General features: G+C 36.3%; 10 protein-coding genes and 2 non-coding genes across 16 annotated transcripts in view; 7 read left to right on the forward strand and 5 right to left on the reverse strand.

Moving 5' to 3' along the window:
- LOC111463054 (DNA-binding protein S1FA-like) overlaps positions 1-37 on the reverse strand; it is a 1,549-nt gene extending 1,512 nt beyond the window's left edge. The window contains exon 1 of the mRNA XM_023106868.1: positions 1-37. This exon is cut by the window's left edge and continues 149 nt beyond it. The gene's annotated coding sequence lies outside the window, so the exon portion shown is untranslated.
- Positions 38-1,467: 1,430 nt separating this feature from the next.
- TRNAP-AGG lies at positions 1,468-1,539 on the forward strand. Its single transcript has one exon. It is a non-coding gene; the product is annotated as a tRNA-Pro (tRNA).
- Positions 1,540-5,245: 3,706 nt separating this feature from the next.
- Positions 5,246-8,194, forward strand: LOC111463149 (protein indeterminate-domain 9-like). Its single transcript, XM_023106984.1, has 3 exons — positions 5,246-5,511; positions 6,004-6,400; positions 7,449-8,194. Exons 1-3 carry the CDS (start codon positions 5,412-5,414, stop codon positions 8,089-8,091), a joined length of 1,140 nt encoding a protein of 379 aa, XP_022962752.1. The 5' UTR covers positions 5,246-5,411; the 3' UTR covers positions 8,092-8,194.
- A 1,521-nt stretch (positions 8,195-9,715) lies between these two features.
- Positions 9,716-16,584, forward strand: LOC111463528 (dnaJ protein P58IPK homolog). The gene is made up of 9 exons (XM_023107496.1): positions 9,716-9,897; positions 10,795-10,960; positions 13,308-13,509; positions 13,598-13,758; positions 13,839-13,932; positions 14,736-14,948; positions 15,314-15,394; positions 15,786-16,004; positions 16,159-16,584. The coding sequence occupies exons 1-9, from the start codon at positions 9,765-9,767 to the stop codon at positions 16,345-16,347; spliced, it is 1,458 nt and encodes a 485-aa protein (XP_022963264.1). The 5' UTR covers positions 9,716-9,764; the 3' UTR covers positions 16,348-16,584.
- Positions 16,585-21,003: 4,419 nt separating this feature from the next.
- LOC111463529 (putative serine/threonine-protein kinase) lies at positions 21,004-23,029 on the forward strand. 2 transcript variants are annotated; one of them, XM_023107497.1, is made up of 6 exons: positions 21,004-21,352; positions 21,443-21,558; positions 21,654-21,870; positions 21,987-22,224; positions 22,307-22,457; positions 22,547-23,029. In XM_023107497.1, the coding sequence occupies exons 1-6, from the start codon at positions 21,280-21,282 to the stop codon at positions 22,844-22,846; spliced, it is 1,095 nt and encodes a 364-aa protein (XP_022963265.1). In that variant the 5' UTR covers positions 21,004-21,279; the 3' UTR covers positions 22,847-23,029. The 2 variants fall into 2 exon arrangements, with proteins under 2 accessions (XP_022963265.1, XP_022963266.1); XM_023107498.1 differs by having other exon boundaries at positions 21,674-21,870.
- An 8,040-nt stretch (positions 23,030-31,069) lies between these two features.
- Positions 31,070-33,967, reverse strand: LOC111463135 (serine/threonine-protein kinase-like protein CCR1). Its single transcript, XM_023106963.1, has one exon. It carries the CDS (start codon positions 33,582-33,584, stop codon positions 31,278-31,280), a length of 2,307 nt encoding a protein of 768 aa, XP_022962731.1. The 5' UTR covers positions 33,585-33,967; the 3' UTR covers positions 31,070-31,277.
- Positions 33,968-40,632: 6,665 nt separating this feature from the next.
- Positions 40,633-46,555, forward strand: LOC111463196 (EVI5-like protein). The gene is made up of 9 exons (XM_023107046.1): positions 40,633-40,796; positions 42,690-42,904; positions 43,003-43,198; positions 44,072-44,242; positions 44,327-44,443; positions 45,414-45,611; positions 45,702-45,761; positions 45,849-45,947; positions 46,239-46,555. Exons 2-9 carry the CDS (start codon positions 42,762-42,764, stop codon positions 46,302-46,304), a joined length of 1,050 nt encoding a protein of 349 aa, XP_022962814.1. The 5' UTR covers positions 40,633-40,796; positions 42,690-42,761; the 3' UTR covers positions 46,305-46,555.
- A 39-nt stretch (positions 46,556-46,594) lies between these two features.
- On the reverse strand, positions 46,595-48,072 carry LOC111463197 (aquaporin PIP2-1-like). The gene is made up of 4 exons (XM_023107047.1): positions 47,692-48,072; positions 47,313-47,608; positions 47,094-47,234; positions 46,595-47,001 (listed from the first exon to the last, which is right to left on the reverse strand). The coding sequence occupies exons 1-4, from the start codon at positions 47,987-47,989 to the stop codon at positions 46,882-46,884; spliced, it is 855 nt and encodes a 284-aa protein (XP_022962815.1). The 5' UTR covers positions 47,990-48,072; the 3' UTR covers positions 46,595-46,881.
- Positions 48,073-52,079: 4,007 nt separating this feature from the next.
- On the forward strand, positions 52,080-54,865 carry LOC111463198 (aquaporin PIP2-2-like). Of its 4 annotated transcripts, none has more exons than XM_023107048.1 (6): positions 52,080-52,340; positions 52,932-53,046; positions 53,231-53,884; positions 53,964-54,259; positions 54,342-54,482; positions 54,575-54,865. In XM_023107048.1, exons 3-6 carry the CDS (start codon positions 53,620-53,622, stop codon positions 54,692-54,694), a joined length of 822 nt encoding a protein of 273 aa, XP_022962816.1. In that variant the 5' UTR covers positions 52,080-52,340; positions 52,932-53,046; positions 53,231-53,619; the 3' UTR covers positions 54,695-54,865. The 4 variants fall into 4 exon arrangements, with proteins under 4 accessions (XP_022962816.1, XP_022962817.1, XP_022962818.1 ...); XM_023107049.1 differs by having other exon boundaries at positions 53,234-53,884; XM_023107050.1 differs by having other exon boundaries at positions 53,618-53,884.
- A 9,171-nt stretch (positions 54,866-64,036) lies between these two features.
- On the reverse strand, positions 64,037-64,928 carry LOC111463393 (60S ribosomal protein L12-1). The gene has a single exon (XM_023107322.1). The coding sequence runs from the start codon at positions 64,810-64,812 to the stop codon at positions 64,312-64,314; it is 501 nt and encodes a 166-aa protein (XP_022963090.1). The 5' UTR covers positions 64,813-64,928; the 3' UTR covers positions 64,037-64,311.
- Positions 64,929-66,032: 1,104 nt separating this feature from the next.
- TRNAV-CAC lies at positions 66,033-66,123 on the forward strand. Its single transcript is given in 2 exon segments — positions 66,033-66,070; positions 66,088-66,123. It is a non-coding gene; the product is annotated as a tRNA-Val (tRNA).
- Positions 66,124-67,095: 972 nt separating this feature from the next.
- Positions 67,096-67,787, reverse strand: LOC111463394. Its single transcript, XM_023107323.1, has 3 exons — positions 67,653-67,787; positions 67,490-67,564; positions 67,096-67,339 (listed from the first exon to the last, which is right to left on the reverse strand). The coding sequence occupies exons 1-3, from the start codon at positions 67,719-67,721 to the stop codon at positions 67,178-67,180; spliced, it is 306 nt and encodes a 101-aa protein (XP_022963091.1). The 5' UTR covers positions 67,722-67,787; the 3' UTR covers positions 67,096-67,177.
- Between the last annotated feature and the right edge of the window lie 443 nt (positions 67,788-68,230).

Here is a 68,230-nt window from a genome sequence, read left to right on the forward strand (position 1 = left end):
ACAAAAAAAGGAGCGGATTACATGAAAATGACGAACGGTGGGTTTAGGCTATTCCGCCCACGGACTTCGAAACGACGCCGTACACAAATTTTGCATTTTCTTTACCCCAAATGTTTTTAACCTTCTCAAATCTGCAATAAATAAATAAATAAATAAATAAATAAATAAATATATATGTATGTATATGTATATGTATAATATATATGTATATGTATAGATATATATGTATATGTATATATATGTATAGGTATATATATGTGTGCACATATGTACACACACATATATACATATACATATACATATATATAATAATATACATACATATATACACCTATATACACACAGATATATATATATACACATATATATCTATATGTTTATTTATGTATATATATTAACCCAAAGGTTAAATTGTTTATGTTTATTTAGCGGTCTGTGACCTAAATGAGTTAACCTATCACAACGTGGGCAAGTATTTTGAGAGAAGTGTGTCGGACAACTTCTTTGAATGAGTTTTTTAAGAACAATATCAGACAGTACGAGTGTACCAGTATTGCGCTCTAGCCTACGTGTTGGATGTTGGATTATGCACCCATTATTTAGAACGTATATTGTAAATGATTTAGCATAGACACGTGAGAGTTCAATGCTTGAAAAAACCCGAATCGATGAATGTTCGGGATGTCTTGATGAGATGATCGACACATGGGTCAGTTCTTAACGAATGTATCCAAGCAAACCTAGATGGCGATGTTTCCTGAAATATGGGACGACAACACAATGCATGAGTCGTGTTATTGCGAACTGAGATGACAATAAGATGCGACGTTGTTGTGTCACAATGATTAAACATGCACGTACGAATAGCGTGTGTGCCCGAATAAGTTTGGATTCCGTACAACCGATGTTCAGTTGGTGAAAACAAACCTCGCCAACCGTGGGAGGAAGACATAAAACTAGATGGCTGGAGTTTTGTGAAAATTGCAAATAATTTATTTTTATAGTTTTATGGTCATTGAATTCTCACGTTCATTTTTTAAATAGCTTATTTTTAATTTAAAATATTTTTAAAACACGTAAAAAATAAGCTAACAAATCGAAATTGATTTTTATGTGTTGTTTTTAAATATCAATTTTGTTTTATTTTAAAAAGATAATAAAAATATATGATAAATTGTTTACGTGTATTTTTTTTTTTATTTAAAAAGTAAAACTCTTCTATATTTGGTCAAATCTTCGATTATTTTTTATTTTTCTTATCTTAAGAGTAAGTGGAGTGTTTCTTATTTTTTTATTTTATAATTTTTAAAAGTGTTGAATGCAAAATTATTTATAATGTCATTGTTTATTCTTTAAAATAGTCAAAATTAAAAAATAAAAAAAATTATTTAAAAAAAAAAAAAGTAAGTTCTGAAAATAAATTTATATTTTGTTTAGATATTTTAATAAGCTAAATTTAAGACAAAAGGGCATTTGGTCTAGTGGTATGATTCTCGCTTAGGGTGCGAGAGGTCCCGAGTTCAATTCTCGGAATGCCCCATGATAATTCTTTTATGCAATTTTATTTATATGTCTTCTTAGTTAAAAAAAGAACTTTATTAAAATTGGTCATTTGGTCTAGTGGTATGATTTGCTCTTAGGGTGCAAGAGGTCCCAAGTTCAATTCTCGAAATGCCCCGAAAAGTCTCTTTTTTTTTTCAATTTCTTTACAGTTTCATATTATGCCCCGAAAAGTCTCTTTTTTTTTTCAATTTCTTTACAGTTTCATATTTTAAATAATAATAGTAAAAAATGTCTTTCTTCTTTTTTCTTTTTTTAATTTTAGCTCAACAAATTTTTTTAGGAGTATTAGAACATTTCGTTTGCTTAAACTTGATCGAGAATACTATCGATCTATATTCACTTTATTTCTTATAGTGGGTAGGGCGAGAAGTATAATGACCGTCCACGACTTTATTTAGGTAATAAGAAAAAAATCTCTCTACTACCTCTCAATTTCTCGTTAATTTTTTTTTTTTTAAATAAAGAATGCCTCAATTTTTCAAATACTTTAATAACTTGAAAAAAAAAAAAAAAAAAGAAATCGACCCATTTTAAATTGTTTTATATTTTGCAGGTAGAAATGTCTATTTAACCTAGGGTCGGGACCTTATAATGATCCGTTAAGGAATGAGAGGACGGAGAGGGGAGAAATTTCTCCTTATTAACTAAACGGAGTCGAGAACAAAGATTATATTCCTGTCCCAATCCCCATAAGTGTTAAAAATTATGTTGTCATATTGAAATTTGATATTTTAGAAATTAGTTTGAACATTATATTACTTGGGCAATATATATTTAAAAAAAAAAAGGAAATTATACCTTAAATCTTAAAAATTATGCTTAATGAATATTTTTATTAAAAAATGAAAAAAAAAATCTTTGCACGAACCCAGTTCCCACAATTTACTCCACGGAAACATTGTCTCAATCTAAATGAAAATAAATAAAGAATTTCAGAGAGAATAAATAGAAAGTGAGAATGGAGAAGGTTTCTCGATCCCAGCTCGACACCGAGCTAGTAAAAAAAAAAAACTCTTCCCTATATAAAATTATTAAAAATAATAATAATAAAAGAGAATAAGATATGATATAATGGGACCAAATGCATGAATTTAAGGATGTCTTGTTTTTATATATTTGTAATGGCATATGTTAATGTTTGATGAAAATCCAATTGCATGTTGCCAAAAACTTATTATTCTTTTCATTATTATTTTACTTTATTTTTTTAATTAATTTATCTCTTTTATCCCTAATTATTTTCCCTTAATAATTAGTGACCTTAATTTCAAAATTAGTGGATTTAACCCTAATCCAAATCCACTTAACTTTCTTCTTTTAAGATTTAAGATTTGTATATATGTCTAATAGATCTCTCAACTTTAAAAATTTCTAAAAAATCTCGAAATTTAATCCTTAATTAAAAAAATCAACTCCAAAAAGTTTCCTAAACACAAAATTGAAAAAAAAAAATAATAAAAATTTGATCTAACACCTTGTTCGACAAAAAAAAAAAAAAAAATCAACCCAAATGACAATTTTGGAAAAGATTACTTTGAAGATCAAAATCAATCATAAAGAAAACTCGTTTCTAAACTTTGATAGCTTGACTAAGACTACTTAAACGACTCTAGCATGTTAATCTAAATACAATATCAAAATAAACAAGCTCGTGGTTTACTAAACGTAATTGTAACGACTCGGACCCACGCTAGCCGATATTGTGTTCTTTGACTTTCCCTCAAAGCTTTAAAATGCATTTGTTAGAAAAATGTTTTCACAGCCTTATAAAGAGTGTTTCGTTCTCCTCCTTAACCAACGTGGGACTGTGGGATGTCACAGTAATATAACTTTTAATAATCGTAATTCTATGTTAATCTGGTAGATTAAAAGTTTAGTAATTTATGGAATTTTAGGGTTAAGGGAAAATGAAATGATGGAAGCTTGCAGAGAAAGAACAGTAGAAATGAGGAAGCAGAGGCGTTGGGTGAGTGTCACAGTGACAGTCACAGAGGTATCACGGACTGTCCTATCAGTTTTGCATTGGGAAACCCTAACCCCAACGCCCTCTGTTTATGTGTATTGTTTACTCTAAAAGTTTGAAACTATTTGAATAGTTTTAGCATAGCTTTTGATTATGGGTTAATCATTCCATAAAGGCATCTAACTTTGCAAAGATTCTCTCTCTCTCTCTCTCTCTCTCTCTCTCTCTCTCTCTCTCTCACTCTATTAGTCAACACACTCTCTTCACCCAATCATCTTCCTTTCCTCGCCATTTCAACTCTTTTTGGATTTCTTTCTACAACTTGATCGGTGCACTCAATTTAAAACGTGTTTGCTAGTGAGAGGTTTCCATACTTTTATAAGTGTCACCTTCTTTGGGAGTCAATGTCCTCGGTGGCACACTGTTCGGTGTCTAACTCTTATATCACCTGTTACGATTGGCTATCAGCCCTAGTGTTTTTAAAATGTGTCTACTAAGGAAAGATTTCTAAGAGGTGTTTCGTTTCCCTGTTCAACTGATGTGAGATCTCACAATCCACCCCCTTTAGAGCCCAATGCGTTTGTTAGGGAGAGATCTCACACAGTGCTTTGTTTCCTTCTACAACCAATGTGGGATCTCACAATCCACCCCCTTGAGGGTCTAACGGGTCTATTAGCGAGAGATTTCACACCCTTATAAGGGGTGCTTTGTTTCACTCTCCAACTGATGTACGATCTCACAATTCACCCCCTTCAGGGCTCAACGCGTCTATTAGAGAGATATTTCACACCCTTATACGGAGTGGTTTGTTTCCCTATCCAACTAACATGGGATCTCATAATCCACCTCCTTGAGGGCCCAACGAGTCTATTAAGGAGAGATTTCACACCCTTATAAGGGGTGCTTTGTTTTACTCTCTAACCGATATAGGATCTCACAATTCACCCCCTTAAGGGCCCAACGCATCTATTAAGGAGATATTTCACACCCTTATAAGAAGTGTTTTGTTTCCCTCTCCAACCGACGTAAGATCTCACAATCCACCCCCTTGGGGGCCCAACGTTCTCACTGACACACTGCTCAGTGTCTAGCTCTAATACCACTCATTACTTATCGCCGTCAGCCTCACAGTTTTAAAAACGTGTATGCTATAGAGAGGTATCCACACCCTTATAAGTAGTGGTTTGTTCTCCTCTCCACCGATGTGAGATCTCACCGTTTCAATTATTGGGTTTGATGAGGTGGGATTCGAGTGAGGTTGATGAAAAAAATAATCACGATTCATGGCACTGTTTAGCTACTAGGGATAAACGTTTTTCCACTTCTATTTCACTCTCCGTTTAAACAGAGATTCTTCATCCTTGCCGAACTTAAACATAGACATCTCTACTCTCAAACTTTTGATTCGATATATGTCTTTTAACCAAAATTCTTGTTTTTACTCCTTTTGCCTTAAAATATTGACCCATCTCAAGAAAATCAGAGATGGGGCAGCTAAATCTATGGATAAAGCTGAGGCATCTTGAAGATTGAGTACAGTAAGATAAAAGGGACTGCACGTAAGACTATGGCTGCAACAGTAACAGAGAGGGAACCAACTTTTTCAGAATCAAAATAGTAATAATAATAATGAATTAATTAAACATGAAAAATATTCCCTTTACTCATCATGGTTCTTGGAGATTTCTTTTTAAGCCAAACAAACAGACCGCAGCTAAATCCATTGTTATTGTTATTGTTATTGTCCTTGTCCTTGTCCATACCCATAATTGTTCAAACTTTTCATCTTTTTCTCTTCATTTTCAGCTTCATCAAAACCAAACAAAACCAAACAAAACCAAACCCCCTTTGGTTTTCCTCTTTTTGTTTGTGAGCTTTGCTGATCATGTCTGAACAAAGCTCTCAACTTTATCATCTTCCTCATAACCCTAACCCTAACCCTAACCCTAACCCTAAAAAGAAGAGAAATTTTCCAGGAAAACCAGGTTTGTTCTTGATCTTAACATTTTCAGCTGATTTACTTCAAAATTCTCAATACCCATTTCAAAAAATTGGTTTCTTATTGAAAAAAATATGAGATTTTGACAAATGGGTGTGTTTGATTCTCAATACCCACTTCAAAAAATTGTTTTTTTTTGAAAAAAAGATGAGATTTTGACAAATGGGTGTGTTTGATTCTCAATACCCACTTCAAAAAATTGTTTTTTTGAAAAAAGATGAGATTTTAACAAATGGGTTTGTTTGATTCTCAATACCCATTTCAAAAAATTTGTTTTTTTTTTTTTAAAAAAAGATGAGATTTTAACAAATGGGTGTGTTTGATTCTCAATACCCACTTCAAAAAATTGTTTTTTTTTGAAAAAAATATGAGATTTTAACAAATGGGTGTGTTTGATTCTCAATACCCATTTCAAAAAGTTTGTTATTTTAAAAAAAAAGGATGGGATTTTGACCAATGGGTGTGTTTGATTATACAGATCCAGATGCCGAGGTGATTGCTTTATCGCCGAACGCTCTAATGGCGACGAACCGATTCATATGTGAGATATGCAACAAAGGGTTTCAAAGGGATCAGAACTTGCAGCTTCATAGAAGAGGGCACAATCTGCCATGGAAGCTTAGGCAGAGAAGCAACAAAGAGGTGAAGAAGAAGGTTTATATTTGCCCAGAGAAGTCTTGTGTTCATCATGATCCAGCTAGAGCACTTGGAGACCTGACTGGAATCAAGAAGCATTTTAGTAGAAAACATGGTGAGAAGAAATGGAAATGTGAGAAATGTTCTAAGAAATATGCTGTTCAATCTGATTGGAAGGCTCATTCTAAAACTTGTGGAACTCGAGAGTATAAATGTGACTGTGGAACACTCTTTTCCAGGTTTGGTGTTCGTTTTTATTAGTATGATCACGTTACTTACTTTTTGTTTTTAGAACTAATCGAGACGTACTTTATTAGTATAAGTAGTATGTTTCGTGTCACAGGTTGGATTCTTTGTTCAGAGAAATCTTTCTCGGCTCCGTAATTAGTTGGATGTTCAAATACTTATACCTATATCTACATTAATATTTCCATGTAACAGTCCAAATCCACTGTTAGCAGATATTGTCTACTTTAGCCTATTATCTATCACCGTCAGTCTCACGATTTTAAAACGCGTTTGTTTGGGAAAGGTTTCCACACCCTCAATAAGAATGCCTTGTTCGTCAGCCTCATGGTTTTAAAATGCGTCTGTTAGATAGAGGTTTTCACGCCCTTTTGAGAATGCTTTGTTCCTTTCTCCAATCTATGTAGAATCTCACAATCCACCCACTTGGAGGCCCAGCATCCTTACTGGCACACTACCCAGTATCTAACTCTGATACCATTTGTTATGGCCCAAGCCCACCTCTAGCAGGTATTGTCGGCTTTAGCCCATTGCCTATTGTTGTCAATCTCACGGGTTTAAAACGTGTTTGTTAGGGAGAAGTTTCCACACCCTTATAAGGAGTGTTTTATTCCACTATCCAACCGGTGTGAGATCTCACAATCCACTTCTTTGGAGCCCAGTGTCTTTGTTATCACACCGCTCGGTGTCTGTCTCTGATACCATTTGTAATAGCTCAAGCCCACCGCTAACAAATATTATCCGTCTTGCTCGTTACCTATCATCATCAGTCTCACGATTTTAAAATATACCTGTTAGGGAGAGATTTCCAAACACTTGTAAGAAATACTTTGTTCTCCTCTCGAGATGTGGGATCTCACATCGTCTTTGGTGAAACCCTTTGGCATGCATTTTCTTTTAACACATGCAACCTGAATTTGTGTTAATTTAATGCCATTTTTAAAGGCATTTATTGATCTTTTAGTTCAAAATTTATGATGTCCTACTAATTTACTAGAAATAAGCAATGAACATTGTCTTACTCTCTCTCTCTTTTGATAGGAAAGACAGCTTCATAACCCACAGAGCATTCTGCGACGCTCTAGCAGACGAAAGCAGGCTAATCTCATCGGTAGCAGCAAATTCAACCCCAAATTTCATTGCCAATTCACTCAACGAATCTCTCTTCAATTCCCAAGGCGGAATCTTTGTCCAATCAGACCATAATAACTTCCCCATCAACAACACCTTCCCTTTCCCCCAAATTCCACCCTCTAATCTCTTCCAAATCTCCAACCGAATTCTGGGTTTGAATAAAAACTCTTCAAAAACAGCTGTGAACCTCTCGTCGTTTTGCTCGAGCGGTAGCGTTGGTGGAGGAAAGTTGATTATGCCGATGTCGGCTACGGCATTGCTGCTGAAGGCAGCGCATTTCGGGTCTACGAAAAGTAATCCGTCGTACTCCGGGAATAGTGTGGGAGTTATGAGTTCGTCTTCGAGTTCGTTTGATCAGAGCAAAGGGGAGTTGCAGCGAATAGGCTCCCATGGCGGAAGTGGGAGCGGGTTGAGGGATTTTTTGGGTACGAGGGAGAGAGAAGGGAGTGGGAATATGGAGTTGGTTTCGTTAATGGAGATGTCGAAATTTGGGAGCTCTATGAGCTCGGAGATGGGGTTGAGCAAGTTCATTGGGAATGCTCGGGGATGAGGAAAAAGTGTGAGATGTTCATTTGTCATGATGTGGTCGATGATGTGGTCGAGAAGCAAGGTCAAATGTTAATATATAATAATATATAATAAAGTTTTGAGACGATCGTTAGTAGAAATTAAAAATGAGTATAGCTAAGTGAAGTAAAACGTGTAAGTTTACGTCAATTGTTCGTCTTCGACGTGATGTCACGATCCAAAATTGAACCATTCATTTTCTTTGCTCCCATGGTCTCCTCTAGTTCTCGAAAGCAAGTAGTTAATGTCTCGGAACGGTTTGCCTCCATTTAGAAATGAAAATGATGTACTTATAGAAAACAAGGTAGTACACGTCACAACTTCACTAAGAAGACAATAGGTTGTGACATTCACATGTTGACATACAAGGCAACGACCCTCAAATGACATCCATCTGGCCATGTGAGAGTCAAGACAGATAAGTGTCATGATGCGACTGAGGAGACAATGCATCATCCAACACACTAAGAAGAGTGTGCATTAAAGCTGAGTTGAGGCATAAGTAAGGTTGGAGAGAAAGAGGCAACACGAGTGTCGAAGACAAGCTTGGAGAGTGCTAGGTAGGCCCTGACCATAAACTCAGAGTCAAGGTTTTGATATGAGGTTTGACATGATGCTCTATAGTTAAGTCCGTCTATATGAAAGATGAAAGATCATCAAATTTGGTGTTAACCTCCACGGAGTCATATGACCGCTCGACAAAATGACATCTAGTCTAGAAAGATTTGAAATGTCTCAAAATGGACGATAGGATGAGCCATGGTGTCAACTCTCCACCATCCATGGATCCTGTAGTTGAAGTGAGCTACCTCATGATACATATGTATGTCATGGTATGGGTGAGCATTATGGAATGAGCGTCTCGAAAGATAGTATCGGACGACACGTGTGTGCCAATATTTCGCTTCAACTCATGTGTCAAAGTTTGGTATATGCATTTGCTATCCGGTACGAAGTCCATAAATGACATAGCATGGATACAAAAGGATTCCTGTCCCGATGAGAATCTAGATGGATGAATGTTTAGAATGTCCCAATGAAATGAGAGACACATGGGTCAGTTCCACTAGACATGTTCGAGCAAGCTAAGATGGCCGAGCTGTCTCGAGATATGAAATAACATCACAATGCATGAGTTGTATTCTTGGAAACCAAAATGATGATTGAGATGCGATGTTGCACATGAGAAATTTTGGGCTAGAGTAGAAGCAAGGTCAAGCCGAATGACTTGACCTAGTGTAGAGACAAATCGACTAAAGATGCACAATTAGTTGTGTTCGACCGTTCGACCGTTCGACCGTGACACTACCCAAGATTGGTTATTAACAGCCCAACCAAGATTGGTTCAAGCCCATGTATTGGGCCAATAGAAAAAAACGGGCCGCAATCACACGTGGATAGAAACTCATCATGACGTGGCGGATTCCAATAGGCTCGCTTTTCTGTTGGGCTTTCCACGAAGCATAAAATGATGGAATTTCCTACTCGACCGGTTGTTAAAATTATTATCTACGTGTAATCCATCTATTGGATATAATACGTGGAACGACTCGTTTAATAACAATTTTATTTAAAATTTAATTCATCTAAATCTAGTTGCGAACTTTTTATTTTACACATTTATTCTGTTCGTGAAACTTTGAACGTGAAGAAACAATGCTAAGATTTTCGATTCCGCTGTCCGCCATGGATGCTTCAGCTTGGAGAGGATTAGCGTTTGCAGCGTTTCTTCTCAACTTTGTTCTAGTCTGTCAGCTTCTTCTCCTTCAGCCTTTGGTTTCGGCTTCAGGTCCGTTAGTTTACTCTCTGATCTATTCGTCTTATCTTCGCTGGAAAAATTTAACTAGAATGAGTTTCTAATTTTGCAGTTCGGTTTGTTTATCTACGATTAGATACCTAGATCTAGTTTTGTAATGTGCGATATTTCATTTGATTTTCTATTTGTTCACGTGTTAAGAATTTACTATGTTGATGAGTCTGATGCCAAAATTTGGAGCTCTTATGATTATTGAAGCAAGTTTTATTCATTGAAAATGTGATTTGGCTTATAGTTTCCGTTGGCTTACGTATTTTATGTTCCCACATTTGTTGGTCCGACCAGGATCAGCATTGATTTTTGGTATTTATTGTTGTAGGTCTCTTTATGCCACTATTTAATTGTTCTACTTCTGTTTTCAATTTGGTTGTTTATTCCAGCACTTTCATAAATTTAAAAATATTTGGAACGAAATTTAAATACACACTGTCTTTTCATGGTGTAAATTATGGATTTGGAACCTGAGGAGTACCGATGGTTAAAGCCATCTGAAGGTAAACACCATGGATATTACATCCTTTTTGTAAATTTCAATCATCAATCATCAATGGAATTGTCTCTTGTCAAATAAAAAAAAAAAAAGAATTTCTCTCTTTGTTAATAAGTATACATGATCGCCAGAACTCATCTTTAACCTGTGCATGTGGAACTTTTCTAAGAAAGCAAAAGAGTGCTCCCTAAGGGTGCAGAATTTGGTACCTGCATAAGCCAGCAGATGCAAGGCTTTCCCCAAGCAATTTGAACCTGCCCTCTTCTCTGTTTTCTTATTCTTCTGTTTTCCCCTCTCCTCTTTTTTTCTTCCATCTGGGGTTTGCATTTCTTGTTTTTATTATCAGTTGCATCATGTAGTTGATTGGCTTATATCTCCAGATGGAAAGTTGGGTGACTCCGCTGAGTTGTTTGAGAAAGTTTCCCGAAATGTAAAGGTGAAGCGTTACAGTGAGGCACTTGATGATCTTAATGCTGCTATCGAGGCAGACCCCAAACTTTCAGAAGCATACTTCCATCGTGGTTCAATTCTTCGTCAGTTATGCAGGTTTTCCCCCTCTTGCTAATTTATTGAAATTCATTGCAAATTATAGCATCAAATTGAGAGAAACAGTAAAATTTTGGCATTGCAAATTATTCTCTGTCAGAATATTTAGGATTAGAAATTTGGAATTGCCTCTGATCTGGAAATAGGCTTTGATTTGACATCTTCATGTTGCCTGTTTATGCTGAGGTAGATGACTGCCTCCCTTATTTTCTTCCATCTCTTCTTCCTATTGGTTATAAACCTTGGTTGTGGTAAAAAATTCCTCGTATATATATATATATATCTATCAAGTAAGGAATACATCTCTATTCGTATGAGACCTTTTGGGGAAGCCCAAAGTAAAGTCACGAGAGCTTATGCTCAAAGTGGACAATATCATACCATTGTGGAGATCCGTGATTCCTAATATGGTATCAGAGTCATGCCCTTAATTTAGCCATGTCAATAAAATCCTCAAGTATCGAACAAAGAAATTGCTAGTGAAGGTGTAGTCAAAAGTGACTTATGTGTCGAATGAAGGGTATACTTTGTTTGAGGGCTCCAGAGAAAGGAGTCGAGCCTCGATTAAGGGGAGACTCTATGGTGTACTTTGTTCGAGGGGAGGATTGTTGAGAGGGAGTCCCACATTGGCTAATTTAGGGAATGATCATGGGTTTATAAGGAATACATGTCCATTGGTATGAGGCCTTTTTGGGAAGTCCAAAGCAAAGCCATGAGAGCTTATGCTCAAAGTGGACAATATCATGCCATTGTAGAGATCCGTGATTTCTAACAATATATATACATATAAACATATACTAGAATGGAAAATATTATGACTGAGAATTGGAAGGACTTGTAGTGTAAGTGTAATAGCTCGAGGCTACTGCTAGCAGATATTGTTCGCTTTAGCCTGTTATGTATCGTTGTCAGCCTCATTGTTTAAAAATGCGTCTGTTAGGGAGAGGTTTCTACACTCTTATAAAAAATGTTTTGTTCCCCTCTCCAACTGATATGAGATCTCACAGTCCACTCCCCTTGGGGCCCAGCATCCTCATTGACACATTGCTCGGTGCCTCGCTCTGATACCAACTATAATAGCCCAAGGACACCGTTAGCACATATTGTCTACTTTAGCCCATTATGTATTGTCGTCATCCTCACAGTTTAAAAATGCCTCTATTAGAGAGAGGTTTTCACACTCTTATAAGGAATGCTTTGTTTCCCCCTCGAACCGATGTGGGATCTCACAGAGAGTAATGAGACATAGTTTGTGTATGTGTTTTTAGTGTGTTACACGTTTTTTATACTTTTTAGAAAATAAATGGTTAAATTACAAGTTTGGTACCTAAACCCTGAAAATAAATGGTTAAATTACAAGTTTAGTACCTAAACTTTTAGGGTTGTGTGTATTTGATTCCTAAACTCTTAAAAATGTCGAATAGGGTCCTTAAACTTTCAAGGTCTCTAATAAGTTTTCAAATTTGTGTCCAATAAGTTTTCAATTTTTTTTCAATTTTGTGTTTAGTAGGTCATTGACTTATTTGATTTTTTTTATAAAACTAATGAGCTTATTAGACACAATTAAAAGTTTAGGGTTTTATTAGACAAAATTAATTTAAATCTAATAGCCTTATTAATTTTTTAAAAAGTTGAATATTTCAGGGATCTATTAGACATAAAATTGAAAGTAAAGAGACTCATTAGACATTTTAAAGTTTAGGGACCTTTTTGTTAGGCACAATTGAACCTTTTTGTTAGGCACAATTAAAAGTTTAAGGACTTATTCAACACTTTATCAAGTTCCATTTAAAAGTTTAGACTAAACTTTTAATTTAGCACACATAAATTGATATTTACATGTGCTAAGGTAAAAAATTGTTACAAATAATACAGAGGATAAGGAGGCGCATCTTCTTGAGGGAAAATGAAAATAAATTACACCAAAGGATGTTTTTAACACTTAAATACAATGGACCGAAAGGAAAGGAAATATCAAAATTTAGAGTTTACTTTTCAGACTACTCGCTAAAAAAACAAATCAATCCGAAGTATCTTCAGCAATCTCACTTTTGGTTCTGAAATTAGTTGACCTCTTTCCAACCAACATCCAGCTACAGAGTTGAAGCTTCACGACTCCAAAACATCATTTTCTTTTCTTAACCTTGGCTCATGATATCCTAAGAAAACATAGAGTACATCTTCCTAGAGAAGGTTAAACGTACTAAAAACAAAAATCACATTTGAGATGGAGAACATTGTGAAGGACATTTAAACTATTGTGGCATGTAGAAAACCTTGCTCTCACTCTCTACCTTCCATTCTGATTGGATAATTATATGATTCAGGAACTTTTTGGCTGATGTAGATATGATGAATCCAAGAAGAACTACAAAAAGTATTTGGAGTTAAAACCTGGAAATTCAGCTGGTGAAACGGAGCTTTCTCAATTGCTTCAGGCTCAGAGTGCTTTAGAAACGGCTCTTAAGCTTTTTGATACAGGAGATCACACAAAATCATTGGAATTCTTGGATAAAGTTGTACTTGTTTTCTCTCCAGCATGCTCTGAGGTGATATCATCTTTTATCCAATTAGACTTCTTACCTCTTTTAATATTCTCTTGAATTTCTACTTATCGTGCACTTTAATTTGATGTAGGCCAAAATCCTGAAAATAAAATTATTGTTGGCAACCAAGGACTATTCTGCTGCCATCTCTGAGACTGTATATATTCTTAAAGAAGATGAAAGCAATCTAGATGCATTATTACTTCGTGGCCGTGCCTACTACTATTTGGCAGATCATGACGTTGCCTTGAGGTTGATTTGACAGTGCATATTGTTGAAAACATTACTTCTTATAACATGAACAAACTTTTATACTTGAACAATTTTTCCAGGCATTTTCAGAAGGGTCTTCGCCTAGATCCAGAACATGGTGAACTGAAGAAAGCATATTTTGGATTGAAGAATCTGCTCAAGAAGTCCAAGAGTGTAAGCCCAAGCAAAATGATGAAATCTTTTAGTTCCTATTTTCTTGGGTGTTCTATTTGAAATTTCTTTAGACCCCTTTATTTGGTCTCCGTACAGTAGAAAGTCACATTATTCAGGATAGAAATAAAAAAAAATTATAATTGAAATAAATCTACTCTTCTTGGATGTGCAATTTTAAAATAAATAATTCCTTTTGTCGTGTATTTGTGATTAATGTAACCTTAGATGCTTTAGTTATCGATTCTAGTACTAAACATAAGGTGTAACCTATGGATTAAGTCAAGCCTATTTCACTAGAAAAAATAGGTAGCAAAAGAAGCACTACACCTAGGGATCAACAACGGAAAAACTTTGTTATAAATTATCCATTTTCTTTATCGGGATTCGAATTTAGAAAAATGGTTGGGACAACAAATATCCATCTCGTTTGTATTTGGATACTTGTATAACCATCAAAGACTATTGAAGTGACTAATTGCCGGAAACTTAGAGGCATTGAGAACAAAAAAAAATTGTTAGAGTTGCCCTTTCTTATCCAATAACAACATGATTGATGTTTAGAAAAGATCTTTTACAGAAAGGTTGGCTAGAGATTTTTTTGTAAAAGCACTAGTCTCATCCATTCATAACGAAAGTATTTCAATCTTTTTTTATTTCATGTACTATTCTCGTCTCATTATGTGCATCACATAAAGGAGCGGTATGAGATGAGAATCTCATGTACAGTTATGGAATGAAGATTCTTGAATTTGATAGTGCTATTTATCTTGTGCTTCATTTTAGTTTTTATACTTTGTTGACAGGCAGAAGATAATGTCAGCAAGGGTAAGCTGCGGTTAGCAGTGGAGGAATACAAAGCTGCCCTTGCATTAGACCCCAATCATCTCGCACACAATGCACATCTTCATCTTGGCTTATGCAAGGTACTGGTGAAGCTCAGTCGTGGAAAGGATGCTCTTACGAGTTGCAATGAAGCACTAAACATTGATGGAAACCTTATTGAAGCTTTGGTTCAGGTTTGCTGTAGTTTTTGGCCCTCATCTCTCTGGCTCTTCCATTTAGTATTGGATCCTTTCTGCTTATCACTGCTTTTCCATATCTGGAGCCATTTTATCTTAATGCGATAGCTCCTCTGATTCACCTTTGGCATGCTGAGCTGTTATGTTGGGCTATGATTACCATCTTCTTCCTTGCATCCAAGATCTATAATTTTTGTGCATTTTTAGAAATCCAAACTGCAACCTATGTCTCATCCTAACTTCCTTTCAATTCATTTTCTTGTGAATGTCCTGGCAATCGCCTTAATCAACCAAACATAATGAGCGTGTTGAAATTTTGTTAATGGTCTCAAGTCCTTAATGCTGGGAATTGTCTTTTCCAGAGAGGTGAAGCAAAGCTTTTAACAGAGGACTGGGAGGGTGCTGTTGAAGATCTTAAGACTGCGGCTCAAAGTTCACCACAGGTTAGTTGCAGTTTTTTTGTTATATACTTGGAACCCCTTTCCTTTGCTTCTTTGGTTTGGTTCTGCATGTTTTTAGGCTCTTTTTTTTATTTTGGCTCATGCCTGTTGTATATCCTCTAAGTGTTGTAATTTTGTTGAAGAAACATCCTCTAAGTATGGTTATTCGGGTGACCGTCTTAGTTATCGATTAGTGTAATTGCGATGTTAATTTATGTTACAAGTACAGATAATTAATTACTATATTTTTTAAAGGAAAGGTTTTAAGATTTAATTTATACCAATTTATTCATATAAAAAAATCATTGTAAGATGGAATAAAATTAGGACATTTATCGCGGGTTTTGCACTGTTATCGGTCATCATCAATTAATGGGATCAATGATGATTGCAGGATATGAATATTAGACAGTCACTGATGAGGGCTGAAAAGGCTTTGAAGATGAGCAAACGAAAGGACTGGTATAAAGTTTTGGGGGTCTCAAAAACTGCTTCTGTCGCTGAGATTAAACGTGCCTATAAGAAGCTGGCTTTGCAATGGCACCCTGACAAAAATGTTGAAAATAGAGAAGAAGCAGAAGCCATGTTCCGAGATGTCGCTGCTGCTTATGAGGTCTGACTTGAAAAATATCTACTTACTATTTTTTGGCAATGGTTTTACATCTTTCTGGTTTTAACTACTCGAACGTATAATGATTTCTTGTGCTGTGAAAAGTTGGACACGATGTGGTATGGATAACACATGGTTGAGTGGTTATGTCTTGCAGGTCCTCGGCAATGATGAAAAGCGTTCAAGATTTGATAGAGGGGAAGACATTGAAGACATGGGCATGGGTGGTGGAGGTGGTTTCAACCCTTTTGGTGGCGGCGGACAGCAGTTTACCTTTACTTTTGACGGTGGATTTGGTGGTGGAGCAGGAGGTGGCTATCCTGGTGGGTTTGAATTCCATTTCTGATTTCAGCAAAAACATCGATTCCTCTTTTCTCTGATATTTTTATGATGATTAGAAAACATTGGCTATAAAAGGGAGGGGGGATCGAAATATTTATTTTCTGAAAAGTAGAAATACCTTAGGGGTTAGAGTTACATAATAGAGCCTTTTTAGTTTACAGAATTGCTCATTGAGCAAGATTTTGCAATGCGGAACTTTATTAATTAAGGAAGAAAATGTTGAGATTATCTCAGAGAAACACTATTATGGCCTTTTCTGATATTCATGTTACTCTAGAAAGCTTTTGAGAAGTCAGTTAAGGATAAGATCTCTTTTCTGGTCTAGCTTTTTTTGGAACATTCAACGGAAACTGACCAGTGTTGCTGTTTCCGGCCTGAGTACGAAGTGGGTTGCTGACGGTTTGAAATTGGGACATGGAAATGAAAGTAGGGAGGGCATGGAACTGAAGCAACTGAACTTTTTGCTGATCGGAGAGGGAATTGAGAGTGGCGGGTTGAGATTTGAGAAGGCATTGTCAGGGGGAGCAAAAACAGAGAGGCCTTGGTTGAAGTTGTTGAGCTGATTGTTGATTTGATCACTCTGTTGGGTGCTTTTTAGGAGCTTAATCAATGTTGTGAATTGGCCAGCCTTTTCTAGGACGGCGGCTGAGAGGATTGAGCTGAAATGGACTTGCAGAAGAAGAGGAAGGTGAGGAAGAAGAAGGAGATGATGAGAAAGAGGTTGTTCATAGTGAATGTGGGGAGGGAAAAAACAGAGGTGTTTTTGTTTGGGATTGTTCTGTTTTTTGAGGCATTGGAGATGGGATTTATAAGACAGGGAAATTGGTTTGGTGAAACGGGGATTTCAAAATGGGAAGTAATGGGTTGTTTTGTGAGAGGAAAGAGATGGGGCTTTGCTTGAGGAAGCCGAAAAACAGAGTATAAGGATGGAGGATTGTCCCTTTTTTTTCTTTCTTTATTTTTCTTTTTTTGTAGTGAGTGAACAAGTCTATTTTTGAGTTCTCTTTCGAGCACAGAAGAGAGATTTGACAATGCTAGATGTTCCATAAACAGAAAAAAGTCAAAACATTAAGTTGTCGTTGTCGGCACCTCTTGTCTTGAATGATTTCTCTTATGTGTAAGATGGGTAGAGCATTTCATCTCTTTTCTCAAAGTGGTGGATTGAACTTCCGACCATGTCACAAGAGTGAATTTGGTTTTTTCTATCGTTCTGCGAACCTGATAGTCAACGAGAGTAGGATCAATTTCGGTCTCCCTTCTTAAAAGGGACAAGTTTTTAGAAAGCTTAAGGCTCATTTTGTGTCACTCACTTTAAAGATCAGAGTGTTATATTATGATTAAGGATTTTAGCTTAGTTTGAATTATTATAATGAATTTAGTAAAAATAAGGTGAATATTTCGATGATAAAACCCTTCAAATCAGATTATTTCACCTCAAAAAAGGTTTATAAAACCTTGTTATTTTATTTTATTATATTATATATTCTTTTTCAATTGGGAGAGGGCAAGTCCTCTAAATTGTGCTAAATTAAGCATTGGAGTTGGTAGAGCAAACACACAACAATGTGCAAATTTTTCTTATTCTATGTATTTCTCCCACAATCAAATTTTATATCACATGAACGTTAAATATATTATTCTATTCGCCAGGTTCAAAGACGAGTAAGAATAGTGGAATAAAAAAAAAAAAAGTTAGATGAAGTTCATCCGAAAGTGAGACAATACTCTTTCAATCGTTGCAATATTGTCCTTAACTTTTGATAAATGTTTCAAAACTAAGTATAAAAACAAAACTAAGTATAAAAACTCAGAGAATGAGAATGTTGAATTAAACGTCGATATATCTAAATATTATTCATTCCCGACTTAATCCATTTAGTATTAATTATTATTATTTTAAAATTTTGGGTAGTGATGGAGCTAAGATTGCATATAGCCATCCAAAAGTGACCAAATATGTAAGAAGTCAAAAGACCAAAGTACTCTTTTCCAAAAGTTGATTGGGTCACACCAAAATATCAAATACATTTGCCTACCCCACACCTCATCAACTTTCAAATTTTCAAACAAACCCTTCTATTCTCTTCTTTTTACTCTAAAACCCCTACAAAATTTACAAAAAGCCCCCTCCTTTCTCCCAAAGTTCACGATCAAAATACTGAAAAATCTAGTATTTAAAAATTATATTTATTTTCTCATTATTTTCTGCAATAAAATTCTTAAGAAAATATAACAAATCAAGTAAAAGCAGTATTTATAGGGTTAATTTTAAAAAAATTAATTATGAATTTCTTACATTTTTTTTAAATAATAATCACACTATCTAGATTATTAATTCTTTCCATTATTTTAATCGACCAGATTAATCATAGTATCGTATAGTTCAATAACTGACTATCCAAACATAATTTAATAAATCAAATATTAATTATTATCTTAAAAGTTAAATCTACGACAAATTTTTGTACATTCAAACACAATATAATTTAAAGTTTTAAATTCGGAAAGAAAATAATATTTCTAGAAGAAAGGATAAAAGAATGTAAAAGAAAAAAAGTTTGAATTTTTCTCTGTGGAAAGTCAAAGGCAATAAAGTTTAAAATTTAAATAAAAATTAAAAAATATCACACGTGCATGTTCATTCAATAATTCACACGTGGCAGACTTTTACGCTGTTTTAAAACTTTGAATTTCAAATAAAAAAATTATTGTTTTTTTTTTCCATAAAAAAGCATGCAATTTTTTTTTAGGAACTAAAAATTGCATGAAAATTTAGATATTTGATTTTAGAGTCAAATACTATCGGAAAAGAGGAACTTTTCACCTCATTCCGACCTCATCTCAAACAATGCTAGAATGGTCAATTAAAGGAAAATACTAAGAAGTTTACGAGCTCTTTTGATTTTCATTGCACTTGGACTATGACTCCCGAACAATCTCGTACATATGACGCAAGACGACTCTACATATCGAGGTCGAAAATGAGATCGGGTATTTTCACGTCTCACTGTAGTACTTGATATGTCTTGATTTTCGATTGTAAAAGGAAAAGAGAACTAATAGATTTTATTACTTGCACCCTAGGCTACGTGTCCGTTGGACTATTTGTTCGTCAGCAGCTTCGATCTCATCTTTGAGCTGAAAAATAATGTAAGAAACGAGAAATTTTTTAAGATAAAAAATTTCATCCTTGAGCCGAGAACGTTACTACGACTCCGATCGACGCATTTTTAATTTGACCGATGTTATTTATTTTTGATTTGACTATTGACCCTCTCCTTATCTTCAAAAGTTTGAATTGTTATTAAAATAATTATTGACTTTTTTCATCAAGAGAGCATTAAATGAATTATTTTATAAATTAATTGGATAATTATTTGACTTTTTAAAGTGTTAAACAACCAATACTGCTTTTATGAGTGAGTTTATTTGTTTATTTTTATTTTTATTTTTTCAAAATTCTGAAAGCTATATATATATAACCATTAATTTTTAGTTTTTAAAATTAAATGAAATGATAGATTTTATAGAATAAAACAATATATATTTTTTTTTGTGGGTTACGTGAAGAAATATTAATAGTTGTTTGTACGATGATCATTATTTTATAATTAAACAACTAATTTATTGCTTTTATTTAAAAAAATGTAATTAGTGTTTTAAGTCAATAAATCAATATATCATTTTGGTCTAAATCAAATTTTTGTTTGATTTTTGTAATTTTGTCATATTTTAACGGTCTATCAATAAATCAAATATTAACCTTCAATGTTTTACGTTAGTTGAACTATAATATTTAAATTTATATTCACAAGTTTAATAATTTTTTTTATTAAATTAATAAAATTTTTGGTAAATTATGTACTTTATTTAAAAAGATATCTCTAAACTTTCGGTAAACTTTACAAAAAGTTTAAAAGATACATTTACCATTAATTTTAAAGGTAAACCGTGAATATTTTGTTTCGAACATATTCTTTAACTTTTAATTTTTCATTAATATCCTTATATTTCTTTATGAAAATTTTAAAAATATCCTTCGTGAACTATTAGGTTAGTAATCGAACAAGTTTAAAACTTTTTGAAAAAAAATAAAATAAAAGTATTAATATAAATTTTACGATTTTACGAGTATTTTTTAAATGTTTTATTTTTTTTAACTTATACATACGAAGTTTATAAATAAGTTTTAATATTATTTTTTAAACAAAGTATTAATAATTTTCATCAAATTTAACGTTAATTTTTTATAGTTTTTTTTTTTTTAATTTAAGGATATTATTGTTTTATTTTTAGACAAAATGCAAAAATCACGAGTATTTTTATTAATATAATAACTTTTTAAAGTAAAACTTAATTCTTACTTCTAAATTTTAGGGTTTATCAATTAAAACCCTAAATTAACAATGGTATAAATTTAAATTGAATCAATTTAGAATCAATTTAGACTCTGTATTGAAAATTGTCCCAATTTCCACTCCGATCTATTGGTCATAAAATAAAATAAAAAATAAAAAATAAAAAGTAAAAAAAAACAAAAAAAAAAAAAAACAAAAAAGAAATTGTTCATAGTTTTCCACTTGATTTGAAGGTCCTGCAACAGTCTTCAACCAGGTCTCCAATTCGTTGTATATATTTTATGGTGTAATTTTGAACGCTACTAAGCATTGACCAAATTCCGCCGAGTCCTTTTTTGATCATTTCCAAATGAATCATAACCGAGTAGGGAGGACTTTCCTTTTTTCCCACGCCTGGACCAATTTCTTGTCTCAATGGTGGCTCATCGATCGGTCGTCAACAGGCTGCAATTTAATACTCCTAATTTGCCCATGAACGTTTCAAACCCGCGGCCTTCTTAACCCCGCACCCTTCCCCCAATCCCCACTTGACCCACTTGGGATTATTCTGCGATTCTCTTTGGATTCTGTTTAGCCAAATGAAGTTTCGATCTCTTCTTTCTACTTGTTGTTCTTCTCGATCGCTTAATGCTATGGAAAATAGCTGGCACGGTGAGCTTTTCTTCTGTTATTTGTTGAGTTTTTGCGGAGTTTGTTATCAAATCAAACCCCCCTTTTAATGGTTTGCTCGAATCAGAGCAGATAGACAAGATAATGAGGGGGTTCGTGTGTACTCTTACAACGAGCTTAAATCGGCCACCAATGGGTTTAGTGCGGCAAATAAGGTGGGAGAGGGCGGATTCGGCTCCGTTTACAAGGTATTGCCATGCCCCTGTATCAGGCTTTTTTGTTTTTGTTTTGAATGCCCGTAAGGTGTCTGATAAAATGCCTGAATGGGGTTGACTTTGAAAAGGGTCGGCTTCGTGATGGCAGGAAGATTGCTGTGAAGGTGCTCTCTGTTGAGGTTGAATCTATGAGGGGTGAAAGGGAATTCATTGCTGAATTGACTTCACTTTCTAATATCAGACATGAAAACCTTGTTGTGCTTAAAGGGTTTCATGTTGATGGATGTCAAAGATACTTGGTCTATGATTACATGGAAAACAACAGCCTTGCTCATGCTCTTCAGGGTAACTAAACGCATTTTCTTAATGATTTATATGAATTTGTAACTTGATTTGAGCTGTGATTAGAAAAGACAATGGTTTCTGAACTTAGATTATGCTTCTAAAATCTTCATCAATAGGTGTGGGGGAAAATAGAATGAGACTTAGTTGGCAAGCCAGAAAGGATATTTTGATTGGAGTAGCTCGTGGGCTTGCCTATCTTCATGAGGAAGTCAACCCGCATATAGTTCATAGAGATATAAAAGCTAGCAATATTCTTCTCGACCATAATTTTATGCCTAAACTTGCGGATTTTGGATTGGCGAAGTTGTTTGGAGAGAACCTTTCTCATGTTAGTACTCGTGTTGCTGGCACAATGTAAGTCGATGTTTCTATCAATACGTTTGAATATGTTAATTACTTTCAGGAAACAACTGCTGATCTGATAATCGAAAAACAGCGGATATCTTGCTCCTGAATATGCTGTTAGCGGGCATTTGACACGAAAATCAGATGTCTATAGCTTCGGAGTGTTGTTGTTGGAGATTGTCAGTGGGAGAGCAACTGTCGATTTTGATATGGAACGTGGCGAACACCACTTGGTTCAGAAGGTAAGATAAAGAAACAATGTTGCATTTGAGGAATCAAATTGTGTTTGGAGGTTGCTTGGTCCGATTTCATGGTATTTTGTGATTTTCAGGTATGGGATCATTACAACACGAACGAGCTAGTAAAATTGATAGACCCGACACTTGACACAAACATCCGGGAAGAAGAGGCTGTTCAGTTTATGAAAATTGGCCTACTGTGTGTGCAAGAAAACACAACGAAACGACCACGAATGTCTGTTGCTGTAAGTATGTTGATGAGGGAGACCGACGTTAAAGATCATAAGATTTCACAACCAGGACATATTATCGACTTCATGGACATTAAGATGGATAAAGGAACTTCATCAACCAGTATTTTCTCAAAGGTTTCAACACCAAATAGCATGTAAAGCATTGCTCATCTCAGGGTAAATGATTCTGATCCCAGTTGGAGTCTTTTGAATTTAGTGTGTGTACATAGAGAATTTGGTAGAAGCTCTTACATTGTTTTTCCACCCAAAAGTTCATTGAGGGTTGGTATCATAGCATGGGTGAATAACAGAGATATGTGCAGAGTTTTGTTTCTTTCTTCCTTTTTTGTTCATTTGAATTGCTGAATTCCATTCTTTTGGTCTCTGTCACCCAAAATCTGTAGCTTCATAGATTGACAATTTGAAGAGCAAAATCATACTGACAGTCGATTATGATCCTTGTTTAGTACAAAATCTTCTAAGTAACTAATCTGAATTGTGTAACAGCATAAGTCCACCGCTAATAGATATTGTCTACTTTGGTCCGTTACGTATTGTCGTTAGCCTCATGGTTTAAAAACGTGTCTGGTAGGGAGAGGTTTCCACACTCTTATAAAGAATGTTTTGTTCACTCTCTCTAACCGATGTGGGATCTCATAATCCACCCTCTTTAGGGGCTAGCGTCTTCGTTGGCACACTGCCTAGTGTTTGGCTCTGATACCATTTATTACAGCCTAAGTCTACCACTAACAAATATTATCTTCTTTGGACTTTCCCTTCTAGGCTTCCCCTCAAGGTTTAAGATGCGTTTACTATGAAGATGGCTATCTTTACTCCGACCAGTGCCTCTCACCATCCGGTAATCTGGCTCTGATACCATTTGTATTAGTCCAAGCCAACCGCTAACAGATATTGTCCGTTTTGGCTCGTTGCGTATCGCTGTTAGCCTCATGGTTTTAAAACGCATCTGTTATGAAGAAGTTTCCACACTCTTATAGAGAATATTTTGTTCTCCTCTCCAATCAAAGTGGAATCTCACAATCCACCCTCCTTTGGGGCCCAGCGTCTTCGTTGGCATACTGCCTGGTGTTTGACTCTGATACCATTTGTAACAGTTCAAACCCACTGCTAACAGATATTGTCCTCTTTTGGTTTTCCTTTTTGAGCTTCCGTTCAAGGTTTTAAAACACGTCTACTATGGAGAGGGTCTAGCCCTACTCCGTACAGTGTCTCGCACCGTCTGATAACCTGTTCTAATATCATTTGTAACATCTCAAGCCCACTGCTAACAGATATTGTCCGCTTCGGCCTGCTACGTATCGCTGTCAGTCTCACGATTTTAAAACGCGTCTATTAGAGAGAGGTTTCCACATTCTTATAGAGAATGTTATGTTTCTCTCTCCAACCGATGTGTGATCGGTTTTTGTTCGGAAGATGGGAAAGAAAAGATTTAGCATTTATAGAGAGTTTGTATGTTACAGAGGTTTGAGTCAGCCCTCCATGGAGTACTCTTTGTGCATTGACCTTTTTAGAAACAAAAATTATAGCTTTTGAGCGGTCAACCATGAAAGTAAGAGACAGAGATTGGTCTTTCTAATTCAAAAAGCAAAAGAAGTTGCTCTCTATCTTAATCTCTAAGGCTATGCCTCTTTTCCATGTTAACTTCATCAGCAGCCATTGATGTTTAGATATAGTGACTAGTATTTGTCGATATTGTAACATTCCAAGCCTACTGCCAGTAGATATTGTCCTTTTTTGGGCTTTCCTTTTCGGGTTCCCCCTCAAAGTTTTTAAAACGCGTCTATTAGGGAGAGATTTTCACACTTTTATAAAAAAAATGCTTCGTTCCTCTCTTCAACTGATATAGGATTTCACAATCCACCCTCCTTCGGGGCCCAGCATCCTTGCAGACGCTCATTCCCCTCCCCAATCGATGTGAGATCTCACAATCCACCCCCTTTGGGACCCAACATCCTTGCTGGCACTCGTTCCCTTCTCAATCAAAGGTGGGACCCCTCAATCCACCCTTTTTCGAGGTCCAGTGTCACAATCGCGGTTTCTAGGCAGAGGATTTGGCGATTGTGCAGCACCCACTCTCAGCACTGAGTGGGTCAAGCCTACTTCGAGTTACATTGCCTGCGTTCAGGCAACGTGAATACAAACCTCGAGTCTCGATTTCAAGAGAAGATTTTAGAAAGCGGGTGAGAGGGGATTTGGAAAGAGAGTTTTGAAAGCAAGAGAGAGAAATTGAAATTGGTGTTATATGGGAATGTAAGCAAAATGCAACAACAACGGCTTACTGCATATAACTATCGGGTAGGGAGAAGTTGACAACTAGTCATATCCCCTATAGTACATTTTGAGACATTTCATGTCTACCAAGCGTAGTCATGACATTGCCGAAATAAAGTAGTACAAGGCAAAGGTTTCGGCGTGTTACGGGTGACACAATCGCACTTTCGAAGGCAGCGGACTAGCGATTGTGCGGCACTCACTTTCCAGCGACAAGTGAGCTAAGCCAATTTGTTCTTGCGTCGCCTACGGCCAAGCGACGTACGATCGAGCCTCTAGCCTCGGTTTTAAATGAAGGTTTTAGAAAACGAGGAGAGAGAGAGATTTTAGAAAGAGAGATTTTGGAAAGAGACGTTATATAAGCAAGCAAGAGAAAGATAACAACGGCTTAGCATATATAACTTTGGGTAGGGAGAAGTTGACAACTAGTCATATCCTCTGTAGTACATTCTGAGCCATTTTAAGTCTGACAGACCTAGACATGATATTTTTGAGGCGTCATACGCTTTAGAATTACAAAAGGAAAAACACTAGAATGAAAAGACATGACAAGGGTTTGGCTTGTCATGGGCATGCGGCCATGGGCAACACGCCCTGGACGAGCATGACTGTGACATCCTCCCCCACCTAATTGGTTGACGTTCCTGTCAACCGACTACTTTCAAACCTTGCGATGTGGGTGGCGGCGGAGTTCAGATCTTCGGCACGTTCCCAGCTGGTTTTCTCTGTAGGGAGATTCTTCCATTTGACAAGGAATTCACGAATCGTCCGTACAGGTCTTCCTATCTTCCTAACCCTGTCGGCTAGGATCTCTTCTACTTCTTTTGTTTCTTTTTGCTTCAGATCGATGCTTGGTCTTGTGGTTGTATTCCGTTGGTCGTCGTCTGGGTCAGGGTGATAGGGCTTCAAGTTGCTCACATGAATTACTGGGTGGATTTTCATCCATGTGGGTAGTGCAACTCGGTAGGAGGTAGCCCCGATCTTTTTAAGGACTTCAATCGAGCCTTCATATTTTCGAACTAGTCTCTGGTCCTTTCGACTGCGAAATCTGATCTGTTCTGGTCTCAACTTGATGAGAACTTGATCTCTTGCTCGGAATTGAAGGGGGCGACGCTTCTTGTCCGCCCACTTTTTCATATGCTTGGAAGCCTTCTCTAAATATGCTCGGGCTATATCTGTCGTCTGCTTCCATTCTCTTGTAAAGTTGTGAGCTTGAGGGTGTTTTCCTGCATAAGGATGATCAATAATATGGGGTAGGGTCGGTTGTAGTCCACTTACAATTTCGAAGGGACTCTTTCCCGTAGACGAGCTTGTTTGACAATTGAAGCAAAATTGGGCGACATTTAACAGTTGTATCCAGTTCTTCTGGCGAGCGTCGACGAAGTGACGTAAGTATTTTTCGAGCAAGCAATTGAACCGTTTTGTCTGTCCATCGGTTTGAGGGTGATAACTTGAGGAGATGTTCAAGGTTGTTCCCAAGAAGGCGAATAACTCAGTCCAGAATGTCCCAATGAATCTGCCATCCCTATCACTGATGATGCTTGACGGAATGCCCCATAACTTTACAACGTGTTTGAAAAATAGTTGGGCGGTGAGTTCTGCAGAGCATAATTTTGGAGTGGGGATGAATGTCGAATATTTTGAGAATCGGTCTACGATAACCAAGATGGCGTCATATTCCCCGACTTTTGGGAGGTGTGTTATGAAGTCCAGAGATACACTTTCCCAAGGTCTTGTTGGCACAGGTAGAGGTTCCAAGAGTCCTGGGACTTTGGTTTTCTTGACTTTGTCCTGTTGGCAGATGAGGCACGTCTTGGTGTATTGCATGATGTCGTCTCGCATGTTCGGCCAGAAGTACCCCTTCTTTATTAGGGCGTATGTTCTTTGCCACCCTGGGTGTCCGGCCCATAAGGTATCATGACATTCCTGAATGAGCTTCTTCCTCAGTTCTCCCATTCTTGGGACATACAATTTGTTTCCTTTGGTCATCAGGAGATCTCCCTCAACCCAAAACTGTCGTGTTTTTCCAGCTTTAGCTAGTTCGACGACGGCTTTGGCAGATGGGTCTTTATGTAACTGTTCCTTGATGATGCCGCGCATCGATCCATCGATCTTACTTGTATGAATATGGGCTAACATGCACAGGGCCGCATGTTCGCCCTTTCGACTCTGCGCGTCGGCTGCTTGATTACTCTTTCCTGCTTTGTGTCGAACTTGAAGTCGAATTCGGCCAACTACTCCTGCCACCGGGCTTGTTTTGCCGTTAATTTTGGTTGATCAAAGAAGTGGCAAATGGCGCTGTTATCCGTCTTCACTACGAACTGTGAGCCTAAGAGATACTGTCTCCAGACTCGAAGGCAGTGGACTACAGCCAACATTTCTTTCTCGGAGACAGTGTATCTCCGTTCGGCATCGTTGAGCTTTCGACTCTCGTAAGCGATGGGGTGGCCTTCCTGAATGAGGACCCCACCTAGAGCAAAGTCGGAAGCATCTGTTTCTATTTCACATGGCTTTGTGACATCTACCAACCCGAGGACAGGACCCCTCGTCATGGTTGTTTTAAGATTTTCAAAGGCCATTTGACAATCGTTCGACCACGACCAAGGGTGGTCTTTCTTCAACAGCTTTGTCAATGGGGCGGCTCGTCGTGAAAACCCTTCGACGAACCGCCTATAGTAATTGGCCAATCCTAAGAAGGACCGCACTTCGGATACGGAAGTAGGAACTTTCCATTCTTGGATAGCTTTTATCTTGTCGCTATCCATACTAATTTGTCCACATTTGACGACATGTCCAAGGAAGTTGATGCATGTTTGTGCGAATGCACATTTCTCCTTCTTCACATACAGTTGGTTCTGCCGTAGCTTGTCAAACACCAGCTTCAAGTGCACTTTGTGTTCCTCTAGGGTTGTGCTGTAAACAACGATGTCGTCGAGGTATACTATGACGAACTGATCCAAGTATTCGTAGAAAACCTGGTTCATCAACGTGCAGAACGTAGCTGGGGCGTTTGTCAAGCCAAAGGGCATTACTAGGAATTCAAAGGCCCCATATCTTGTTACGCACGTCGTCTTTGGTTCGTCTCCTTCGGCAATACGTACTTGGTAATACCCTGATCGTAAGTCCAACTTCGTGAAGTACTTGGCCCCGTGAAGTTGGTCGAACAAGTCGGATATTATCGGCAGCGGATATTTGTTGCGTACCGTCACCTTGTTTAAGGCTCTATAGTCTATGAACAGACGCAACGTCCCATCCTTCTTCTTCTGGAACAGTACGGGGGCTCTGTAAGGTGCCTTTGCTGGGCGAATGAATCCCGCCTTCAGCAACTCATCCAGTTGTTTCCTCAAATCGGCTAGCTCGGGCGGAGCCATCCGGTATGCATTATTCGCTGGCGGTTTAACCCCAGGGAGGAGTTCGATTTCATGGTCAATGCCTCGACGAGGTGGTAGTGTTTGGGGTAGACTCTCTGGCATTATGTCGGTATAACTGTTTAGTACTTCCTTGATTTCCTTTGGGATAGTCTCTTCGGTGGTCGCTTCTTCCATCAGTGGTATGGCCATGAATGTAGGTTCCTCTCGTGCGAGTCCCCTTTTCAGTTGTATGGCCGAGATCATCCAAAGATTACCTAGTTGCTTGATGCTTGCAGGTATTACTGTGGGGTTGCGGTCGGTGATCACCAAGCATTTCGCCAGTGCCATTGGGATGACCTTGTGTTCTAGGAGGAACTCCATCCCAAGTACCACGTCGAAGTTGTCCATACGAACCACGACAAGGTCTAACTCTCCAGTCCAATCCCCTATTTTGAAGGGGACTCCCTTGGAAACTCCCACAATAGGCAAGGCCTCGGAGTTGACAGCTTTCATTTTCCCCGGGTCCTTTTCTATGGTGAGTCCCAATCTTCGGGCTTCTTGATCGGCAATGAAGTTGTGGGTTGCTCCAGAGTCTATCAGAGTGCTCTTGCTCGGTCGAGAATTTATTGTCGCATCCACGAACATGAGCCCTTTCTCTATTATCTCCTTCGGTTCGACTTTCCGTTGGAGGGCTGACAAGAATTTGAGTGCGCCCATTCGGGGGTTGTCATGATCTTCCTTCTTGGCTAGGATAGTCTCGACCCTTGCCTCATTGCTCTCTTGAATGGACACTTGGAGCGCAGTGAGAGAGGCTCGATGAGGACAGTAGGATACTTTGTGGGGATCTTTACACAGCATGCATTGTAAAGGCGTCGTCGGGTGGTTCTTTTGATGGTAAGGCCCTCGAGATGTCCCCGCTTGATTGTTCTAGGGAGGTCTATCTGTCCATCCGCTCGGTCTATTGGGACTTCCATTTCGATGTGGTTGCTTGTATGTTTTGCCCTCAGTGTTTGGGGCCGGCGTCGATCTTCTTTGGGATCCTGCTTCGTTCCCACAGTCTACGAGTCTCTCGGCGCAGGCCATTGCGGCAGCTAGGGTTTGGACCTTGTTCTCATGTATCTTTGTTTTGGCCCACGGCTGTAACCCATTTATAAAAAAGAACACCTTGTCCTTCTCTACTGTGCCCCTGATATCTAGCATCAGGGTTGAGAATTGTCTGACATAGTCCCATATGCTTCCAGTATGTTTCAGGGCTACTATTTTCTCCATTGCTACATGTCCTGCGTTTTTTGGGAGGAATTGTTCCCTCAACTCTCTCTTGAGCCTCCCATGAGTCAATGGTGCACAATCCATCCTCGATGTCTTGCACCTTTGTACGCCACCACAGTTTGGCGTCGTCTACGAGATACATCGAGGCTACAGTCACCTTCTTGTCGTCAGTACAAGCCGTTGTGGCTTTGAAGTACTGCTCGACATCAAAGATGAAGTTTTTCAACTCCTTGGCGTCCCGATTCCCTTTGAAGGCTATAGGGTCTGGGAACCTTAGTTTGTTGGATCCTGTATTACTTTGCCCAGCCGTGACGCCTTCCACGGCTTTCATGGTCACTTCAATTCGAGTGCTCATGGAGGCCATCCTTCCTTGGATGTCGTCGATGGTTGTTCTGAATTCATCAGCTAATCCATTGAACAAACTCATCATTGTGTTTTGTAGTACGTCGAACTCTTCGCCACGTCCCTCTTTGGCGCGACAAAGCTATCCGGACTACCAGACGGTTTTGGGCTGCTCGTAGGAGCAACTCTTTCTTCGAGTGAGGTCACTCGAAACATCAGTTCTGCAATTGGCAACCCTTCCAGGCGGTTGCCCATTGCGTCGACTTCTACGACTTTCTCACTCAATTCGATCACCCGTTTTTCCAGGAAACGGAGGGTGTCAGGGACTTCTTTGAGGAACAACATTTCCTCCTCTATTAGCGTAAGCCGGTTGGCTTGTGCTTTGGGTGTCAACTTTGTCGTCGACATGATCTCGGTCTTTATGATGTTACGGAGCTAACAAAGCTCTGATACCACTTGACACAATCGCACTTTCGAAGACAACGGACTAGCGATTGTGCGGCACTCACGATCGAGCCTCTAGCCTCAGTTTTAAAAGAAGGTTTTAGAAAACGAGGAGAGAGAGATTTTAGAAAGAGAGATTTTGGAAAGAGACGTTATATAAGCAAGCAAGAGAAATATAACAACAGCTTAGCATATATAACCTTGGGTAGGGAGAAGTTGACAACTAGTCATATCCCCCTATAATACATTCTGAGCCATTTTAGGTCTGACATGATATTTTTGAGGCGTCATACGTCTTATAATTACAAAAGGAAAAACACTAGAATGAAAAGACATGACAAGGGTTTGGCTTGTCATGGGCATGCGGCCATGGGCAACACGCCCTGGACGAGCATGACCATGACAATGGGCACGCGGCCATGAGCAATATGTCTTGGACAAACATGACCGTAACACCCAGCGTCCTTGCTAGCACACCACCTCGTGGCTGGTCTGAATACCTTTGAGAAAAGTATGAATAAACCATAAAATTGAACGATAATATGGGACCATCAGTCTCTCATGTCTAACATATAAGGCAAGAAGAGAAAATCATATCTTCATCATATCATTTCATCATATCATTTCGTATTTGATCGTTTACTTATCCATATAGATTTAAAGAATACTCAAAATGGAAATGAAATCATTAGAAACTTATAGCAGACAAGTCCTTTATTGAAACAAATAGTGTAACAATGAAGTATGTGTTCATGTACAAGCTGAAGCTCAAAATCTAATTTACAGTTGAAGAGAGAGCAGCACTCACATAAGCTGTAAAAGAATATGTTCCGTTCCATCGATCAAAACGTATGTTTCGAACCCGAGCACCCGTGTTAGGGTACTAACTACGATTACAAGATCAACCCATCTTTAACAATTTGCTCTAACCAAGATGCGATATCAGAGATCGTCGGTCGCTCACTGGCCTTTCCTCTTACAGCCAATTCGGCTATATCAACAAGTTTAAGTAGAGGTTCAACGTTTCTCGGTAGCGCAGTGTATCGATCTATAATGGCTGCAGCCTTACCCTGCTTGATCAAAAGCACTGCCCATTCAACTATGCTTGAAGGTGTATAATCTCTGTCATAAGCCTTCCTTCCACTGATGATCTCTAGCAGCACAATTCCAAAGTCATAAACATCGCTTGTCAAATCCCCGCTAATGTCGTCGTCGTTCGATGTAATAAGCCCAAAGTCTGCAATTCTAGCACCCCAATGGGAATCCAAAAGAATGTTCAAAGTTTTGACATTTCGATGCACGACAGGAGGCACGAGTTCCTTATGCAGATACTCCAAACCCCTCGCTGCCTGCATCGCTATCTTCAACCTAAGCGTCCAATTCAAAGGAGAAAGCCCGCCATGGAGATGATCGTAAAGTGTCCCGTGCGGCATGTATTCATAAACAAGAAGCCTTTCTCCCATCTCAGAACAGTACCCCAACAGATTCACAATATTACAATGCCTTATCTTACAAAGGATATCCAACTCCATTTCAAAGTCCCTACTATTGGTATGAATGATGGTAGCAGCATTAGCCCTCTTCACTGCAACCTGCTGCCCATCAGCTAACACAGCCTTGTAAACAAAGCCATATCTTCCCCTACCAAGCTCATTAAACTCCTTGAACCCATTGGTTGCATCCTTCAACTCCGAAAGTCGAAAAATCTGAGCAATCCCGGGACAAGACGGAGCCAATGGAGCACAAGAATCCGTTTCAGTACCAGTTTCCAGCTCCGACTTGTGTTGTTTCTTGCTCTCGTCCTTCGAAGCGATAACGCGAGGATGAAGACACCAACCGAGAAGAATCAGGACTAATCCAGCTACCGAACCGCCGATTATCAGCAATATACTACGCCATTGATGCCAATTCTTCTGCTTGGATTCAGGAGATGACTGAACTCCACAGATATCCCAACAAGAACTGTTCTGGCATAGAGAACAAGCAGAGCAAATCCTGTCAGAATTTTGAGTACAAGGGCTAGATAAGAAGAACCCATTTGAGCAATTCACTCCACAACGTGAACAAATGTTCAGATCCTTCCTTACACACAAGCTTTTCAAATCTGGTTCATTTAGAATACTGGCATTGAAAGAGAATTCCCCTTCACGGCAAGGCCCTGGAGCGCATAGCCCTGGGCTACAAAGCTCCAATGGAGGATCATTGCCAGGAGGAGCCTCAGAAGAATGAGAAAACCAACAATCAAGAACAAGATTATCTTCTCTAATGCCACAGATTGATCGATCAGATGAAGCAATTGCCATAAATCCTGTGTTTTTAGGAATTGAAGATGAATTCAAGCTACCCCAACAGTCCACTTCGTGAGTATCCCATCGGATGCCGCAGAAATGTTCCTCTCCAGCGGTCAACGTTACGTATCCAGTGGCTGTCGGAAGGCCAATGAACGAATCGGCGTTGCCCCAACATTTAACTCGACCGGAAACCTCTGAGATTCCACAAACAGCATCTTTTCCGGCGGCTAGTACGATGTAGTTTTCAGAAACATTAGAAACGTCGAGAGTGTTGGAATTCGGTCCCCAGCAAAGAATCCCTCCATCACGAAGCTCGGCGCAGCTAAATCCTTCACCGGAAACAACCCTTTTGAAGACAAGGCTGGCAATCGATTGATTATAAAACAGAGAACTCTGTTTAGAGATCAGGGTATTCTTATTTGAAGCTCTTGAAACATCCCAACAATCTATAGGACCTGAATCGCTATCAGAATAATAGGATCCTCTAATTGCACAAACATGGCTTTTTCCCGCGGCAATATGCGAATAAGCCGTGTTTCGAAAATCCAATGGGACGAGATCTGTACCTGGATTTATCGAACCCCAACAATACGCACGCGAAGTGTTTGCTAAAATGCCACAAAGAAATCCCTCGCCGCCGGAGAGAGCCGCCATTGGCGGGATAGCGACGGAGAAGATGGAGGTGGAAGATGAGGAAGAAGGCGAAAGAGACGAGCTATTTTTGCCCCAACAAATAACTTCCTGTTTACCACTGGCATCAATGGCGCAGAAGAATCCATCTGGACCAAATGCGGCTGAAATAGGCGCCATTGATCCAAACCCAGATGCGAAAACGAAGAAAACTTGCAAAAAAACACAAAGGGTTGGAAGATATTTACAAGATTTGAAAAGGGTATGATCGATTCCCATGATTTAGCGAAGCTACTCACGCTGGTGGGTTGCTCTGGAATGGATTCAACGGTGTCATGGACTGAAAACAGAGTATGTGAGTGGGTTATGTGAAGATATATTGGTTTGCTGCTCAAGTAAGAAGAATAAGAAGACAATGAAATGGTAAAAAGGAGATGAGAGAACGTGGATTTCGCCATTTTTTTACGGCAGGGAATTAGATTAGACCCGTTGGGCATCTGAAACTACTGGACATAGTTACTGTAAGAGTGGCGGCAGGGAGATGATCCGACCAAATTTACAGAGGAGAAAAGGGTGAAAAAAATGAAGATGAAGTGGTTGTCGACGTTTGAAACTTAGGTATTTACATAAATTTTGAGTGTCTGTGTATGTGTCTATGTGTGTTTCCATCGATAAGAACAAGCTCTGGTGAGGCAAAAAGGCAGAGCAACAGCCAACCAGACAAAAGTTTCTTGCCAACCTAATCCCTTTTTTTTTAATATCTTCCATCTTCATTTCCTTTTTCTCATAAATTTTTAATCTAATCTACTCAATTCTATGTTCGAGAATTCGAGCTTCTAACGTATGATATCTTAATAGATATAATTAAGTTGATCGAGTGTTATAGATGTTAACGATTGTTGGGAGGGAGTCCCGATCATGGATTTATAACTAAGGAATACTATCTTCATTGATACGAGACTTTGGGGAAACCAAGAGCAAAGTCAGAGTTTATGCTCAAAACAGACAATATCATATTATTGTGGAGGGTCGTAATTCCTAATAGATGCTTACCGAGCAAGCGAGAACGAAGAAACCTGTCCCCGCCTCCTATTTCATTTACCACCCCTGAAAAATTCACTTTCTATTAAAAAAAAATAATGTAAAATATCTTATTAATACCAGGAAGATTTCTAAAAACTTAAATTTAACATAGTCTTCCACACTTATATGATGGTGAGTTGGGTGGGGACGGATGAGGATGAGGGAAATGATTCAGTGCTCCCTCCCCTATTCAGGGTAGGTCCCTTTCAAGTTAAATGAACATCTCTATTTAACGGTAGGATATTAAATATCTACCTTAAAAAAACATGTTTTTGTCTTGTCGAGTCTATCTTAAGTAGTTAATGTAGTTAGTGTCTATACCCTCAACCACTAAGTGATAGATTTATATCCCGAGAACATATATATTACTTAATTAAATTCATTTATAAAATACTACTAAGCTCCAAAATATACATTTTAATTTCAACTTTAATTTTAAATAATTCTTTAAGTTTATTTTTAAGTTTAATTTACATGAAATTAGAACTTTTATTGCTCGTAATATCAATTACGTTTAATAAAATAATTTCTCATGGAATTAAAATTCCTTGTTTTTTTTTCTGAAATTTTAATACATTTTTCTTTAATCATAATTTATATATATATATATATTATTTAATATAAAATTAAATGGTGTGAACACTATAATGGCTTGTCCACCATCCAAGTGACACAAATAAGATAAAAACAAAATTGGGTTATTTATTTATTTATTTTTAATTTGAAAAATATTTTCAAAATGGTTTTCTTTTTATTTTCAACCATTTTTTGTTTAACTAATAGCAATTGGATGGCTAATCATAATTAATAAATTAATGTACAAATTAAAATCATTGTTTTTTTAAAAGAAAGAAATAAAAACTTTATTTTTCATTAAAAAAAACATGTCAAAGGAAAATGAAATAATAATAATAATAATGGAGAATTATTTTATTTTTTAATGATTTTGTTTGAAATAATTAAAAAAAAATTAATTTAGCTCACAACACGCCAAGCTTAATACATTTTTTCTTTTGTCCCATTTGAAAGAAATAAAATCGTGCATTTTAAAAAATATTGAATAAATCAACGACTTATGTTGGCATAACCATTAAAAAAAAAAAAAAAAAAAACTTGTAATTTAACTTGATTCGAAACTATGTAACAGTCCAAGCTCATCACTAGTAGATATTGTCCTCTTTGGTCCTCAGCGTTAGCCTCACGATTTTAAAATGTGTATGCTATGGAGGGAGATGTTTCTACACCCTTGTAAGAAATGTTTTTGTAACAGCTCAGGCTCACTACTAGTAGATATTGTCTTCTTTTGAGCTTTCCTTCTCAGGCCTCTCCTTAAGAATTTTAAAATGTGTCTGCCAGGGAGAGGTTTCCACTCGTTCTTCTCTCTAATCGATGTGGGATCTCACAATCTACTTCTATTTGGGGCCAGCGTCCTTGCTGACACTCGTTCCTCTCTAATCGGTGTCGTTCCTTTCTCCCATTGACGTGGAATCTAATAGCATAAGAGAGAGAGATTCAGTAGGATTGAAGCAAAAATGCCAAATTGGATCACATGGGTGCATGGTCAGAAGTGTATGGCTTGTTTGGTTGGAATCAAATGGCTGCCTGCCCACTCACTCTAAGTCAAATTTTACTCCAATTTGGATGTGAGTCAAACCCAAAACCCAATTGGCTCTTCTTTAAGATCCCATTTCTTACACAACACATATCTTATTGGTCAAATCTTGTCCAATTGTAGGGTCACCCACCCCTTCATCCAATGAACCTGTTTTGTCTACCAAATTGAAGTGACCAATCTCGAGCTCTAACCATGCTCCTCTTTCATCTAATGAGTTGAATTCGACCCAAAATCTAATTTTTCGAAATGGGTTCTGTAACATAACAAGATCACCGCTACCAGATATTATCTTATTTGAGCTTTTCCTTTTCAACTTTCTTTTCAGATTTTAAAATGTGTCTACTAGGAAGAGATTTCCACATTCTTATAAAAAAAAATGTTTGGAATCGATTCACACTTGTTCCCTTCTACAATCGATGTGGGATCTAACGTATTCTTTCTAAAACCCTTTATTTCACATGGGTTTGCTTTAATTTTTAAGTACAATGACTTTATTTATACATTTGCTCTTCTTAATTCATTGTATAAATAGTTAAAACTTCATCCATATTCATCTAATGTCCCTCCATTTAAGATGTTTTGAATGTCACAACTTGCAAAAATGTTATTAATACATGGGATTTGACACATTGAATGAATAGATAAAGTGTATATTATCGAATAAAAGTCGCTTAAAATCAATCATTAACATTTTACGATAGAAAAGAACAAAATGATGAATTTTTAAACAAAAACAAATCCAATCGAGTAGTTAGTTCACCGATCGACCAATCAAATTAAAAATAAGAAAAAAAAAAGGGGAAATCATATTAAATTGGAAAGATCTTCTTTAATCAAACTATATCTTTTAAGGAGGATTTTGTTCCAATGAAGAAATATATGTATTTTTCACAAATGGGACCCCCAACTATTGGGTGTGTTGAAGGAATCATGGGTGTGTCACCACCCAACCAAACATGGAATGACATTTTGGCTTGTGGTTGTAGAGGCAGCCCACCATGGCTAACCCACCATTGTTAAAGATCACATAATTCGGTTCGATTCGTACCGTTAGTGTTGGGAAGTGTTACAGTTCAAGCTCACCGCTAGTAAATATTGTTCACTTTGGTTCATTACGTAACATCGTCGTTTTAAAACGCGTATACTAGAGAGAGGTTTCCACACTCTTGTAAGAAATGTTTTGTTTCTTTCTTTCACCAATGTGGGATCTCATACGAAGAAAGAGGATTATATAATTAGGATTTGAAAAATAAGAAGTTCATATGATTGAGATTTGGAAGATAAAGGGTTCGCATAATTCAAGTCTAGAAGAAAAGAGGTTCGTACAATTAGGATTTAAAAGTGTTACAATCCAAACTCACCCCTAGTAGATATTGTCCGTTTTGGCTTGTTACGTATCATCGTCAACTTTATAATTTTAAAACGCGTTTAGTGCAGAGAGATTCACACTCTTATAAGAAATGTTTTGTTTCTCTCTTCAATCCGCGTGGAAGAAAGAGGACTATATAATTAGGGTTTGAAAAATAAGAAGTTCATATAATTAAGGTTCGGAAGAAACATAGATCATATAATTAAGATTTCGTAGACAAATGATATCGTCTTATTAACCCACACACCTACATATCTAAGGGCCAATCCAAAGCTTTTCCATGTGATCTCTGTCATGGAGTATCTATCTAAGATACCTCATTTACAATTTGATATCATTTTTAAAATGGTTGGTTTGATGCATAACTTCTTTTGAATTATTTAGGCTAACGTTCTTAAAATTCAATTAAAGATTTTTTTTCTTCGAATTATTTGAAATTTTAATATTTAAAGTTTACGGTTCATCTTTTTGGGAGCCAGTGTCCTCCCTGACACACCGACCGTTCAGTGTCTGATACCATTGGTAATAACTCAAGCCCCATGACACCGAAGGGATGTTTTGTTCTCTCTCTCCTATCAAGTAGATCTCACATGTTACTGAGTTTTTTTATTTATTTATTTTATTTTACCTTTCAAAATTAAGGATAGTAATGTAATTTTGAAAGTTTAAATATATTTTTGAAATATAATATTAACGTTGATTTTATTCCTATTATTTTCGAGCATATCCCTCCTCTAAAAATCATGTCTTTTAATAAATTAATATCACAAAATAATTGACCTTAACAAAAAAAAATCATATTCTTAATTTTAATAATACACATTACTCAAACTTTGGTCTCTTAAGCACATGATATAGTTTAATTAATAATAAAGTTATTTTATGAAATATATATTCCATGTCCCTAAGAATTAAATTAAATATACAAGTCAAACTCATTAAATATCCTAATTAATTCCCATAACACATGATATTAGCTCTAAACTTTCAAGTTGGAGATTTATCACCTGACATCAAATCTCATGTATGAACACTGCCTCTAATCTTTAGGGCATATATGATAATCAAATTCATACCTTGTCCAACAATTTTAGGACAATTTGTTATCGATGCTATGTGTCACAGTCATACTTGTTCAAAGAGTGTTGTTTATGACTGTATGTCGGATGTCTCGATCATGCTTGTCCACGACGTATTGTCCATGGTTGCATGTCTGTTCCAAACCCCTTTTACATGTTTTCATCTTAGACAGACCTCAATATATGACCGTTCACCAAAATCATGTTTACACACGTCAGGGCTAAAATGCCAAAAAAAAATGTACTATAAGGGATATGACTAGCTATCACTTTTTCCTAATTGGTTATATGCTATCAAAATCATTGTTGTTGCTTGCTCACTTTTAGCTTCTCTACTTTATTTCAAATTGTATTCAATGTGTTTTTTCGCCCACATTTTCTAAAACAACTCTCTCAAATGTGACTCGAGGCTTGAACATACGCCGACGTTGTCTGCAAAATCCAAATTTCCCACAATTGATTTGTTCGCTGGGCTAGAACAAATGTTGCATAATCGTTGCCCCACTGAGTGCGAGTACTAGTTCAACTAGCTAAGAGTAAATTCTCAAATGCCTCTATCGATATTGTAACCTTTTTCATGTAAAAAATCAGAAGCTGAAAAATTCGTTTTTTTTTATTTTTTTATTTTGTTCGTGTATAACAACCTTAATCGTACATATAAGAGCGGATTGCTGACTATGACTTCAAGAAGGGAATCTATGAAAGAAAGTTATTGAACGGGATCTAAACGACTTTATTTCATAAATAAAAATATAAAATAGCAAAATAGTTATTAAGATTTATTTAGCTTATAAGCAAAGTTTATTTATTTTTGGGTAAAAGCACCCTAAACCCGCATTAATTATAACAACTTGGGAATATAATATTAATTGTGGAGTATGCTATTAGTAGCTTAATAGAATCCAAATGATTTAATGTTAGGGGCATATAATAAGGAAAAAATGAAATAATAAATTCCAACCATACCATATGTTATATTTTTATTATATGGTTTGGAGTATTGTAGAGATGCGTGGAATATGATAATATGGGCAGCGCCAGCCAGCGGCTCCTGTCGCGCAAGTTGCTGGTGGAGAAACCGCCAAAACGGCGCCGCTGCGGTAGGGGGTCCAAAATTAATATATGATTTTGTTTGAAAATAGATATTTCTATAGTTCATCAATTGTCACATCCAAATATATCTCTTCGGTGGAACCAAAGTTCAAATAATATTTCGCTTTTTGTAATGTCATTTTCCAAATATTTTTCGTTTTCGCTTTTTTTTTTATTTAAAATTTTATTTTCGGACTCGAGAGATCAATCATTTTAGACTATGCAACCCAAATCATAAAAATTAGGTTAGATATACATTTTTTTTAATTGAATTGAATTTTTAGAAAATCGAAAATTTGGTCTCCAAGTTTGACATTTTATTTAGTCAACTCAACCAAATTGATAAAAAAAAAAAAAAAAAAAAATTACCGTCCACCTCTACCCTACCTTCCTTTTATGATTATTATGAAAATTAAGAATATTTGACATTTGCAACCGATGTTAATAACGCATTATGAGTTGTGTGAGATTTAGTTGGTAATGTAACGTGAACATGTAGAGTTTTTCTAAAAAAATGACAACGGGACAACCCAATTAAACTTTTTGTGTTGGTCCAAAATATTTACTTAGCCCGCTAATTTTCTACATGTAATTCAATTAATTAAGGATTATGTTGTTGCTATGGGTGCTACTGAACATCCAAACGACACTGTAAACGCTGCATTGTTCGTCAGCTCTATCAAAAGACCGCCGCAAAAACTCGTCGGAGGTAGTCTCCGGCGGGAAACCCGCAACCGGCTCCGGCTACAACATGCTTAGACGTGGGCTGAAGGTTGGAGGAGAAGCAGAGCAGTGGCAGAGTAAGTGAAGTGAAGAAAAAATAATTATTATTTTTATTAAAAAATTAATGGTAAAGAATAAATATCTTATTAATTTTTCATAAGAATAATTAAAACTCCAAAATAGATATTTAACAAGAAAATAATAATTTTTTTAAAAATATTTTTGTATATATTTTCTCAACCTATTTTTGTCTATAAAACTATTTAAGGAAAATAAAGTTCATATATTTCTTTCAATAATATTAACGATTTTTATAATAAGATTTTAATTATTGATTTACTTATTTTTATAAAAAAATAAAAAAAATAGATTTCTTAATTCTAAAATAGAAATTCAAATATTTCCGTTCCACCCTTCTTCTTCTTCAGGGGACGGGATTTGTGTTCCTCGCAGGACCTGTCGCTTCGTGTTCCAAATTCTCTCTGATTCTCATCTTCGTAATCGAACTGTTTCTCATCCTTTCACTTCGGGTACGTATCTCCATCGTTTCTAGTTGATTGAACAAGTTTCGATTGGCATCTGTATTTTTTTCACATTTGATTTCATCTTTATTTGTGGCTGTTCATTTGTTTTTGACCAACTTTGGATTAAAATTTCTCTGCGTAGTTGAATTTAGGGGATTGAATTGTAGTCTCCTCGGATCAGGAATAAACTTAAGATCCTTTTTCGTTTTGTGAACATTTTGCGGAAATTTGATGAATTTTCTCTATTTTGTATTCCCTTTCGGCTGGGAAGATGATCGGATGTCTAATTGACGAAGCCAACTCAATAAACACCACTTATTTTGTATTCTCCATCCTGCATTCCATCTTTTCATTCCAGCCAAAACAGAATGTTTATTTACTAGAACTGCGCCTGGTCTAACCTTTCTGTATTTTGCTATAGACGTTTGATTCCCGTCGCAAATTTCAAGTTCGTCCCTCTACTTAGTGTAGATAAATTAAGCAAGTGGATAATTCAATGCCATGCAAGAGATACTAAGGCCACAGAGGAATATGCTAAACTTCTCGTTTTTTTGAGAGAGAGATATGTTTTTCAGGTAGTATTTAAATACTAATTCATTCACTAATTTAGCTTTTCAAAAACCAAGTCAAGTTTTGGAAATTCAGAAACACTAGTTTTTGTCATTAAAATTTTGTTAAAAATTCAAATCTTATCTTGAAAATATGAAATCCATTATAGAGAGAATTAAAATACAAGCACAGTTTAAAAAAAAAAAAACAAGAACAAAAACCAGAAACCAAATGTTTATCAAACAGGCTTAATTTGCAAACTAACATAAAATCCTGTTTGTATGTGATGTTTGAAAAAAGAAGAACCTGATTGAATATTTACATCAGAATGCAAGGATGACCATATAAGGATTTTGCATCTTGTTTCTGATGGATGGTAATCATTGAATTTGGCTCAGTGTTAAACTTCTCGATGTTGTTCACTTTTGGTTTAAATCATTTGCCATTCTTGTCAGACAAGTTCTTACACAATGTACATTCAGTAGTAGTACCTTTTTGTTTCTTAAGATGAGCATAGGAAAAGGAAAACTACTGGCTTTATGTTTATTTCTCTTTCTCCAAAAATCTTGTTCACGAAATCAGTGTAATTTAATAACTAAAGATTAAAACCAGAGCTAACTATTCTGCCATAAAAATTGGTGAAATATGGTTTGTTTTCTTATTTGTTTCACCGTCAAAAAAAAAAAAAAAAAAAAAAAAAAAAAAAAAATTAGTATGGGGTTGTGCGTTCAGTTGTTGCTGCTCCATCTGCCTTGTTTAAATTTGATTTCTGTCTTGTTATTTCTTGAATTATTGTGAAGTAGCTTGAGATGATGATTTTATCTAATTCTTTTGTTATAATACTAGATTTTTGGGTTTCCTCGAATGGAATAATATTGTCAACTTCTATGTCATTGTAAATGGCCGTGTCTGTAGTAGTTGTGTAGGTTTGAAATATCCTTCCATGGTGTTAGTAGTTACTCACCATTTTTAATCTTTTGAAATTTAAGCCTCTTGTTGCCAGAACTTGTTGGTTTTCTTAATCTTTTAGTATTGGAACACAGTTGTTATTGGGAACTTGTGGGTATTTTGAAATGGATGAAATCTTACGATCTGGTATGCTGTGATTACAATTATCATCAAACAACTCAAAATTAGTTTGTCGTTTTTGCATTTTTATGAATAGTAGTTCTCACATAATGTTTGGATTCTTATTTTGAACTCTATATTAACTAGACTATTTTTGTACTCCCTGAAGTTCTAGTGAAGTTGTTATTTTACTGCATTTTTATATGATGCCTGCTCTTAAAAGTGGCTTACCTTTTACCTACTATATTTACTTGTTGGATCTTGTTCGCCTATATTTTGTAGGCAGTAAAATGTCTATCATGTTAAAGAAGGCAGAGGAACATTATCTGCTGGTAGCGCATATATAATGGTGGAATGGAAAGGAAAAGGATAGATGACTTAGAACCAGGTCCACTTCCTTCGCCCAAACAAGTAGACAGATTTGGATTCTTAAAGCAGGAACATAATAGTTCTCCAGATGTTACAACCAAGAACCGGTCCACCAATGTTAATGAGAGGTATGCTTTTATTCATAGCTCAATAATTTCTTTGACATTCTGCTTTTCTTTATCAAGGATTGTGCTGATTATGCGTTATGGATATCCTACAATTTCAGGGAGGAAAGGAGAGTTAGAAAATGGAGGAAGATGATTGGAGTTGGAGGGAGTGACTGGAAGCATTACGTTAGGAGAAAACCTAACGTTGTTAAAAGGCGTATAAGGAAAGGTATTCCTGATTGTTTAAGAGGTCTTGTTTGGCAGTTGATTTCTGGAAGTCGAGACTTATTGTTGATGAATCCTGGAGTTTATGAGGTATTGAGACTTTGGAATTTGGTTGAGGTTATGGTCTTAAAATGAGTTTTTCCAAATATTTTTGTTGTAAACTTCCTAATAATCTAAAAAGTAGTTGGTTTCTGTATCCTAAATAGTTTTTGAAGTGTCAAGTTTTAAAAGTATACATGGCTCTTTTAAAAGCTTTAGATATTTAATGTACCGGGGTTATAATTTTTCATTCTTATTAATGAATGTGTTTTCTTGTAAAATTTGACTGGCATCTCAAATGAAAAAAGGAAGCAAATGTATGATCGACATTGATCACGAAATATGTGTGGGACTTAACCACTTCATGTTTCATTTTGTGAGGTGTCGTATGATATGATTAGTCTGACTGACTATAGATGCTACTATATATTGATTGATTAGTCTGACTGACTATAGATGCTACTATATATTGATTGATTAGTCTGACTGACTATAGATGCTACTATATATTGATTGATTAGTCTGACTGACTATAGATGCTACTATATATTGATTGACATGTATCGCAGCTACTACTGGGTGTGATGTGTAGTGAGAATGCAATGGTAACCTTTTATTTGCGTTAGTCATCAGTAAAGTAGAAACCTTTAGGCTTATCTTATACAACAAGGTCAATAGATTATTATTTTTGTGGCCTTCTTTAGTAGTTTTATAAATACATAGTTCTAAGGATTATGGTATTAAATGGCATATTTTTTCCGCAATCGGTTCCTTGGAATTGTATATACATTTAGATATTTCTCATACTTCCCTCACATGTTTTTCTTTCAGTTCATGAAAATGTTACTTTATGCCATTTTTCAGACTCTTATAAATCAAGTCCCAAGGATGATGGTAATCAAGTAGTAATGTTTTTGTTTACAGCAATTGGTAATATATGAGACATCAGCCTCTGAATTGGATATCATTCGAGATATCTCCCGTACCTTTCCTTCCCATGTCTTCTTCCAACAGAGACATGGGCCCGGTCAAAGATCTCTCTACAATGTTTTAAAGGCGTATTCAGTTTTTGATCGGAATGTTGGATATGTTCAGGTTCTGGATCTTCTATATTTTATCATTGGTCATGTTTAAACAACTGTATTGGGTGAACGGTATGCAATGTTTTTGAGCTTGTAGGGGATGGGATTTTTAGCTGGTTTGTTGCTTCTCTATATGAGTGAAGAGGATGCGTTCTGGTTGTTGGTCGCATTACTTAAAGGTGCAGTTCATGCTCCTATGGAAGGATTATATCTGGTAACTCTATTCTTCGAGATCTCTCCTTTATTTTGAGTTCAACTTTATAATAGTTAGTAGTCCTGAAATTTTGAGAATCAGGACAAATGAATGGACATCATCTCCCTTCTGGTGCTTTGTTCCTGGGTTAAATATTGGCTGAAACTTGTTCGGTAGGTTCATATTCTGATATGTCTGCCACATTGCATGTAGGTGAAATGTTAAACTCTTTGAACAAGCAAACAACATAAGCTTCAGGGCCAATTTTTTGTAGGCGAAATGTTTAACTCTTTGAATAAGCCCACACCATATGCTCCAATGCCAATTTTTTCTAGTACCCTGCACAGTCCTACCTAAACCAGGAAATTCGAAAGAGATGTTCAGTGTCAGCTGCTTCTTCACAAGTAATTCACACTTTTGTTTTTCTCTTACTGGTGTTATCCGCTTAAGAGCAAGATATCAACAAAGAATTGAGTTTTTCCCTTGGACTTTCACTTGATCAAGTTAATGAACTATCTAGAATTTAGGTACTCTATTCTAGCACTAACTTTAAGAACGATTTGCTAGTGAATATAATTAATCGATCCAACTTCCCTCAATTCTGACCTCGACTATGTCTAAATTTACTCAAAAAGTTCCTGGAGATTGCCCCAATCTGCTACCTTTCTATCGTTGAATAACCAGATTACAACTCTTCGTGACAGATTTTTGTTCTAAATTTTATTTTGCTTCTGATATGCTTTTCATTTGTTTTTATTCATCCAACGATGGTTTCTGAAGGACCAGGTGCTTATGACTAATGAATGGTTATAGACTTGCATAAACTACTTTAGAGTAGTCTGCTAAATGTACGTTGGTGCATAATTTACAAATTGGTCTGAAGTCTTGCCGTCAATTACGTTTGTATGTGTTGTATCAGATGTTAAGTACTTCGATTGAACTATGTTGAGTTTCATTTGAAGAACTTTTTTTTTTTTTTTTTTTTTGATAGGCGGGGCTTCCTCTAGTGCAGCAGTACCTATTTCAATTTGATAACCTTGTGAGAGAGCAGCTGCCTAAGCTTGGTGAGCATTTTACTCGAGAGATGATAAATCCTAGCATGTACGCTAGCCAATGGTTTATTACCGTTTTCTCTTACTCCGTCCCCTTCCATTTGGCTCTACGAATTTGGGATGTCTTTCTTTATGAGGTTGGTTACTTCAAACCATATACATCCTTTTCTGCAACAGAATTCTTCTTTAAAGAAGTTCACACTTGCTAGTAATGTTTCCTACGACAGGGTGTTAGGATTGTTTTTAAAGCTGGTTTGGCTCTTCTAAAATACTGCCACGATGACTTGGTGAGACATGAATTGCTTCACATGGATTCTGCAGCCATATGTCCATGGCTGCAAGGTGCCAATATTAACTTTTTGTTTCTCACACAGGTAAAGTTGCCTTTTGAAAACCTCATACATGCTTTGCGAAACTTCCCAGAGGATGCAATGGATCCAGATACTTTATTGCCCATGGCTTACTCAATTAAAGTACGTCTCTTTTCTATGTACCCCCTCCCCCAAGGCCCGAACTTAGCAACAATGAAAACTAACATTTGGTGGGAATTCATGATTGAATTTGATAAACACGCTATTATAGAATCTAAATCAAATGAAGGAAAACATGGATCGTAAGTCCATCAGGTTTGGCAGTTTCACACGAAGGAAGCCGATTCATCATGTTCATCTCTACATTGTGTTCTTTGATTCTGGAAATATCCTTTGTTTCTTGGAGATTTGGTGGGGTTTGAATTTTGTTATTGGTTTTTACTTAATGATTAGGTTTCCAAGCAGCTGGAGGAATCAAGACTTCTGTATGAGAAGCAGCTGCATGGAAAGGACATTTAGGACGCTGATATTAGTGGGAATCAGGAACGGCTGAGTTGAAGGTTCTCTTTTTTCCCCTATCTCATTGAAGCTAAGTGGTGTAGCCAATTGGAAACCATAGAAAAGTTATTCTTTTATGAGTCTTCTGTCGCATCTGAATTGTCTAGAATGTAAACTAAATGATGCATACACTCATCATTCTATCATTTTATTATTTGGTTTGAGTTTTGTACAAATGCTTTGTAAATCCCTAGTCACTGTACCTTTTTTATGAACAAAAAGTTCATAAAATTTTCACAACTTGTATCGAATGATCAATATATAAAATATGGATTATCCCATTTCTCAAAGCAAACCAACTTTGTTTTGCAATTTTATAACAGGAACCTTCAAATTGGTGGCTAAAACAAGAGCAAATTTACACAAATTAGAGAGAATTGAAGTACTACAGCAACACAAAATATAGCAGAAGAAGAAACAGATAAAGAGCAGTGAAGAAGGGCACAGATAAAAGAAGTGCCCCTTAACTAAAAGGAAACTCAGGTTTCATCCATGGCGATGAACATTTAGATCTAAAACCTTGCTTCTTCTTCCATCATTAGACGCTGTGGGTACTCCTGAAGGATCCCAGAGCTTTAACTGCTCCAGCTCTCAATATGAACTGGTGATAAAACGCGGCAATGAGAGCTCCAATGAAGGGTCCAACCCAGAAAATCCACTGTTTCAGATGAACACAAAAGGAACAAAAACATTCAGATTTGAAGTTCAGAAAATCAGGTGTTGTTAAGGGTTGTTAAGGAAGAGAATTACATGGTCATCCCAGGGCTTGCTGTGGTTGAACACCACCGCAGCGCCGAAGCTTCGAGCTGGGTTAATACCGGTGCCGGTGATCGGAATGGTGGCCAGGTGAACCATGAACACGGCGAACCCAATTGGGAGTGGTGCTAGTACCTTTGATTTCAATGGCAAACAAGATCATTAGGCTATGGAATTAGAAGCTTTTCTTGGAGATTTAAGTATTCAACTTACAGGAATGTGAGAATCTCTAGCGCTTCTCTTGGGATCCGTAGCAGAGAAGACAGTGTAGACAAGAACGAAGGTTCCGATAATCTCAGCGGCTAAGCCGGTGCCGGTGCTGTAACCTTCAGCTAGCGAATTGGCTCCACCGCCGTAGCGATTGTAGAGACCCTTCTGAAACGATTTGACCAACGCACATCCACAAATGGCTCCAACACACTGAGCCACCATATACAAAACGGCCCTCACCAACGACACTTTCCGTGCCAAAAACAACCCAAATGTCACCGCCGGATTGATATGCCCACCTGCAAAAACGGGATGAACACATATTTACTAAAACCCACCAAAACCCACAAGCTGATTTCGACAGAAATCTCATAAAACTCACCGGAAATCCCAGCGGTGCAGTAAACAAGAACGAAGATCATTCCACCAAAGGCCCAAGCGATGCCGAGAATGCCGACCCCGCCGCAGATATGGCCCCCCTGGTCGACGTCGGACTGGCTGCTGTAGCCAATGACAGTGAGAACAGTAACGTACAAGAACAGAAGCGTGGCGATGAACTCGGCAATGATGGCTCTGTAGAATGACCACTGAGTGAACTCCTCGACGTCGATCAACGGCGCCGGAGGTGGGTCGTGGTAGTCCTTGGCGGCGAATCCACCAGCTTCAGAATCCTTGGCCATGGTGCAGGGTGAAGAAATTGAAGAGAGAAAACAGAGGAAGAATTGCAGAGAGGGGAAGATGAGCGAAGGGGTAGTGGTGGAAAGAAGAAGTTTATAGGAGAACGAGAGAGCAGAGATTCCATTAACGAAGTGGAAATTTCTTGCCGCCCCATTTTGAAAAAGTTTCCATTTTCTGTCGCTTTCAGAGACCCCACAGTGTCCGTTGAGAGTGAAAGAGGATCCATTGATGCGCGCACTGTCATCTTCTCTTCTCTTCTGGTACCTTCTCGCCTCACATGGTTTTTCTTTTTTTCTTTTTTTTTTCTTTTTTTCTTTTTTTTTTTTTTAAATTATTCCTTTCTCAATTTTATGCGTAATTTATTTTAATTTTGTCCAAAAACTTCATTTTTGTAAAAATTAACCACAAACCCATTAAAAAATAGTTAAGATAGATGGATACAGATGGATTCTTCGTTTAAATAAGAAATTATAAGGAATCGAGATAAGATTTTCTCTTAGCTAAACAAGAGTCAGTCAGGGACGGTGATTATATACGTGTCTCCATCACACCCTATTCACTTTATCCAGAGACTCCCACAAAAATAAATAGAGAATTTCACGAGGGGAATTGGAATGTTTTCTATTCCTGGTTTGTGGATATGTTATAATTTCCTAATTGGTTGAATTCCACTCCAATCAGTACAAATTTTCCATTAATAAATTTGTTATTATAAAATATAAAATTAAATATTCTAAATTTATTGAAAATAAATAAATAAATAATCTAATTATTTTAGTAGCTTCACGATCCTTGATATTGTAATTAAACCAAAAATTTTATTATAAAAAAATAAACATTTAAGTAATATAATATTATATTAAATTAGCACAACGTGATGAGATTCTCTCTTTTGTGTACTTTATAAAATTAAAAAATTAGCTATTAACCATTTTCAATTATCTTTTATTGGGGAAGTTTGGTTCTTAATTTTAAATAATTTATATTTTGTTTTCTAATAACATTATAATAAGTCATAATAAGCATAGCCCGTGAAACTAGCCTAGAATCTAACTGACACGTGGACAAATTTCAGCCACTAGTTTTTTTTCCTCTTTTTTAATCACGCTGCACATGAATATTTATCACGGGAAAACTCACTCTTTTTTTTATTTTCTTTTTTAATTGTGTAATTCCTTTAATAAATTATTTTATTAAAAAAAAAATAACCATAAATATATCCATATTCACAAAAATAGAATATCCAGCCTTTATGATTGCAAGCCTACAAAATATATTGTTACTATCTTGAGAAGATTGAGTTCATGTGCCAAAGATACTCAAAAAAAATAAAAAAAATAAAAAATAAAAAAATAATAAACTCATATGCGAGTTTTCCCATTATTTTTTTTTTGTCACAGATGATACAAGAGCTAGACACGGAACAAGGAGTTAGCGAGAACAAAAAATTTCTTATAAAGATGTGGAAACCGTGAACTTGAGAGTCATCCAAACAGTGAGACTTTTATTCGTCATAATAAACATTTGCCTACATGTTTCGACTAGGTTGCATACTCCAATTGAATTAGGTATATAGTTCATATCGAACGCAATTGAAATAATAATATTTTTTTTATATTTAATTTGGAAAATGTTATGTCTTAATATTAAAATTTAACAAATGCCATGTTTTTTTTCATAGAAAAATTTGATGGGAGGAGAAATTGAAGGAGAAGATGTGGGACCCAGGACGGTGGAAATTATTGAGATTTGATTGGTCGGTTGCGTGACGCCGAAACCCACTGTGGGCCCACCGGTGGTAAATGGTTGGATACATTTGTCAACACTGTACCCCCTCCCTACCCCTCCCTTTAACCTAAACTCTTTATTTATTATTTAATTACTAAATTATTAAAAAATAATAATTCTAATTTTTTAGTTTGGTGTTTAATATGGTCCTCAACTACGATAAAATATTTTATTAAAAATGAATTTTAATTTTAATATGATTTACTTAATATATGTGTTTTAAAATTATAAGACTGATGATGATACGTAATTGGTCAAAATTGACAATACTGTTAATGGTGGACTTTGTATATATGGGTCAATTATGGTAAAAATATGTATGGAATTACTAAATATCTTTCAAAATAAAAATTTTCCATTTTTTTTTTTAAATCCCCAAATATTTATGTGTAGCTATTGGGAAAATGAAACTATTATTAAAAAAAAATATAATTATGACTTTTTTCAATATTTATGGTATGAAGATTTAATTTATTGCCAACAATTTATATTGTCTTCCAATACCAATAATTAGGGTTTTGATGATATTTTATTTCCAACTTATAGTCTTGCCAAACCCTAACCATAATTGAGTAATTTAATTATTAAACCTCCATGCTAAAATTCCATTAAAAAAAAGTTTAATTTAGATTAAATATATTTATCGTCTTAAATTTTAAATTTTAAAAATGTTTAATATTCAAGAATCCAACACAAAAATGCAACTAATTTATGAGCGTTTTTTATTATTTAGATGTGGATCGTAATAAAAAAAATATATTATTTAAATAAATCAATATTAAAATGAAATTTACCCGACATAAAAGTGCCTAAAAGTCAAAAGATAAATAATAATAGAATATTAAATTTTAAAGGACAGCTCTTAGACATGATAAATAATGAACATTCAATACATCAATTCATAGTTATGCTATAAAAAAAATCACTTTTCATTTTATTGAAAATTTTAAATAATGGGAATTCATGAATTTTGAATATTATTGTTATTCTAACACGTGGAAAATCAGTAGCCACAAATTTTTTATTTACTATATGTTATTATTATTTTGTAAAAAAGAGTGACAGCTATTTTCTTAAATATGACAATTTTTTTTTTTTTTTTTATCGAGGGGAAAGGAAAAATGAAAATTGGATTCCAAAATTCGGGTTTTTGTCTTTTAGGGAAAAGGGGGAAACATAACGAGTGGCGTAGAGGTACCAAATTTTGAATTAAATAAACATGTGGCGTAGAGTGATTGGTGGAAAGTAGAGGATGAGTGGGCCCCAGTTCGAGATGGACGGTGGTGGTTGATTTAATCATGAATGGTGATTGGTCGGTTCAATCATGCCTCACCGCCCTGTCGTTCACTCATGCGCACGTGACCGTAAACTTCAGCCGCAATTCATCACCTGCCGTTGCAACGGTAAAATGTAAAATTATTTGATTGTAAATTTCAAATATCATGATAAAGGTTAAATATTTTTACTCTCCCTAATAATCTTATAATAATCTTAAAAATAGGGAGAGTTAAAATCATATTTTCGTCAGAAATCGACCCGTTTTTATTTTGATTTTTTCAAAAATTCATCTCTAACTTATATTAAAAAAAATCTAAACTCATCTCAATATTTATAATTTAGGTTGGATAATTTGAATTGATCGGATTATTAGATAATATAATTACCCTTTCATACCAAAAAAAAAAAAAAAAAAGATTATTAATCTTTTTGTCAAATGATACAACAAATTGGATCAGAAAATCGACAAGTAAGCCAGTCGAGCTACCTACACTTGTCTGGTCCCCACGTTTTTTTTATGGGTTAAATAATACAAAACACTCTCAAAATTGCGTTATATTTCAAATACGTCCAATTCTTTTAATTTAAAGTGGTAAATTTTAAAATGCCGACCATTAAATTGACCGATGAAAATTGATATTTTTACAATATTAGATATTATCATAAATTTTACTAATACAATTTTTAAAATTCTAATAATTTCGTTTTAAAAGTAAAAATATAATGAAATTTTTGAAAATTTAAAAGAAATAGTTTTAAAATAAATATTATTTGGTTAAAAAAAAAAAAAAAAGAAATTAGGACATCCAACGGCCACCGCCCATCAAAAGACGAACACAAGATGCACCGACGCATCCCAATAATTTCATGGAAAGATATATATATTTTTTTAATTTTATTTTTTCTATGAGCAATAAATTAGCGACACGTGGATCATTCACAACCGTGAATAATCGATTAGCGGGTCTCATCCGGAGAAGAAGCTTCTGGAGGATTAAGGCCATGGAAGCGCGGCACGATCCTTCCTCCTCCTCCTCCTCCTCCTCCTCCTTTACTGCACCGCCGATTTCCGGTGAGTGTTTGGGCGGCATTTGCGGGTGTGCATTGGTGAAATGGTTCCAGAAGGGTGATTCCGATGAGTACGGCGGCGGGCCGATGGTTGCAGCGCCGGCACTCAATGTCATCTCCGCCATTGAGGGAGGGAGAGACGGTCGGTTTGTGAAGGAATCATCGTCGGAATTAAGGGGTTCGCCACCAAATAGGAGGAATTGAGTTCGAGTTTGGGAGGTGAGTTATTGACAAATATATTTATGTTGTTAATCTGATGATTACTTTCCTTAGCTAACCCTTAATTGTGAACTATTAGAGATTTGTCAGCTAATTTCTCGAACAATTTTTAGTGATTGAGCAGGAACTTTTAATTCTATAAGCATTTCTTAGTCATCTCAGTAGTTCCTATAAGCATTTCTTAGTCATCTTAGTTTCGAGGTCATTCTCATTTGAATATGCTCTTGGTTCACTTATATACACTTTCTCTTTATTCGGGTATCACATGTCCATCAGTTTCTGCCGTAGTTCATCCCTAAATCACATCTTATAAGAAGAGGTACCGCTCTAATACCATTTGTGACAACCCATGTCCCTATATTCGTCGCTTATAAGAGAATTCTATTCCCATAGACTAACACGGATCCATTCAACATGTTTTGTCCTCACTCGTATGCTCTTTAAGAGAATTCCAAGAGGTCACCCAACATAAGTCGGGAAGTTCTTACCATCGAGTCACAGAAAAGAAAGATACACAATAACTTTCAATTCTTTTAAGTCTTTTTTAGTTATAATATCTTCATAATTGCTCTCATTTGAATATGGTATCAGTTCAATCAGGCATGACGTAAACCAACCTCTGGTGAAGCTCGAAGGCAAGCCCAAAGACACAAAGCAACCTCATTGTGAAGCTTGTGGGCAAGCCCAAGACGCCAAAGGCCATAAAGTAAGGACGTAGCTTCTCTACTTAAAGAAAACTTATAGTTATAGCAAATTGTAGAGTCAGGCAAACACCATAGTAGCATCCTACATCCTCTGTTTTTCAACCCAAATCTGCTACCCTTTTAGCTAAATAACAAGTATGCAAATCAGCTAACTCATTACTCATTCAAACTTACCATATCTAAAAGTAGGTGAGGAGGCAGAAGAATTGATATGAACAATTTAATGTGTGGGATCCAACATGCCTCTACTTTAAATGCCTAGAAATGGGTAGCCACGCATTTATTAGCTTCAACTAAACTCTCTGAATTCTGCTTCCATGGCTACCTCTTTGTCTTTGTTGGTCGATCCACTCTGTTTCGAGTAAAGCGCTTACAGAGCTTGAAGAAGATGAACTTAGCGTACTGAGCTGGTCATTGACAATGGCATTAAATACCCAAACAGAGTACAGAGGAAATAAATTACAAACCATGACAGCTTTCTACCATCTCCTTTAAATATATCTCTGCTTCAATCTCTGCCCTCCATTGTTGCTCCTCTGTTTTCAAGCTCTAATTGCTCGATCATTTTCGTAGCAATGTCGGCCGCCAAGGACTACCAAGACCCGCCTCCGACCCCATTGATCGACGTTGAGGAGTTTACTCAGTGGTCATTTTACAGAGCCGTTATCGCTGAGTTCGTCGCCACGCTTCTGTTCTTGTACATTCTTGTTCTCACTGTGATTGGATCTTCCAAGTTGTCGGACACTGAAAGCCACTGTGGTGGGGTGGGCGTTTTGGGTGTTGCCTGGGCTGTCGGTGGCATGATCTTCGTCCTTGTTTACTGTACGGCTGGAATTTCTGGTGAGTTTATTGCTCTGTTTTTCTCTGTTTCTCTCTGTTTTTTGAAAAAGGATTACCCTGTTTTTGTTGAACTGTGTAGGAGGGCATATTAACCCGGCGGTCACGTTCGGGCTGTTATTGGCTCGAAAAATATCTCTAATCAGAGCTGTTCTTTACATTATGGCTCAATGTTTGGGGGCCATTTGTGGTTGTGGGTTAGCTAAATCGTTTCAGAAGGGTTATTACGTTCGGTACAAAGGTGGAGCCAATATGCTCTCCGATGAGTACAGCATCGGCACCGGCTTAGCCGCAGAGATCATCGGAACTTTTGTTCTTGTTTACACTGTCTTCTCCGCCACTGACCCCAAGAGAAACGCTAGAGATTCTCACGTCCCTGTAAGTTTATTGAATGCCCCAAATTGGGTTCAGCTTTGAGGCTCATTTTAGAATTAATCTTTGTTTAAACTCAAAATCGAAGGTTTTGGCGCCACTCCCAATTGGGTTCGCAGTGTTTATGGTTCATCTAGCCACCATTCCGATCACCGGCACCGGCATAAACCCAGCTAGAAGCTTAGGAGCTGCAGTGATCTATAACGAAGCTGAAGCCTGGGATCACCATGTAACTTTTTCCTCCATTTTCTTTTAAGCTTTTGGATCATTGTTTCACAGATCAAGAAATTAAAGCCTTTTTATTTTTCAACTTTTGAACAGTGGATCTTTTGGGTTGGGCCCTTCATTGGAGCTGCCATTGCTGCCATTTATCATCAAGTCATAATAAGAGCAGGGGCAGTCAAAGCACTGGGCTCGTTCAGAAGTTCCTCTGCCGTATAAATCTTATCCAGATCGCCATCATATGAGCTCTCTTCCCAATTGCTCTGTTTATTGTTCTTTTCCTCTGTTTTCCCTGCCATTTATGTAATTCTGACTTCGCTTTCGTTTTCGTGCTAAATTAATCAAGTGGGTCAAGTTTATGCTTAATGATCATTATGCCATTCGAATTTACATACGTCTTTTCACACATAGCTTAAGACATTCATACTCGATCAAGATGCCAGAAAAAACAGGGCAAAAACAGAGCAAAAAAGAAAGAGTTTCATAGCTATGGCTGTTTAGCTTCATTTATTTCTTCAAGTTCTTCGTCTTCTTTAATGGTGTCCAAGCGAGGAGAGTGAGGAGGCTTGATGGGAAAAGCAAAGAAAGGCGGTGCCTTTTCAACCCATTTTTGCAGAGCTCTAAGCTTGGTTGCCATGAAGCCTGGTGATGACTGATTTGCAGGGCGAAGTTGCAGAGATGGAGGAGGAAGATGAGTGATTTGGAGTTGAGATGGGAAATGATTAATGGGTTCGGTTTTTATAAGGCTGATACCGACACCGAGTGAGTGATCCTACGAAGAAAGCACCAAAAAGAGTCATTATTTATGTGGTTAATTGAATTAGAGCATGTGAAGCATACCCATGATTCTGTTCCTTTTTCGTCTTCTAATGACCTTAATTTCCATTAAAACATTGTATCATGGATGTGTGTAGTATATAGTATTTGGAGTGGTTGAGTATAGTTCTTTATGTGGAATCAACATGTCCCGTCTTAAGTATAAATATTGACTTAACAAAAAAAATCAATTTTTATCGACTTAACCTTTAATTTGAAAAGGTGCTACACTTGAAATTTTACTATCGGATAAATTTTCATATTAAATGGATGATAAATAGAAAGTAGGGAGAGATTTCAGATTATATTCTCTCCCACCTTGATATGAATGCAGCAAAATTTACTACCGAATCTAATTCCTACCAGAAATTCACTTTGATCCCACAAAAATAAATGAAAAATTTTGTAAGAAAAGAAAATAGTGGAAATTAAAATTAGCAAATTTAAAAACGGGCTTGGTGGCTTGGGCTTGGGCGGTTGTGGCTTGGGCTATTACAAATTATATTAGAGCCAGACACTAGGCCCCTGCCCTTGAAGGGCTGGATTGTGAAATCCTGCATCGTTGGAGACGAGAACGATTGGAGATTGTGAGATCCCACATAGTTGGAGACAAGAAGAATTGGGGATTGTGAGATCCCACATAGTTGGAGAAAAGAAGAATGGGGGATTGTGAGATCCCACATAGTTGGAGACGAGAGCGAAGCATTTTTTTATAAAGTGCGAAAACCTTTCCCAATAAAGGCGTCATAAAACCTTGAGGGAAAGTCTTAGAAAAGGAAACAAACAAAAACAATATTTGTTAGTTGTGGACTACTTGTAAGTTGTAGACTTAGAACAAGATCCATTTTGTATCATATCTAATGGATTCTTGGGTTCAGGTCGAAGAAGAAATGCCACTCGATCATTATCAAATCGACTACAATCTTTTTTTGTCCATGAGGATTCCAATCCCAACCGAGCGCCTTCTACTTCTAATAGGCCGAGAAGTTGAAAGATGAGTAGGGTGGATTTAAATTCAATCTCTAATGTCAAAAAATGCTTTAATCCCAATCTTTGTTGTCGTTGAATAAAATGGATGCAAATGAAAATGAAAAGAAATCTATAATTTGTAGATTAAGATAGTGATCGTCTCCATTACATAAACAATGGAGGTGGTTTTGAGGAACAAATTAGCTCCCAACATCTGTCCGACCCTTCAAACAAAACAACCAATTCTCCGACAAGAAACATTGTTACAAACCGGAATCATTGGCATCCACAAAACGAAGAAGATTCAAGTTTGTTCTTTGAAGCCATTGATGTGGGGTGAGGATGATCTTCGACGATGACGATGATGACGACGACAACCTGGTTGGTTGGTTGGTTTCATTCATGAATCTTCATCATAGTCCTCGGGAGTTTGTTCTGTGATGGGGTCCAATGATGGAACGGTGGAAGGTTTGTTTGGAGAAATGATGGGAGATGGAGAAACCTCCATCCAATGCCTCAAGTTTCTCAGTTGCTTCCCCATTTTGATTGTGAATGTTTGCTGAATCCACCACACCTAAATGGTGTGAAAGTTATCTTATTTATAATCAAATAAATTACAAGAATATGGAAATAGTAATAAATGGAAATAACAATAAATGGAAAGATACCTATAGTAATAAGGCAAATGTTAGATATTTGCCTTATAATAAAATATCAAATATAATATATATGGTAAACTATAATTTATTACTAAATATCCTTAACATTGATGAACAATGATCAAATTTATTTGCCAGTTTTGGTTTTTTGATCGATTTTATGAGAATTTGGTTTAGTTTTTTTGTTTTTGTGTATTGGAAAGAGAGATAAAGAGGTTTATATAGTGATACCCATAAATGAAAGGGAAAGAGAAGTGGAAGAACGATTGGATGGGAGTGAAAGTCTCAAATCTTTCAAATTGGAACAACAACCTTAAATTGGGTTTTACTATTTTTTAGGTTTTGGATGCTCTTTTTGGACCTCCATCATAAAATCAATTTAAACCAATCATCTGACGATTAACTTAGTTTAGTGTAGAGACGAGTAGGTTGTGTGGCAGACCTAGCTAAGATCGGACAAAGCCACAAAGCCATACGAAAAATATATATGGGACTTTGAGTTTTCTTTAAGGCGGGTTGTGAGTGTGTCAAGATCACGCTGCGCGATTGAAAAAGTACGACCGTGACACTCAGCATGCCCCTCGAGATGGTACCTCTAATTTGGATTCACCGTTCTTGGGTCAAATCCCAATTTTTTTATTTTGAATTGAATATCTTTTTGGACCCTCATGGGCTCCGATACCCAAGGTTTCATCTTACCACCAATCGACAAAGAAAAAGTAACCCGATATATCTTTTAAAGATTGGATTGTGAGGTTTTTTCATATTTCAATACGAAATACTTGACATTAACTAGATATCCCATCAAATTCTCGGAGTATTTTGTGAGATAACTTTAAATTGAGTACGAGCCAGCATCAAATAACTCCAAAAACAAAGCTAAAATGGGATGAAAACTAGAAAACTTGAAGAACAGGAGAAGAACAATTAGAAAAGGGGTATGGAAGAACTCAACCAATATATATTATGGGATATGGAAAGTGGATGCTTTGCTCACTTGTATTGATCAAAGTGTTATCAATTAGTGGAGGTTCTTACTCGGAGAGCACCAAAATGAATGCACATTTCGGCCTATTAACTCCTTTTGGCTTATTACGAACACTAATGATATCGTAAACAAATTACACTTCAAACAAATTTTTTGAAAAGAATCGAAAGTCACTATCTATACTAACAAAATACAATATTAGACGATCTCTATGAGACGTTTGAGTTTTTCTTAGCTAATGGTATCATCCGATCAATATAGGTATCAATTTCAAATTGAATTCAGCCAAAAAGTAAGACTTTGGAAATGGAGGCTTGTTCTTAATTAAGAAAGCATGTGAAAAACACAGAAGATGTTGTAATGAATGAAATGACCTTCCAACCAATGGGCACCACCACCACGTCCTCATGTTTTGATCTTTATTTATTGTATTGGAGGAAGAAAAATACCATCTTTTTTGTGTGGGAAGTGACATATTTGCTTTAGTTTGACCTAATTTGGGGGTTTGTTGGGTTGAATTCCGAGCTTTTGAGTTGGTTGAGTTGGCTGCGTGAATCGAATAGTATATAATCTAACCATCTATTTTCAAGTTAGGTTGGAGGTCGACAAGTTGTTCAAATTTTCTTTTTTCAAAAAAATTTATACTTATCTACCATACTTATTATATTAATAACTAAAATCTCATAAAACTCAAATATGAAACGTTCATAAATTTGAATGGTCAAATTATTGAGTCATTTGAATGCTTGTAAACGAAGGCAGAGAAATAAATTCTCATAAAACGCAAAACTAACGCGTTCATGATTTTAAATATAAAACAATTTTAATCATTCTTAGAGAAAATGATGGGAATCATAATAATCTCTTTCTCGATTCAAATAAATCAAAAGATGGTTTTGAAAAGTATTTATTCAATGGAACATGCACTACAAGAAATAACGAAAAATATTATGTAAATCATTAATAGTATTTTCCTTGAGTTTTGACGGTCGATATTATTAAAAGTCCGAAACTTTTTAGTTTTTTTTTATAATTATAATAGAATATGACGTCCATTTTATAACGTCTTTTTATTAAATTTATAATATATTAATAAACTTTGTGGGTTCATGTCAATTTTTTAAGGTCAACAAAAACAATTGAAATGAAATTCTCAATAAACAATATTGGTATGAACACAAATGGACACAAATATGAACACGAACACGAAAACAATAACAAAGAATTTTAGAATAAAGATTAAAGATTTAGATTAGTAGGGACGCATAAGTATCATATTTGAGCTTTTATTACAAGTAAATATTTTGGGTATATTTTCATTTCACTTATTTACGTGTTAAAAGCTTAAAGCTAAGAAAAAAAAAGATAATTGTGCACTAAAACTTCACCCCAACAAAAAAGGAAGGTCTAGGATGTCTTGAAGTGGCTCCTAGATCTTCACGAACATGTTCTTGATCTTCTGAAATGGTGTCCAAACGAGGAGAAGAAGAAGCCTTCGACGGATAAACAATCAAGTGCGGAGCTTTCTCGATCCAACTCCGAAAAGCTTTGACTTTCTTAGTTGTCGGCATCGTCATCGAACAAATCGACCAAAGCTCAGAAGGAGGAGAGAGAAAGAAAAAGAAGAGCTGAAAAGAGAGGGTTGTGTGATGGTGAAGAAGATGAAGGGAAGGCATCAAATATTTATAGACACAAAATTGGTTGTTGTTTTTGAATATTATGGTCTTAGTTTAATAATAATGTCAGCACGTTGAAATTTCTCACAAATCCGTTGACTATTCCCACGACCACCACTCCTACGTCTTTCCCACGCTATGCAACAAAAGGGGAGAGAGAGAGAGAGAGAGAGAGAGTTAAAAGACATGTATTTTGACTTTTATTTTACATTTTAAATACTCGAACGTACATATGTCTAGAAGCACGAGCGGGTCGAATAGGGAAGTTTTCTCAGTTCCGACCTCCTATTTCGTTCACCATTTATTTTTATGAGGATTGGAGTAACAATTCTGAGCCGGAATTCCCAACGTTAATTTTTTTTTCTATATAGATGATTTCTATTTTTCAATATAATTTTTATTAAAAAATGTAAAATACCGTAATAAAACTTAAAAATAATTTATGAACAAAAATATAATATAATATTCAACGTAATTTTTAAAAATTCAAAATTTGATATTAAAACATATTTTTATTTTAGTAAATAAATATATGTTATATTATATATAACAGGTTAGTTTTGTACCTTACGGTTGGACCAAATACAGCCTTATCACGACCCTATTTAGCCAACAGGAAGAAATCTCTCTCCTATCTCTCCTCCTTTCTATGTTTAACTAAGACTCTCCACCCCGTCTGGAGCCCGTTCTTATAAGGTTAGTAGAAATCTCTAGTTAGAAGATTTGGAACTTTAACGGAGAGATCCTATTTTATGTCCGATAAAGTTAGTAACCACCAAATAGTAAACTTTGACTTAGATGGCTATTACTTGTTTTTGGTCAACTTTCACCAATCATATTATATTGGTTATTTATAGTTATTTATTGTTCTTTTTTTTTTCTTTTCTTTTTCAATAGGTTGGAAATAAATGGTATGTTCCATTGAAAATGGTGTTTCTACCGCATTATATTTTTATTAATCTCTTTTGACTTTATATGATTCATTAATTTTGACTTTTGACCCAACATTGAAATAATTGTATTAAAAAATTTTTTTTGATGAATCTATGAATATATTTAATTCTAAAATGTCATACTTTGATATACCTTTTCAAACATCTTCTTATATTTTTCTTCATTTATGTCAAAATAATAAATTATCTCATAAATATTTAAAATATAAAATTTTCAAGTTCACCAAACTACGAAAGAATTGTCTTAGTTGAATTCCCAAAAATTAATTTATTCAAATTAAGCGAACCCGTCAAAACTAATTAGTTTGGAAGTTTCTAGGACAAGTGTTATTACGATGATGATCAAAAATGTTATCTTTACGGCTGACTATGATCTCTCAGAAGTTGAGCTTCTTGGATTACAAAATACTTTTTACCGCCACGCTTGGTTATAGAATATGGAGATTCCCCCAGGTCGAATTCAACACCTACCTTTTCTGTCGAACCCTCTAACACAGAGGACCATGCGGTTATTGGTGCTGACGGTGCTATCTTAATTGATGAATTGGGTATATCTTCCTATTTTTGCAAATCTTCTTTCTCTACATATAAAGAGAAAGGATTCTCGGTCTCAACTATGATATGATAACGACCACGAAAGCTTTTTCATCTCTGTCTTCACCATCTCTTCACGAGCTATACAAAGGTGTGTCGTGAGTCCAGAAAAATGTTGACCATGTGAAGAATGTCTCGAGAGATTAAGCAAAAACATAGAAATTATTTTAACGTTTTACGAACCATTTGATTTCCATTTCTCATTAAAAAAAAAATGGTGAAAGAAACAGAGAGGATCAAAGGAGGGAAGATTCATGGAGTATATTGAAATCTTTTGAACTATATTGCTTATTCTTATTGTTGTACCTCCAAATACACTTCAATAAGAAACAACAGCGAAAGGATTAAACAGAAACAAGAATGAAGCTCGCCGGACAAAGAAAACCCATTAATGAGGCTCAAATTTTACACTGAACAGTCCTTTCACTTCTGCAAATTAGAATTCTAAGAAGGGATGGAAGAGAGTTAGTGGGAGGGATGGTTAGGAGGGTTCTGCCATTGCAATCCTCTGTTTCTTCCTCCTCTGTAATGGTCTCCAAAGCAGGGGAGAGAGATGCTCTGTTTGGAAGAACAAACAGAGTTGGTGACTTTTCCAAAATTTGAAGCTTTTGTGCCATTGTTTCAGTTGATCAGCCGAAGGGAGGTTTGTTCTGAGAGTAAGTGAAGAGTTGGATGAAGATGAGGAGGATGAGGGGAGTGGGGTTGTTCCTTATAAAAGGATTCAAACCGTGTTGGTCAACGAACCAAGCCACGTAGAAAGTGAATGAATACTTACGCCATCGCTTTCGTTGCATGTGAAAACGATTAAGTTTATTTCCACATACACACGTGAAAAAGCATAACAAAAAAAGGGACCTTTTTCCAATCATCTTTGGACTTCTTTTGTTCTTCTATCATGCTTCCTTCTTTTTCCAACAGAGATGCAAAAGGATTCAAACGAGAAAAATAACTAACGAAAGAAAAGTAGCTTCAACTTACAAACTCGCTCATGTTCTAAGCCATTAGAGTTTATAGGAAATGAAGAGAAACTAGAAGACTGGAAGGTTTTCTATTTTATTTGAATCTTCATCCTGTGATTGTAACACCTAATTCAAATAAGGATTTGATAGCTTCAATCTTCTATGATATAGTCATAGTACTTAATCATTCAACATAGAATTCGAGCAAAACACACTTAATTTTAAAACATACTGATCTTTTGAACTATTTCATGATCATTCTCGCTTCCAAGTTTTCGATCAGATTTCAAAAGGCTTCAATTAGTATCAAGAAGAAAGAAATACTAAGTTGGTTAACAGAGTTGATGAAAGAAGTGTTCCAACTAGTTGATTGTCCATACTTGCAACAAAAAATTGAAAGTGTTCTCCAAAAGCTGAAAGCACCATACAGATATAACGCAGAATCTTGAAATTCAGATATGGACAAGTATCCTACAGATATTTGAACAACTACATATTAAGGAAAACACTAAAAGAACTAATGGCAGCGAACAGACATATCACTGATAACCATTGATATTCACCTAATACAATTGAGATAACCATTGATATATATATATAACTTAATTGACCAGAATGCTAGTTCCTAAAGAACAAGATGTTTTTCGGAAAATGGTTCTCAGCAAATCGATACAAATCAACGGATCCTGTTTAGCAGAAAGACGGACATTCCATGCTCATTATCAGACAATCACTTATTCACAAACCTCGTATAGGACTAATAGTTTGAATTTCCCATCTCATGGAAAACCCTTTTCGCTCCGCTTAGCCCTATCCCCCCATAGGGGTATTTTAGTGATAGGTTCTATAGGAACTGGACGATCCTATTTGGTCAAATACCTAGCGACAAACTCCTATCTTCCTTTCATTATAGTATTTCTGAACAAGTTCCCAAGTAACAACCCTAAGGGTTTTCTTATCGATGATAGTGACGATATGGATGATAGTGACGATATCGGCGAATACCAAATTATGAAATGTGTTCCCCTGGGAGTGGCTAAACATTCAAGACCAAAGGGCAACCAAACAACACAAAAACAATGAACACCGTCTAAAGGACAATTGTGAAAAGAACTAATCTCACCCAAACATATATAAACAGTAAATCAGTGTTTCACATATTCATCATAGCAAGCAGCCCCAGTTTCAATACAAGGACTGATTAATTAGAAGTTCACCAACTCTTCAATAGCGCAAAAAGTAAGCCAAAAAAGTGAGTTTTTTGTAATAAGCTAAATAGTAAATAAACAAGCACTTCAACAAATTTACCTCCTTCAAGAAAAGAGCTACCGAACGAACCTGCAATGAGAATATGAGAATATGACCAAAGAAAGGAATGATTGCGAAACATACATGCCTCACACGTACAAATCAGACGACTACGCAGCTGTTGCGAGTCTACAGATCCTTCCCATAAAATTATATTTTAGTAAAACAAATAAACTTTCTACATTTTGCCCCATCAGACGACTAAGCAGCTGTTGCAAGTCTACAGATCCTTCCTATAAAATTATCTTTTAGTAAAACAAATAAACTTCCGACATTTTACCCGATTTAGGAGAGCCTATACAGCAATGGACGCGCTCACTAGCACAATTCAACACGACTTTATAAACATCTATAAAAATAATCAAATGGGGTGCGATAATCCAGGACCAAACTTAGGAAGATATAGCTAAACGAATCAAAAAGAATAAGGGCTCACGGATGTTACTGTCTACAGTCGGCCACGTATTTAAGAACAAACAGATCACTGGACACAATATACCTGGAATCTATTGTTTCTAAGAAAGAAAAATTATGCTCAGAAGCATAACAAATAATCCATATAACGCTCAATTATAACGAGAACACTTATAAAAGATCAATGAACAACCATATAATGAAAAAATGGCAACTCTACCAGACTGAAAATTAATGCCCTGCGCTTATAGATTAAAGAAGTAAAAAAAAGGCTATTCTCAAAAAGTACAACCGGAAATGCAACGATTTGAATAAAAAACAGTCTAAACTTCAGTTCAAAACGGAACCACAATGCTTCCATCCCCGAAACGAAGCAATATTTCCCACATTAAATAAATCATTGTATCCGGAGATATAGTCATTTGAAGACAATAAAAAGAAACACGTTTCAAATCCCAAAACTGAAACTACAAAGTAAGTTCCAATATGAAAAGTTACTCTCAATTCTGGGGAATTTCAACATCCCCATCAGTAATTTCCTGCTGTAAGTCCTTCGGGTCTTTACCATCGACCGTACAGCCAACAGAAACGCAAGTACCGAGGATCTCCTTGACGGTTCCACTGAGATCTTTAGCCATAGACCTGGGACTCATAACCCTAGCGATCTCAATCACATCATCAAGCGAGATGTTACCATTGTGCTTGATGTTCTTAGTCTTCTTGCGGTCCCGCTCAGGCTCCTTGAGAGCCTTGATGACCAAAGCAGCAGCAGAGGGAACAACCGAGACCTTGGCTTGACGGTTCTGGACAGTAAGCTTAACAGTAACCCTAAGACCCTTCCATTCCTTAGCCGTCTCCTTAGCAATGTCCTCTCCGATCTTCTTTGGTGAGAGACCTAGAGGACCGATTTTAGGAGCGAGAGAACTGGCCGCTCCGACCTCACCTCCGGTGACTCGGACAAAAACATCGACAACCTGAGAAGGATCGAACTTGGGAGGCATAATTGAATAAGGGAAAGAGGCAGATTGGATGCCTGAGTTCAGAGAGGGGGCGGGCGGAGGCGAAGATACAAGATCGAAGGCAGAGTAAGGGTTTCAAAGAGCCTATAAAATCTAGGGTTTTACAGATTGCGTTGGAGTTGTGAAATTACACATTTCTCCTCCCTTCTCCCGGACTTTTTCTTGCCTTTTGGGCTTTTGGGCTTCTGGGCTTCTTGGCCCATTGGTCCTTTTTCTCCCGACTTTCACATTCTATTCTGAAGTATTTAAATATTTTAGGGGAAAAATAAACAATTTCTTATGTTGACTTTTACTTCAAATTTTTTAATTTTCGTTAAAAAAAAATAGTTTTTAAAAATGTTTTCATAGGCATTTAATAAATTATAAAGCTTAGATATGATATAAATTTATAGGATTTAAAGAAAAAAACATTACAGTAAATATTTTTATTAAAACCTGCTAGCTTTAACAAAATTATTTAGTAAATATTTTTTTTTAACAGATGGTAACAATTGCCATATTTAAATTAGGGATCAGTTAGGAAAAAATTGAATTTCTTTTATAAAAACGGGTATAATTTTCATGCTATAAAGACATTCAATTTTATTTAGCTTATTAAGATATTGTTGATGTCCATATTGTCAATGCCGGCCTATCTTGGACGGTTTGGTCGATGTTGTACCTTCACTCTAGTTTTGGTCGATGTTGTAACATTAAGCGTCGTTTTCCCAAGGAGATTGCACCTTTTTTGGCCTCTTTTTGCAATATTTGTATAACAGTCCAATCCCACCACTAGTAAATGTCCCAATGAGGTTCGGTTTTGTGTTTCCCCTCAATGGTTTAAAACGTGTCTATTAGAGAGATATTTTATCATCCTTACAACCAATGTTTGGTTTCCCTCTCTAAATGACGTGGCTTCGCACATTTTAACAAAAACTCAAAATTCATTTCATCCAAAAACATAACATTATGATGTTGGACATCTAGGGGTGGTGGCGCAGTTGGCTAGCGCATAGGTCTCATAGCTTCGAGTTATCATGAGGTCGAGAGTTTGCGCCTCTCTCACCCCGGTTATTCTTTTTCCGCTGTTTGTTCATTAAATTTAAAATGTAAGGTCTCCTTTTGGGCCTTTAATGGGCTTTGTTGGACATGAGGAATAAGGCCCGTCACTTTTTCTGTTATTATTTCTTCCAAAAATATAACATTTTGCTGTTGGACATCCAGGGGTGGTGGCGCAGTTGGCTAGCGCGTAGGTCTCACAGTTTTGAGTGTTGAGTTATCCTGAGGTCGAGAGTTCGAGCCTCTCTCACCCCAGTTATTCTTTTTCCGTTGTTTGTTCATTAAATTTAAAATGTAAGGACTCCTTTTAATTAAAGGCTTTGCATGACAAGGTCTATCAAAAGCTTTTTATTCATTTCTCCCAAAAATATAACATTGGACATCTAGGGTGGTGCCGCATTTGGCTAGTGTATAGGAAAATCTCATTGCTTTGATTTATCCTGAGGTCGAGAGTTCGAACCTTTCTCACCTCAATTTTTCTTTTTTTTTTGTTTGTTCATTAAATTAAAATGTGAGGTCTCCTTTTGGACCTTTAATGGGCTTTGATCGATATGGGTAATAAGGCCCATCGAAAGCCTTTTGTCACTTCTTCTATTATTTTTTATTTCTTCCAAAAATATAACATTTTGCTATTGGATGTCCAGGGGTCGTGGCGCAGTTGGGTAGTGTAGGTCTCATTGTTTTGAGTTATCTTGAGGTTGAGAGTTCAAGCCTCTCTCGTCTCCTTTTGGGTCTTTAATGGGCTTTGCTCGACCTAAGGAATAAAGCCCATCAAAAGCCTTTTGTCACTTTTTCTATTATTATTCATTTCTCTCACAAATATAACATTTTGGTGTTGGACATCAAGGGGTGGTGGCGCAGTTGGTTAGCGCATAGGTCTCATAGCTTTGAGTTATCTTGAGGTCGAGAGTTCGAGCTTCTCTCATAGCTTTTGTCACTTTTTCTATTATTTTTTATTTCTTTAAAAAAAATATAACATTTTGGTGTTGGACATCGAGCACCCGTGGCAAAAGTTCTCAAAATTCTCAAAAGTTCATGTGTGGAAACTTATAATTGTATGAATTAAATTTGTATAAATGAATCAATTTAGACATATTATCAAATTTTATATATTCATATTTTCGATAAAGATCTTTTTTTTCTTTGAGTACAGGAAAAAAAATAACATTGATTCATATCGTTTTGGTTGTGTTACATGATTTCATATCAAATAGTAAGAGGGTAAGGTACCATAAAGAACATAGGTTTGAATTTCTCAATTCCTTATTGGAGTTGGAGTTGTAAAAGAAAGAAATTTAACCTGATAGTATTAGTTTAGGGTACGGGTCGAGCTATCCAGTTCCGTCGTATCGGTCCTGAGTTCATGTAGGAATCTTGTGAGGGTTTGCACAAATGCTTCATCGTTGTTGCAATTTTGTTGAGAATCTGAAGTTGGCTGAGTCACGGTGGTTGACAAATTATTATCTGAGTTCTGTAACAATTCAAAAAAACACTTTTTAAAAAATTTAACGAAGAATTCAAAATTTTCCTTAAGAAAAGTGATACTAAAGTGGTGAAGAAACTAAAACAAAATCATTATCAGAGAAAACCTAAATAAATTTAGGTCGAAGAAAGCTCTTACAGAGAACATTCGTCGTCGTTTTGACAGTCTCATTGCCTTCTTCTTGTCGTCCATCATCTCAACCAATTGGTCGAACTGAATCAAATAGATACACGAACGTAAAGATTATTGAAGGCTTTATACGAAAACAAGAACAAGTGAGGATGGTTTTATTTGTTGGTACCTGTTTCACAATTATTTGGTATTTCCTTGCACATTCATACAGTCTTCTTTCATCATCAACACTCGACATTTTCAAACTTCTCTAAATCTCAGTCTCTCTGTCTCTAAAACTTTGACAAATTTAAGGTAATTTTATAGGTATAGATGCAAGGGTGGCAAGAAAATTGTATGATGTTAATCTCGAGATAGAGAAATGAAGAACTAACCGTTACTCACCGACCTTTAGCAGAAACATGGAGAAAAGAACAATATCACTCGTTTTTTCTGATCCAAATTCTTCTTTCTCACGCAAAGGTGAGTTCGTAGAGGATAGATATTTCGTGAAGAAAGTCGTACCAATTCAAAAGAAATCATTCGATGAAACTTTCACGTGAATGTTTCTTAATAACTGTTAGATGTAAATTTGGAAACCTGAAATTCGAAGAACGTTCGTTGCTTTTCTCTTATACTTTGACGGTCAACAAAATTAAATAATGGCTCCACCAACCTCTTCAAAACCCTAATTTATTAGAGAGATATAGAGATTGGTAATTACTAACTACTTGCCATATTACGTAACTTTTACTTTATGGGAAAATG

This window comes from Cucurbita moschata, unplaced genomic scaffold, assembly GCF_002738365.1.
Source record: "Cucurbita moschata cultivar Rifu unplaced genomic scaffold, Cmos_1.0 Cmo_Scf00028, whole genome shotgun sequence".
Lineage (NCBI taxonomy): Eukaryota > Viridiplantae > Streptophyta > Magnoliopsida > Cucurbitales > Cucurbitaceae > Cucurbita > Cucurbita moschata.

Excerpts from the sequence above, each read along its gene's own strand:
- LOC111463135 (XM_023106963.1), bottom strand. The coding sequence starts at position 33,584 with ATGGGAATCGATCATACCCTTTTCAAATCTTGTAAATATCTTCCAACC.
- LOC111463197 (XM_023107047.1), bottom strand. The coding sequence starts at position 47,989 with ATGGCCAAGGATTCTGAAGCTGGTGGATTCGCCGCCAAGGACTACCAC. Across the intron at positions 47,609-47,691 it reads CTGCACCGCTGGGATTTCCG|GTGGGCATATCAATCCGGCG; the intron begins GTGAGTTTTATG and ends CCGTTTTTGCAG. Across the intron at positions 47,235-47,312 it reads CTAGAGATTCTCACATTCCT|GTACTAGCACCACTCCCAAT; the intron begins GTAAGTTGAATA and ends TTGAAATCAAAG.
- LOC111463149 (XM_023106984.1), top strand. The coding sequence starts at position 5,412 with ATGTCTGAACAAAGCTCTCAACTTTATCATCTTCCTCATAACCCTAAC. Across the intron at positions 5,512-6,003 it reads AAATTTTCCAGGAAAACCAG|ATCCAGATGCCGAGGTGATT; the intron begins GTTTGTTCTTGA and ends TTGATTATACAG. Across the intron at positions 6,401-7,448 it reads TGTGGAACACTCTTTTCCAG|GAAAGACAGCTTCATAACCC; the intron begins GTTTGGTGTTCG and ends CTCTTTTGATAG.
- LOC111463198 (XM_023107048.1), top strand. The coding sequence starts at position 53,620 with ATGTCGGCCGCCAAGGACTACCAAGACCCGCCTCCGACCCCATTGATC. Across the intron at positions 53,885-53,963 it reads CTGTACGGCTGGAATTTCTG|GAGGGCATATTAACCCGGCG; the intron begins GTGAGTTTATTG and ends TGAACTGTGTAG. Across the intron at positions 54,483-54,574 it reads CTGAAGCCTGGGATCACCAT|TGGATCTTTTGGGTTGGGCC; the intron begins GTAACTTTTTCC and ends ACTTTTGAACAG.
- LOC111463393 (XM_023107322.1), bottom strand. The coding sequence starts at position 64,812 with ATGCCTCCCAAGTTCGATCCTTCTCAGGTTGTCGATGTTTTTGTCCGA.
- LOC111463196 (XM_023107046.1), top strand. The coding sequence starts at position 42,762 with ATGGAAAGGAAAAGGATAGATGACTTAGAACCAGGTCCACTTCCTTCG. Across the intron at positions 44,444-45,413 it reads CTATGGAAGGATTATATCTG|GCGGGGCTTCCTCTAGTGCA; the intron begins GTAACTCTATTC and ends TTTTTTTGATAG. Across the intron at positions 45,762-45,848 it reads AATACTGCCACGATGACTTG|GTAAAGTTGCCTTTTGAAAA; the intron begins GTGAGACATGAA and ends TTTCTCACACAG.
- LOC111463394 (XM_023107323.1), bottom strand. The coding sequence starts at position 67,721 with ATGTCGAGTGTTGATGATGAAAGAAGACTGTATGAATGTGCAAGGAAA. Across the intron at positions 67,565-67,652 it reads ACCAAATAATTGTGAAACAG|TTCGACCAATTGGTTGAGAT; the intron begins GTACCAACAAAT and ends TATTTGATTCAG. Across the intron at positions 67,340-67,489 it reads AACGACGACGAATGTTCTCT|AACTCAGATAATAATTTGTC; the intron begins GTAAGAGCTTTC and ends GAATTGTTACAG.
- LOC111463528 (XM_023107496.1), top strand. The coding sequence starts at position 9,765 with ATGCTAAGATTTTCGATTCCGCTGTCCGCCATGGATGCTTCAGCTTGG. Across the intron at positions 13,759-13,838 it reads GATCATGACGTTGCCTTGAG|GCATTTTCAGAAGGGTCTTC; the intron begins GTTGATTTGACA and ends CAATTTTTCCAG. Across the intron at positions 14,949-15,313 it reads TTATTGAAGCTTTGGTTCAG|AGAGGTGAAGCAAAGCTTTT; the intron begins GTTTGCTGTAGT and ends TGTCTTTTCCAG.
- LOC111463529 (XM_023107497.1), top strand. The coding sequence starts at position 21,280 with ATGAAGTTTCGATCTCTTCTTTCTACTTGTTGTTCTTCTCGATCGCTT. Across the intron at positions 21,353-21,442 it reads TATGGAAAATAGCTGGCACG|ATAGACAAGATAATGAGGGG; the intron begins GTGAGCTTTTCT and ends GAATCAGAGCAG. Across the intron at positions 22,225-22,306 it reads ACTCGTGTTGCTGGCACAAT|CGGATATCTTGCTCCTGAAT; the intron begins GTAAGTCGATGT and ends ATCGAAAAACAG.